This window comes from Hypomesus nipponensis, chromosome 21, assembly GCF_054491055.1.
Source record: "Hypomesus nipponensis isolate SF chromosome 21, ASM5449105v1, whole genome shotgun sequence".
NCBI classification, from domain to species: domain Eukaryota; kingdom Metazoa; phylum Chordata; class Actinopteri; order Osmeriformes; family Osmeridae; genus Hypomesus; species Hypomesus nipponensis.
In genome coordinates, this window is record NC_140381.1 from 1,245,158 (window position 1) to 1,311,388 (window position 66,231).

Consider the following 66,231-nt stretch of genomic DNA (forward strand, 5'->3'; position numbering starts at 1 on the left):
CAGCTCCTGTTCCTCTTTAATCTGTGGGGGCTCCAGGAGAGAGAGCTGCTGCACATCTAGGGGAAAGAGAACAGTTATATTAACCCACCATTACTTTGCAATCTTACATGTTTGACAACAAAAAAGATGCCATTTACACCCAAACACTGTTAAATGGAAGGAATTAATCAATTGTAATTTGTCTTCTTTTTCAAGTCACAGAGGGCTTCACATATGGGCCTAGATTGGCACCTATAACTAGGGATGGGTATCGTTAATTTTTATCGATATCAATACAATTTTTGAGACTGCTTAACGATTCGAGTCTTTATCGATACTTTTCTATATCTTAACTAAAACAGATAGAACAAGGGGAAGGTGTTGCTCTCAGGAGGAGGCTGGCTCAAAGGAGCATATATAGGCACAATGGATCCTGACTGGCTGAATCTAAATCTGTCCACTACAGATGTACTATCCACAACCTGGATGAGTAACTAGACTGTGATTGGTTGGTTGACGAAAAGTGACATTGTCAAGCTCATTGACTTTATGAAAAGTTGTACACCTTTCAACAAAAGGCACCTGATATAGCTAAATGACCAGCTAACCAAACCCAAACCTTCCTTATCTTATCCCTATTTTTATGTGTCTGTTTTTGTTTAACACTATGCTTAAGCATCCCACAGAGCCATGCTCATGGTGACTGTTTTGAATGATCAGCAGTGGGGGGGGGGGGGCTTGTCTTTACTCACACACTGTGCTCGTAAATAATTTTTGCAGTTCGCACACACATCAAATTTTAGGGGTATATGCGAGTCAAATAGTTGCACTGTGGAGACCTGAATTGGCTTATTATTGTCAACAACGGAGACTTGTTATGAAGTTGGGGTGCGCTCACCAGAGGATTGTCCTGCAAAGGCAGCTGGAGTTTGCACCGTTGCGACTCAGATACAGTCGGAGTACTGCATTTTATCTTTATCTGATGCAGGTGCTTTTTCATCGCAGTTGTTTTCCCCCCTTTACAAGAAATTACTTTAGAACATATATTGCACTTTGCTTTGTCTTTATCTTTGTCTTTAATAAAATGTAGCCAAGCTTTTGACCGTTTCGTGCGTTCTGCCATCGTAGCTCACAACAAAATGATAAATGAAGCGAAGTAGCGCGTGAGGCAATTACATTCTTCTTTGTTTAGTTTAAAGGTGGTGGGCAGGCCATTCAATTGAATTAGTCATTTTATTAGTCAAACATTGAATGTTTGTGCACCAGTGATTTGATTTAAATAACATTAATTGTTTCTCGAGACATAGATCAACGTTACATTATATTACTTGGTCTCGATAGCGGTATCGATAAGCTTGGACCTTATTGATATTCGGGTTTTGAGAAATTTGGAACCGGGTCCTTACAGAACCGGTTCTCGATACCCATCCCTACCTATAACCCACCTGAACTCTCAAGGAAGACAAGGAAAACATGTTAGAAACCTGGGGAGGAGCAGCTGGGTGAGGGCACCCCTCCTCCAGAGACGGTTGGTGACAGAGATGCAGAGAAGGCTGGAGACAGTTAAGTAAGAGTGGAGAATATGTGGTAGGGTCCACCTTCTGTGACTCCAACATGGAGGGAGCAGAGGCTAAGATGGGTGCTGACCACCTCGGTCAAGGAGCGGTCTGTATTTACAGGGTTAGTCAGGGAACAGTCTGTATTTACAGGGTTAGTCAGGGAACAGTCTGTATTTACAGGGTTAGTCAGGGAACAGTCTGTATTTACAGGGTTAGTTATGGAACAGTCTGTATTTACAGGGTTAGTCAGGGAACAGTCTGTAGTTACAGGGTTAGTCGGGGAACAGTCTGTAGTTACAAGGTTAGTCAGGGAGCAGTCTGTATTTGCCAGCCATTTCACAGAGGTGCCTTAAGAGGATCACTATCAATCAGAGCTGAGTTATTCTGAGTGATCATCTTCATCCTGTGATGAACCATTTATATCCTGATGGTGGTCTCTTCCAGGATGGGGAAGCCTCACAAAATGTTATTATGCTACGGCCTTCACAGTCACCAGGGGCCGGTTGCACAAAACACTTCAAGTTCTTTCCTTAATTATGACACATAAGGTTACATTTGTCCTTAGCTAAGGGATTTACTACATTGAACGTGATTTCACAGCAGTAAAATTTGACAATTTCCACGGAGACCGTGTTTGTACAGTTGTATGCTAGTCCATCACCTTAGTATCTCAGATCTAGCTAGCTAGCTTATAGACCTACGAAAACGAGACAAGAAATATACGACGCATAAATAGCCTTCATGATAAGACTGCAGCACAGTAGCCTAAGAGTGCCATAGGTGTGGGATGGGTTCATTTATCTCCATAAACTCAACCATGTTGCGGTAAAGAATAAGTCAGAGGTACTTTAAGTTTTCTTCCTTACTTTGTTTGTCAAGGGCTTTCGTGCAACGCTTTAACAAACTTTAAGGGAATCATTAAGTATAAAACCAAGATAAGGAGAAAACTTTAAATACTTAAGGGAACATTTAAGGAAACCTTAAAGATTCTGTAAAGAAAAATTTCCATGTTTTGCTTCTAATTACATTATACGTTCGAAATGAGTTCCTGAAAGCATGTGCAAAGCGCTAAAACTTTTTCGCACTGAAATGTGGAGTTAGACCGAAGAACAGTTTCTCTTCGGTTTTCAGATCAGCTTTTAATGCCTGGAGCCAAAAAACTCCCCATCTACGTCAGATCACTGAATGGTTCCTCCTGCTGTACTGTTATTGTAGCTTACATCAGCTAGCTAGCTAGCTTCAGGATGTCTCTCACCACCCACAACTGCATCTTCCCTGGATGCAAGAACTCCAGCTACGCTGCAATGCCATTTAAGTTCCTTGTTGATAATGACAGGAAAAATAGGTGGATAGATTTTGTGAAGAGCCACGCTCATGGAAAGCTTCGGATAAACTCAAACAGCCGCCTCTGCACTGACCACTTTACGGCAGATAGTTTTAACATGGACCAGAGACAGACGGGGTTCACCAACACACGGCTTCTCTTGCAGCGCGGAGCCGTACCGAGCATCGCCCCCCGGCCGTTCATCCTCCGGTCGCACCTGGACCATCCACCGCCGCCAGCAGTTCATCACTCAGTTCTGTGTGCTTGTTATAATTATACTAGATAGCTTTTCCAGAGGTATCTCTGCTATGTGTTAGTGCAAACCGCTAACTTGATATTAGGCTACCCGGTGTAGAATGAAGGTATTTTGGTGAAATGGTAGCTAATGTGTTGACGCTAGTTGGAGAGCTCAGTGTCTGCTGTAAATGTTTACTCCTGTGTTACATCTCAGGGGAACGTTTCATTTATATGCAACTATGTTTCACTCATTGAACAAATACATTCTAATTCTATACTGTTTTGTTCGGCTTGACGTGGCGTCCATCGGGGTCGTAGGTATCTTGAGAGAGGCGGGGCCCTCCAGCGAGTGGGCCGAGCTTCAGCTCCTTCAGGCGTCACGCCCCCTCAGTCTCAAACAGAGAAGAATGCTGATTTTCTTACAATTTCAAAGCCTAATTTAACATACTTGTCAGTGTTTTTATTTATTTATTCATATTTGGATGGTTGGTTAATAACATTATTCTGTGGTGTGACGAAATACAAACTCTATACAGGATCTTTAAGGAAAAGACTTAAGGGTGCTTTGTGCAACTAATTATATTTTAAGGAAACCTTAACTCTGACTAAGGAAAATCTTAACTTAAGGTGTTTTGTGCAACCGGACCCAGATCTCAGCTCAACACCCAAGTGATCATGTGACCCCCATCCTAGACACAGCAGCATTCTAGACACAGCAGCATTCTAGACACAGCAGAGTATAACATGAAAGAATGAACATCAAACCTGTTCGTTGTAGCTTGATCTCAGGTTGAGTAACAACGTCGAACAGCCGTTGTAGCCGTGCGCTCTCCTCCTTGGAACGAGAGATTTCTTCCTGGTATCCTGCAAACGGTTTCTCAGCGGCCCCGTAAATTTTCGAAGCTGCCGTTGTCAGTATTTCACTAAAAATCTCTCTTATCTCATTTAATTGAGACATTTTGACGTTTAAAAACTTGGACTCCATGTTAAATCTAGAATCTGTAGTTTCAGACTGCAGTCCTTGGAGCAGCTCTTCCTCCTGACTGGTCCACAGCTCCTGTTCCTCTTTAATCTGTGGGGGCTCCGGGAGAGAGAGCTGCTGCACTTCTGGGGGAAGAAGAGGCAAGACAACAGTTAGATGCAGCCCAACATGTCTGGAAGATGGAAACCATGTGATCAGGTGTGAGGAAAACACTGGATGGTGTCAATAAAGGCTGGTTGTTTTTCTGACATGGTTGGCTGATACTTTGCTACACATGTTTTATAGGGCAATATATCAAAAAGTATCACAGAAACCAATTAGCAATTAAATAATGTATAGTAGATATTGATGTCAGGATTCTGATCTGAACAGACCGGTTGGTATTAAACAATGCAGGTCCTTGTAGATAGACAGTCATATTTATACGGGGTACAACTCCATTCTCCCCTTCCTGGACGTTGGATTCAATAGTTTGCAACCTCGTGGCGGCCTTCCACAAAGTCTACAACAGGGATGGGCAAACTTTTTGGCTCCAGGGCTACATTGAAACCAAAAGACTCTAAGCTAGTTTTTTGGCGGTTGTTTGGACCAAGCCTTGGCCAAAAATATGTTGCATTCTAACTGTCCATCCTACCTATTCGGTGTATCTTCATCTCCGGTGGAGTAACAATGTCCAACAATCGTTTGAGCCGCGCGCTCTCCTCCTTGGAATTATAAAATTCTTCTTGGAACTCAGCAAACGTTTTTTCAACGGCTGCAAAAATCTCCAAAGCTGCCGTTGATAGTCTGTCATGGACAAATCCTCTAAACAATTCTAGTTTTGACATTTTGGTGGAGTACTCTGCACAACGAGAACCTGGGTCCTTCCTTAGTGTGAAAAAGTAGCTTCGCAAAACTCCTGTCGGATGTGAACAACCTCGAGGTTCTGTTTACTTCCGGGCAGGCTAGTCTCGGGAGGTGCATAACTTCGTTGTTCACTGAACCAACGCATTGTCAACAACTATCAGCTAATGTCCATATATTTCTAACGGTGGAGTGTTGAAATGAGACAACCTCCAATGAAAAGAATCTGTCGTTCTTCTTGAGCCCGAGTTGTGTTTTCAGACAGTACAGTGTTACACCAATATTGGTCCGGGTATATCGTGACAGGGGCTGTTGGAGCCAGAAAGGGTTACGTACGGTGGCCCACGGGTGCATACCACAGCAACATTAGCGAAGCAAACAAAAGTTGAAAACACAACAACATTAACACACAACACAACGACATTAACAAAAACGCTAAATTTATAAAAACGCTGCATTTAAAAAAACAATTTACTACTTACAACACAACAGCATTGTTGTGTTTTCAACTTTTGTTTGCTTCGCTAATGTTGCTGTGTTGTGCATCCGTGGGCCACCGTAGTTACGTTTATTATTATTATTTGTAGTTATGGAATTTGGAATTTTAGGAAATTGGCTTTACAGGGCCCATCATTGAATATATTTAAAAGTAAAAGCTCCAATTTATGTTTTATTAAAGTTAAATTAAAGTTACCAGATCGCCCAAAAATATAAAGGCTATCGCTTTTAAGTTATCAAAGCAACAGGCAACTAGAGCTTTTATGGCCAAATGTTGACCAATTAGTAATATGTCAGTTGAATTGAAATCTAAAGAACATATGAAAAAATACTAATGGAACAACTCAATATTTGATGAATGTGATATTATGAAGCAGTTCTAAAGCACTTTTCACATGTTCTTTCCCTTCTCTAGTCTCAGAAGGTGATCAGTCTGATTAGATACCTGTTTCAGATGGGTAGGCTTTTCATATAGGAGTCAGAAAGGGTTTTAAATTCCATGAAAGTTTACACAGACAAGGAAATTATTGTGGCGGGAACGTGCGTAAATTCAACGTATTGGAGTAAATCTTAAATAAGTGGTGTAAGTTTAAACAAGTCTAACTATACTATAAAAAAGGTGCAGAGACTAAAGGGACTACAATACATAATTTGCATTAATGAAGAAACGACTTAGTTGACCTATAGAAACGTTTTCCAAAACCTTACGAAAACTTTTTTTTCAAAAAAGATTTTGATAGATTTTTTCATGAATTATTTTTCGTAAAACAGAGTAGCGTAAACAGAGCAGAGTACAATAGAGAACAGTAGTTTTTTTACACTGAGAACACAGGGAGAACAGATTTTCCTGGAGGCCTGATGAAAGTGGTTCCCCCCCCCCTATATAACAGTCTGGTCATTTTTGACACAATACAGTAATACAGGTGATTTTTGTTACTGTGATCATTACGTATAACGAGTTTATTCTATACAACAGTCTTTTACACTAAGAACACAGAGAAACATTTTCCTGTAGGCCTGAGGAAAATATCCCCCCCCTATAAACTACAATCTGGACATTTATATACCAATAGAGTGATGCTGGTGATATATGTATATGTTCAGAAACATTTTTTCAACCTTTCGAAACCTTTTCGAAAATATCTAAAATGGAAGGTAACGGTATCTAAGGTGGAAGGTGCTGCTTGTTTGAAATCAGCACATACAACAAGGGAGGAAGCAAAGCGTGTAAATACCCACTGGACAGGAAATCAATTCAAACTCGTATAATTTCTCATTAGATAAACCAAACAGGTCTTCTGGCAGTAAACATTACATCATTCACACTATGGTTTCTCACCTGTGTGTTTTCTCATGTGACCAACAATACTTTTTTTGTCAGCATATCGTTTGTTACATTGTGGACACTGAAAAGGTTTCTCTCCTGTGTGTGTTCTCATGTGACCAACAAGACTACCTTTGTGAGCAAATCGTTTGTTACATTGTGGACACTGGAAAGGTTTCTCTCCTGAATGTGTTGTCATGTGTTTAAGAAGATTACCTTTGAGAGCACATCGTTTGTTACATTGTGGACACTGGAAAGGTTTCTCTCCTGAGTGTGTTCTCAAGTGATCAACAAGATGACATTTCTGAGCAAATTGTTTGTTACATTTTTGACACGGAAAATGTTTCTCTCGTTTGTGTGTTGTCATGTGTGTTCTTATGTGCATAATCAAAAAAGATTCAGATATAAAAGTTTTGTTACATTGTTGACACTGATGTATTGTTTTTCCTGTGTGATTTCCTTGTGGTCTATTGTCCCTTGGAAGAGCCTCATTGTTTTGTGTTCTGTTCTGTAAAAGCATCACTCCTCCATGTTCCTCCTCCTCCAGACTCTGAGCTGCAGGAGATTCTGCAGCTACAACAGAGAGGGGCTGAGAGTCACTGTCTGGTTCTGGTGCTGCAGAGTCTTGTACATGAAGCTCTGCTTTGATTTGCACCTCAGTTGTGTTGCTGGGCAGAGAGTCTCCTTCTCTGTTCTCCACTTTAACAGTTTGGTGAAGACGTGAACTTTCAGAGGAGCCCTCCTGATCTGAGTCATGTTTCACACTGGGAGAAGTGAAGATGGATTCTGTAGTTTCAGACTTCAGTCCTTGGAGCTGCTCTTCCTCCTGACTGGTCCACAACTCCTGTTCCTCTTTAATCTGCGGGGGCTCCGGGAGAGAGAACTGCTGCACATCTAGGGGAAAGAGAACAGTTATATTAACCCACCATTACTTTGCAATCTTACATGTTTGACAACAAAAAAGGTGCCATTTACACCCAAACACTGTTAAATGGAAGGAATTAATCAATTGTAATTTGTCTTCTTTTTCAAGTCACAGAGGGCTTCACATATGGGCCTAGATTGGCACCTATAAACCACCTGAACTCTCAAGGAAGACAAGGAAAACATGTTAGAAACCTGGGGAGGAGCAGCTGGGTGAAAGCTCCCTTCCTCCAGAGATGGTTGGTGACAGAGATGCAGAGAAGGCTGGAGACAGTTAAGTAAGAGTGGAGAATATGTGGTAGGGTCCACCTTCTGTCACTCCAACATGGAGGGAACAGAGGCTAAGATGGGTGCTGACCACCTCGGTCAGGGAGCGGTCTGTATTTACAGGGTTAGTCAGGGAACAGTCTGTATTAGGGTTAGTCAAGGAACAGTCTGTATTTACAGGGTTAGTCAGGGAACAGTCTGTATTTACAGGGTTAGTCAGGGAACAGTCTGTATTAGGGTTAGTCAAGGAACAGTCTGTATTTACAGGGTTAGTCAGGGAACAGTCTGTATTTACAGGGTTAGTCAGGGAACAGTCTGTATTTATAGGGTTAGTCAGGGAACAGTCTGTATTTACAGGGTTAGTCAGGGAACAGTCTGTATTTACAGGGTTAGTCAGGGAACAGTCTGTATTTATAGGGTTAGTCAGGGAACAGTCTGTATTTATAGGGTTAGTCAGGGAACAGTACTTGTATTTACCAGCCATACCTTAAGGAGAAGACTTAAGGGTGCTTTGTGCAACCGATTATATTTTAAGGAAACCTTAACTCTGACTTTCAGGTAAATCTTAACTTAAAGTGTTTTGTGCAACCAGCCCCAGATCTCAGCTCAACACCCAAGTGATCATGTGACCCCCCTCCTAGACACAGCAGCATTCTAGACACAGCAACATTCTAGACACAGCAGAGTTTAACATGAAAGAATGAACATCAAACCTGTTTGTTGTAGCTTGATCTCAGGTTGAGTAACAACGTCCAACAGCCGTTGTAGCCATGCGCTCTCCTCCTTGGAATGAGAGATTTCTTCCTGGTATCCTGCAAACGGTTTTTCAGCGGCCCAGTAAATCTTCAAAGCTGCTGTTGTCAGTATTTCACCACAAAGGTCTCTTATCACATTTAATTGAGACATTCTGATGTTTAAAAACTTGGACTCCTCTGTAAATCTCGAATCTGTAGTTTCAGACTGCAGTCTTTGGAGCAGCTCTTCCTCCTGGCTGGTCCACAGCTCCTGTTCCTCTTTAATCTGCGGGGGCTCCGGGAGAGAGAGCTGCTGCACTTCTGGGGGAAGAAGAGGCAAGACAACAGTTACATGCAGCCAAACATGTCTGGAAGATGGAAACCATGTGATCAGGTGTGAGGAGCACACTGGATGGTGTCATGAAAGGCTGGTTGTTTTTCCGACATGGTTGGCTGAGATTCTGCTTCACATGTTTTCTAGAGCAAGATATCAAAAAGCCATCACATTGACCAAGCAATTAAATAATGTATCCTAGTAGATGGTTATCTCAGGACTCTGATCTGAACAGACCGGTTGATATTAAGCAATGCAGGTCCTCCTAGATTGACAGTAATATTTACACGGGGTACAACTCCACTCCCCCTTTCCTGGACATTGGATTCAATAGTTTACAACCTCGTGGCGGCGTTCCAAGAAGTCTATAACAGGGGTGGGCAAACTTTTTGGCTCCAGGGCTACATTGAAACCAAACGATTCTAAGCTACTTTTGGCGGTTGTTTGGACCAAGCCTTGGCCAAATGTATGTGGCGTTCTAAATGTTCACCTACCTATTCGGTGTATCTTGATCTCCGGTGGAGTAACAATGTCCAACAATCGTTTGAGCCGCGCGCTCTCCTCCTTGGAATTATACATTTCTTCTTGGAACTCAGCAAAAGTTTTTTCAACGGCCGCAAAAATCTCTAAAGCTGCCGTTGATAGTCTCTCACGGATAAATCTTCTAAACAATTCTAGTTTTGACATTTTGGTGGAGTAAAAGGGATACTCTGCACAACGAGGTTAGCTATTAATACCTGGGTCCTTCCTTTGTGTTAAAAAGTAGCGACGCATAACTCCTGTCGGATGTGAACAACATCGAGGTTCTGTTTACTTCCGGGCAGGCTTGTCTCGGGGGGTGCATAGCTGCGTCGTTTACTGAACCAACGCATTAATTGTCAACAACTATCAGCTAATGTCCATATATTTCTAACGGTGGAGTGTAGAAGTGAGTCAACCTCCATTTAAAAAAATCTGTCCTTCTTCCTGAGCTCAAGTTGTGTTTTCAGACAGTACAGTGTAACACCAATATCCTATTTATAGTATTTATATACTATAAAACATATTTCAAAGTAAAAGCTGTAGTTATCCAATTTATGTTTTATTAAAGTTACCAGACCATCCAAAAATATGTAGGCTATAGCTTTTACCACTGGAACTGTCCTCAAATCATTCAAAAATGCTACCATTACCCCAATTCTGAAAAAATCTGGTGCCGAACCCTCGAACTTCAATAACGTCTTTCCTATATCCAATCTCCCTCTTCTCCAAAATCCTGGAAAAAAACTGTTGCCTCTCAACTCTATTCTCACCTATCCCACAATAACCTTTATGAACACTTCCAGTCCGGTTTCCGCCCACTCCATGGCACTGAAACAGCACTTCTCAAATCACTAACAATCTCGTCATGGCAGCTGATTCTGGACTATTAAACACCCTCATTGTCCTCGACCTGAGTGCAGCCTTTGACACCATCTGTCACCAACCTCCTCAAGAGGCTATCTTCGATCGGTATCACCCACACCCTGTTAAACTGGTTCACATTTTTTCTTTCTGACCACATTCAGTTCATCCAACTAAAGTCTTTTAAATCCACTCCCTCCTCTGTGACTTCAGGTGTGCCCCAGGGCTCTGTCCTGGAGCCCCTACTCTTCATCATTTACCTCCTTCCCCTTGGTAATATCCTTCGCAAATTCAACATTCACTTTCACTGTTATGCTGATGACACCCAGCTCTACCTTTCTACCAAACCCTTCTCCACTCTCCCGCCCACCTCCCTTACTGATTGCATCACTAAAATAAGAGTCTGGTTCACCCAAAACTTCCTCAAATCAAACTGAAATAAAACTGAGGTTCTCCTCATTGGCACCAAATCCACTTTATCCAAAACTGACAGTTTTTCTCTTATTATTGACAACTCCTCCGTTTCACCATCCCCCCAGGTTAAGAGTCTGGGTGTCATCCTTTACAGCACACTATCCTTTCAGCTCCACATCAATAACATTACCCAGTCCGATTACTTTCACCTCCAAAACATCAATCGTCTCCGCCCCTCCCTTACTCCCCACACTGCCGCCCTCTTGTCCACAGTCTCGTCACTTCCCGTCTGGATTATTGTAACTCTCTCCTTTTTGGTCCCCCTCACCAATCCCTCCATAAACTTCAACTGGTCCAGAATTCTGCTGCCCACATTATAACTGGTCCAGAATTCAGCTGCCCGCATTATCACTGGTCATAATTCTGCTGCCCACATTATATCTCGCACCCCCTCTATCCACCACATCACTCCTGTCCTGCAACAGCTCCACTGGCTCCTGGTTCAGTCCCTTATACAATTCAAGATCCTCCTGTTTACATTCTAGGTCATCCACAACCTCACCCTGTATGTGTCTGATCTCCTCCAGGGTCCCACTACCTCCCGCTCCCTCAGATCCTCTTCCTCCATACACCTGTCTGTCCCCTCTGCCTGTCTCACCACCATGGGGAGTAGAGCATTCAGCCCCTCTGCCTGTCTCACCACCATGGGGAGTAGAGCATTCAGCCCCTCTGCTCCCTGTCTCACCACCATGGGGAGTAAAGCATTCAGCCCCTCTGCTCCTTGTCTCACCACCATGGGGAGTAGAGCATTCAGCTCCTTTGCTCCCTGTCTCACCACCATGGGGAGTAGAGCATTCAGCCCCTCTGCCCGTCTCACCACCATGGGGGGTAGAGCATTCAGCCCCTCTGCCCGTCTCACCACCATGGGGAGTAGAGCATTCAGCCCCTCTGCTCCCCATCTCTGGAATGCACTACCACCCCAACTCAGAAATATTCACTGATTCCCCGATTTCAAATTGGAACTCAAAACCCATCTGTTTAAAATTGCATCCATTTAATGTCAATTAATCTGCCTGCTTCTGCTGTTTTGAATGTAGTGGTATTCTTTATTTTTGCTGTTTTAAAATGTATTTTGTATGGTGTCCTTGAGTGTTGACAGGAGCCTTTAAATATAATTTATAATTATTATTTTAAGTTATCAAAGCAACAGGCATCTACAGCATTTTTGGCCAAATGTTGACCAAATAATAATCTGTCAGTTGTATTGAAATCTACAGAACATATGAAAAAATACCAATGGAACAACTTAATATTTGATGAATCCAATATTATATTATGAAGCAGTTCTAAAACATGATTCACACCTTGTCCTTCCCCTTTCTATTCTGAGAGGTGATCAGTCTGATGAGATACTTGTTTTAAAAGTGTATGCTTTTCATCTACAGGGACTACAATAAATAATTTGTATAAATGAAGTGTGACGGCCCTCTCCTTTCCTGCGTTGCCATGGTGATTGGGTTGATTGGACACTGCTGGACCCGGCGTGGCTCACGGCTTCCAGTACCTGCTCCAGGGATGAGGGAAGGGGGAGAGTGACCTGAGCTGACTACCAGCTTGATACAGTGTAACTTTGTCGTCCACATGGTTAACCATTAAACCATTGCTTACCGTTCCAGTTGTGCCTACATCTGTCTTCCTGATTACATCCACGAGCCAGTTGTAAAAGAAGTAAGAAATAACTTGGCTAATAAAATACAAAAAAGTTCCAGTAAAACCTTTTATTGTTTAAAATACAGACTACTGTAATAAACTACAAACGTTTTCTATGGTTTAGAGGTGTCAAAAGTATTCACTTTCATTACTCAAGTATAAGTATTGATACTAGGGTTTAAACATACTTCTGTAGAAGTATCAATACAAACTTTTTACTCAAGTAAAAGTATAAAAGTACTGGTTTCAAAACTACTTAAAGTATAAAAGTAAAAGTAGTAATGTAAGGGAGAAAAAAATTCCATTAAGGACAAAAGCTTAGGTACAGGGGTCTATAATGCACGACCCCACCTCCCCCCCCCCCCCCCAAAAAAAAACATTTTTCTAAAGGCCATAATGACTGTTATATTGAAATGTTATTGTTGAAAAATGTGGGCTGCACCTGTTTAAGCCCATTGAAAATGAATGCATTTTAGTACCATATATGTGTAGCCTACTACTTAGCATAAACATGTGTTTCATGGAGCGCAAGATATGATGACTACCTAGTTGCTTAAAAGTATTGTAATGGAGCAAAAATTCACTTTTTGAGGACAATAGCCTTTATTCAAATTAGATGGCGAGTTTGTGAAAGCCATTAGCTCGTGGTAGCCTACTTGGGTCTCGTGGTAGCCTACTTCGGTCCGCAGAGCTTGCAGCGCATTCAAAAGGAGTTGTTTTTGCATTCAACATGTCGGAAAGTTCTTCCAGGTACGGCCAGGGATGTAGAAGGGTTGGATAATCTTCCTAGCTACCAACCTCCTCGCTGATGCTTGGTTAAGACATTTTGCTGGAGTTCTCGAGTCTCTGTCGCAGATATCTTCGTATGCTACATACGTCTGCTATTTCCTTGCTGGAGTTTGAGTGTGAATTGTGTGTCAGGTGCAGGTGATGGATCACGTATAAACCAATAGGGTGTCGGAATGGTATTTGTTTATACTTCTCATCCAACCACAATCAAATTCACTCTATACGGATGGCACCATTTTTTCTGGATAGTTTTTCTTTGTATGTGTGTTTTTGAACGATGACAAGCCAAACTGAAATTGGAGTAACAAGGCTATTTTTAAAATGTAAGGAGTAGAGAGTACCGATAATTGCGTGAAAATGTAAGGTGTAGAAGTAGAAAGTCGGCTGAAAAATATTTACGTCAGTAAAGTATAGATACCCAACATTTCTACTTAAGTAAGGTAACGAAGTATTTGTACATTTGGACACCTGTGATGGTTAAGGTCATCTACACATCAACTTATTCAGGCATCTAGGGAAAAATCTGCCATTCAACCTTTCAAAACCTTTTAAAAACCTTTAGAAACTTTAAAAAAAACTTTTTATCAATATTTCAAAACTTTTTTAGAGAATATCTAAGGTGGAACATAGCGGTATCTAAGGTGGAACATAGTGGTATCTAAGGTGGAAGGTGCTCCTTGCTTGGCACTAGCACATACAACAAGGGAGGAAGCAAAGCATATAAATACCCACTGGACAGGAAATCAATTCAAACTTAGTTTCTCATTAGATAAACCAAACTCTTCTGGCATAAAACATAACATAATTCATACTATGGTATTTCTCCTGTGTGTTTTCTCATGTGACCAACAATACTTATTTTATGAGCAAACCGCTGTCTACATTTTTGACATTGATAAGGTTTTTCTCCTGTGTGCGTTCTCATATGACTAACAAGAGTACTTTTGTGAGCAAATCGTTTGTTACATTGTTGACAATGAAAAGGTTTCTCTCCTGTGTGTGTTCTCACGTGATCAACAAGAGTACCTTTCTGAGCAAATCGTTTGTTACATTGTTCACACTGAAAAGGTTTCCCTGCTTTGTGTCTTTTCATGTGACTAACAAGATTGCCTTTGTCAGCAAATAGTTTGTTACATTGTTGACACTGATGTATTGTTTTTCTTGTGTGACTTCCCTGTGGTCTATTGTCCCTTGGAATAGCCTCATTGTTTTGTGTTCTGTTCCGTAAAAGCATCACTCCTCCATGTTCCTCCTCCTCCAATCTCTGAGCTGCAGGACAGTCTGGAGCTACAACAGAGATTGGTTTGTCATATGAGACAATGAACAATTTACATTTATATCTAAAAGTTGTGTAACATTTAACACTGCTATGGTTTCTCTCCTGTGTGTGTTCTCATGTGTTTAAGAAGATTAGCTTTGTGAGAACATCGTTTGTTACATTGTTGACACTGAAAAGGTTTCTCTCCTGTGTGTGTTCTCATGTGTTTATTAAGATTACCTTTGAGAGCATATCGTTTGTTACATTGTTGACATTGAAAAGGTTTCTCTCCTGTATGTGTTTTCATGTGATCAACCAGATTACCTTTGTGAGCAAATTGTTTGTTACATTGTTGACACTGATATGGTTTCTCTCCTGTGTGTGTTCTCATGTGATCAACAAGAACACTTTTTTGAGCAAATCGTTTGTTACATTGTTGACACTGAAAAGGTTTCTCTCCTGAGTGTGTTCTCATGTGTTTAAGAAGAGCACTTTTGAAAGCAAATTGTTTCTTACATTGTTGACACTGGTGAGGTTTCTCTCCTGTGTAACTTCGCTGTGGTCTATTGTCCCTTGGAAGAGCCTCATTGTTTTGTGTTCTGTTCTGTAAAAGCATTACTCCTCCATGTTCCTCCTCCTCCAAACTCTGAGCTGCAGGACAGTCTGGAACTACAGAGAGGAGCTGAGAGTCCCTGTCTGGTTCTGGTGCTGCAGAGTCTTGTGCATGAGGCTCTGCGTTGATTTGCTCCTCAGTTGTGTTGCTGGGTAGAGAGTCTCCTTCTCTGTTCTCCACTTTAACAGTCTGGAAAAGATGTGAACATTCAGAGGAGCCTTCCTGATCAGAAATATGTTCCACACTGAGAGAAGTGAAGATGGTGTCTGTAGTTTCAGACTTCAGTCCTTGGAGCTGCCCTTCCTTCTGACTGGTCCACAGCTCCTGTTCCTCTTTAATCTGTGGGGGTTCCGGGAGAGAGAGCTGCTGCACATCTAGGGGAAGGAGAAAACATGTTTACCTACTTGTCATCTATCTGCAAACTAACTTCCCTGACATGTAAAAAAACTAACAAACAATTGAAATCAAACAATGACTAAGGTGGACCTCTCCTTACTCCAAATGGAGGGAATCTGCCTCAAGAAGATTGGATCTAAACATCACTGTCAAAAAGAGAGTTGGTATAGCAGCATGAACCAACCTTTCTAATTTAGCTACCACCCTCTTACATGACAACGATTCTACACACAGAAGATGATAACATGAATATCAAACCTGTTCTGTGTAACGTGATATTAGGTTGAGTGACAACATCCAACAGCCGTTGTAGCCGCGCATTCTCCTCTTTAGAACGAGAGATTTCGTCTTGGCACTCAGCAAACATCACTTCAACAACCTCAAAAATCTCCAATGCCGCCATTGTTAGTCTCTCACTTAAAAAATTTCTGATCATGTTTAATTTAGACATGTTGATGCTAAAACCATAAAACTCCTTGGGAAATCTAAAAAATGTGTAGTTTCGGACTTCAGTTTTTGGAGCAGCTCTTCCTCCTGACTGGTCCACAGCTCCTGTTCCTCTTTAATCTGTGGGGGCTCCGGGAGAGAGAGCTATGGAAACAAATCAGTGACAATGTTTTGAATTCTAAAAGGCATTGAGTATTAATATTGAAATTTAAACAAGATAGAATTCTCATATGAATTTATTTTAATGTAAAATAAAATTAAGGTTGCTCAAATTCAAGCCTAAAACATTTGAGTCTATCAAATTCGAGCCTGGAGCTTAATAAATTCAGATTGTAACACCCAAGATAACAAGGATCGGGTGTGTAATGAGCATTTGCTAATATAAAATGGATCTGCTAATATAACCTACAAACACCAAAAAAAAATAAGGCCATATATGAGATAGATGTTTAAAATTGTCGCCATCAAAAATGATATTCATGTATGTATGTATGTATGTATGTATGTATGTATGTATGTATGTATGTATGTATGTATGTATGTATGTATGTATGTATGTATGTATGTATGTATGTATGTATGTATGTATGTATGTATGTATGTATGTATGTATGTATGTATGTATGTATGTATGTATGTATGTATGTATGTATGTATGTATATAAAGTAAGGTCCAGTTACCCGCGCAACACAGACAGTAGTAATGGCCTGGGCTCGACAATAACGATGGCCCGGGGCCAGTAAAAAGTAACGTCAGGACAGTTAAACTAGTAACTCACTGGCCCGATCGGCCACTGCAAATTATTGATTGAAAAAAAAATTGCATTGTAAAAGTTAACATCCTTCATATATTTTGCTATCTGCTAAATGCATAAATAACTTTGCAGCTTGTGGGGCGCACAGGTGGAATATCAAGAGTTGAGGAGTGACGAGTGGTTGTCAAATTGTAATTCTCCAATCTCAATACATTTTTTTACAACTGGTGCAAGACAATAAAGTGAAGATGGCAGCAAAGTAGAGCTACGAGCTCAATCGGAAGCAACTTTTTTATGGAACGAAGATGCACTGTGTCGTTTGTGATATGTTCCCGTCTAAAGAAAACAAAACAAACAAAAGTGGATATTTTTACATTTTACAGAGGCACCGACAATTTTCAAAAACAATCCCTGACCAGCCATGCTAGCAGTAGCAGACAGCACCTGGTTTGCGTGACAGCTAAGCAGATGGTTGACAATCCATCTTCCAGGCCGTTGACTATACTGGTCAAGAATTTCAATGTATATACCCATCATGTTATTGCACGACTTATAACAACGGCACATCACGTAATTAAGACGGGCCAGCCGTTCACCTCGTGGTGTCGACTTGGGTACTACATCAGTATCATACTGATGAAATGCTATGGAAGCTTTTATACAGCATTGAGGGACTAGAGGTTTCAGTTGTGCAGAGAGATGGCTGTCAGCAGGGAAGACAGCTTTGGTTTTGTTGTAAAAATGATAAATTACAAATGATAAATTACAAATTACTTTGAGAGGGGGGGGGGCCAGTAAAAATGGTCTCAGGGCCAGTAAGTTTCAAACCCATTGGCCCCGGTAGGGCCAGTGCCAAAAAATGTTAATGTTGAGCCCTGTAATGGCTACTTTTTACTTGTCAGAGTAAAGTCAAAGCCCACACTTCTTTACTTTAACTTGAGTGTCGTCAATGTAGTCAGTACCTCTATTTACGTAGATCTACATTTCAGCTGTCATGAGACATTAAAAGAACTGTTGCCTCTTCTGTTCCCCAAAAGTGCAGCTGCTCTCTCTCTACCCCCTTTCCACCAAAGTGAACCGGGAGCTAGTTGGGAGCTGGTTCAAGAAAGGAGCCTTCTAAAAACTGGTTTGCTTTTCCATGGGCTAGAGAGCCACCACAGAGCCACGTCATGACGTCACTGTATACGTCTCGTCTTTCCCAGCAACGCAAGCGCGGCATAGCCGCCAAACACAAAGCAGAGTTTGTCTAAAGGCTGTTTATCAATCCAAAGAACGCGAGGTTGAGATGTGTGTTTTCTTGGCTATTGAGCAATACCCTGGACTCGCAGCACTATGACCCTGGCATTATCAGCGCAACATTTGATAAACTTTTGCTGTATAGTGCTTGTGTATTAAATTTGTGGTAAATATAGGCTCAATAGCTCATAACATTTGTGTTTGTCATTTCACTTATTTGATAGGATATATTGATAGGAATGCAGCAACTAGAGTCTGCACTGCACTGCTAGCTAAGTTATTGAAAATTCTGAGCAAATTTACAAATGAGCAGTTTCATCAATAAAATAAGCACATTGTCAGCAACTACACTGCCCACTTCTCGTTACATTTTAATTCAGATGCTGATTTACAAGAACCGTTTAGCTAAAATATGAATTATAAAAACTTAGAGCAATGGTGGTCAAAGGATTCTGTTCGTCTTGCTGGTCACAGTCACCCCGCCCCAAGCGGTTCTTACTTGGTTCCCACACTGGCCCAGCTCCGAAGTGGTGCCCGTTGCCACTGTCCCTGGTTCAGAGACGGTTCTCAGGCGGTCGAAAGAGAAAGAACTGTTTTGAGATTAAGCACCGGCTCCGAACCAGCACCCAAAACAAGGAAAAGGGGAATGTATGGAAGCAAATCAGGCATTGAATACTTAATATTAAAATTTCAACAAGACTGAATTCTCAAATGAATATATTTCAATGTAAAATAAAATTCAGGGTGCTCAAATTTGAGCCTAAGAGACTCAAGCTTATAAAAATAAAGCCAAAATGTTTTGAGCCTATCAAATTCGAGCCGAAAATTTAGAGCTGAAAAAGTTCTGATTGTAACATCCGGGATATAGGCCGCAAGGTGAACCCCGAAAAGTATTTTAGAAAATGATTCCCGCTCCAGAATCTGGCATCTACACAATCTTTAGCTCATAAAAAAAGAGTCGTGCTAAACTACAAAAAAAGAAGTTTGTCGCTGAAATTCTAGTCGATTGTTGAAGGGTCTATGTTTTATGCAGAACTAGTTTCTTCAGAGCGTAATAGGATTTTGGTGGCACGGTTTGACACGTGATCGTTCTACACAAATAAGGTAGCTGCTTTTTGTCAACATGGATGGATATGGTTGGCAAATAGAGGATGGGACCTTCACGTCACCTGGATGACCAGAAATTTGACACTGCGGCTGCAAAAGTACCTGTTAACACAGATGTTCCTGTTTTTCTGCAGGACTGTGTGGCACAGACTTATTATGTCGTTGTTGTAACATTAAATTCATTCATTCTTCCACAAATGAAAACAACACTGATCAACTATAAAACCAATCTTTATGAAAAATATTAAATATGATATATAAAACTGTACAAAACTGAATAAGGAATAACAGATTAAGTACAGTCAGTCCTCACTGTTAAGACAGTTATCTTCCAGTTCCAGTTTCTTTTGGGTTGGCACAATTACAACAACGACATATGTCATATAAATACATTAATGTAATTTTTGATGGCGTCTCAAACATCTCTCTCATATTTGGCCATATTGTTTTGTGTTTGTAGGTTATATTCGCAGATCCGTTTTAAATTTGCAATGTTGCAGAGTTAGGAAATGTTTTTTTCGTATTGCGTATTTTTCGATTTACAGGTTATACATTAACACACGGACTGTTGCACACATATAATATTGAGACACATCTATCTCAAACCAAACCTGTTTGGTGTATCTTGATCTTGTGTTGAGTATAACAACGTTGTAGCCGTGCCCTCTCCTCTATGGAATCCGATTTCTTCTTTGTAGCCTACAGTACTCAACTAACGTTTTTTCAACTCCACTGAAAATCACCAGCGCTATATTACTAGTGTCTCACGGATATATTTAGGCATTTTCGAAATTTGTTCAACGGAGTTGACCCTTAAGCTTCCTAGATGCTAGCTACTCTACAGAGAAGTTACTCTTAGTCTACTAGCTACTCAGCTAGCTAGCTAGTCCTAGAAGCAAGTTTTTCCGTTTCCGGTACGTACACTCAGTCCTCACTGTTAAGACAGTTATCTTCCAGTTCCAGTTTCTTTTGGGTTGGCACAATTACAACAACGACATATGTCATATAAATACATTAATGTCATTTTTGATGGCGTCTCAAACATCTCTCTCATATTTGGCCATAAGAACATTTTCTCTTTTTGTTGCCATTATGCCCCCTTGTAAAAATTGTATTTACCAAATTATCCATTTGTTTTCTGACCTAAACACTATTTCTTTGTGACTGGATGCATAAGTTGTAAGCTACCTAAAACCTTACACTAGACCTCATTTTAATATTCTACTGGAAAGAAAATAAAGAACTAAACATTTAATGGACCAGCACATTAAGTTGTCAGAATATGACCCCACTGTAACTGCTTAATAAATGAGTTAAACTTCAAAATATTGTTCGGGAGTTATGTCATCCTTCACACTAATCTGGACAGATGTTTTCTTATGTATAGCCATCACATAGCCAGTACCTCAGAGGTCACCATATCTGACAAGTAGCAGCCATCAGAATATGTGACCCCTCTGTAACTGCTTAGTAAAGGAGTTCAACTTCAACATATTGTTTGGAGTTCTGACGGCTGCTTCTTGTCAGATATGTTGACCTGTGGTTGAGGACTTTCCAGACCAGTTCCTTGTGCCCAGTTCCTGTATTTCGCCCCCCTACACGAGTTTTTTCATGTCCAGTTAAAGTAAATTTAAATAAAGTTAAGGTATCCATACAATTGATACCAAATAGGGTAAGGGAAATATAATCGCCGGAAAATCTTGATATTCCGGCATGATATAGGCTAGTACCCCGAAACGGAAGAGCTAGCCTCTTGGACTTGTAATGGTAGACCTGGATGTTTTTGTGTAGATGAAGAAGAAAAAAACGGTTGTTGAGTAGGCTACAAGGAATAAATCTGATTCCACGGAGGAGAGGGCACGGCTACTACGGTTGTTATAGCCTACTCAACACGAGATCAAGCTACACTGAACAAGTTTGATAAAGAGATATATTTGTCTCAGTATTTTTTGTTTGCAACAGTCCGTGTGTAAGTGTATAACCTGTAAATCGAAAAACACACAATACGAAAAAAACATTTGCAAACTCATATAAACATTTGCAGATATAAAACGTATCTGCGAATAGCCTACAGGATACAGACACTTTTCGTAAACACGATTTTTTTTTCTTCAGAAACACAATGTGTGTATTCGTTCGGTTCACATGACGTCACTGTAGCTTTGCGCCGCCATCATTACGACCTACTCGGTCTCAGTCATGCCTGCAACATGTTGTGCAGTTGGCTGCAACAATAGCCGAAAGAGGAACCCTGGACTTGTATTTTATTGTATACCAAAAGAAAAGGAAAGAAGGAAGAAGTGGTTAGCTGTCATACGAAGAGCTGATTGGACACCCACGTGTAATACCTTACTATGCAATGAACACTTCGTGTCAGGTAAGCCTTTGCCTCAACTAAGCAGCTGGGGCTAACAACAAGAGCTATAACATTACGTTTGGAGAACCAAAGAGAACACTTACAAAACTTGATTGACTATATTAATCAGTCAAGTTTATGACTTTCACTTTTTTTTTTTTACATCACACCTTTCAGCTCCTCAGTAATGCGTTTGTGTTGTACTAGCTGCTAGCAGATGATAGCTGGCACCTAGTGCCTTATGTACCTGCACATTTATAGCGATTAAGATTATAGCAATCAAGATTCACGTACACTTGGCCGGAGTTCTCCTTTAAACCTATATTTCACAAACACAAATCCTGAAAGTAGGATGATATCAAAGTATTTTTCGGTCTACCTATGCAATTCCCTCTGCAAGTCCCTTTGTTTAGCTGGGCTAAACCCAGTAATTTTAAACCTCCCACTTTCGTAATCTGTCCCTTATTACAACTTACATAGGTTCTAAGAGAGAGATTTACTCAGGTTGGAGAATGTCTCACACATGTAATCTTTCATTTGACTATGCTCTGACTTTTTAGGAGCAAAACAGAACAATCCTCTGAGCCCCGACTTTGTGCCCAGTCTTTTTGCACACACTTCGTTGAGGGAGAGGGAAAAGCAACACTACGCCTTCAAAAGGTTTCAGCAGACTCAGCTGATGAAACGCAAGATGCGTGAGACCTGCCGCAGTCTGGCTGACCCCTGCAGCAGTCTGGCTGACCCTTCAACCACCGATGTGTCCGACGGGGAGGAGGTCACTACTTCCACTGACCATCACACTGACCACAACTATTCAAAAGCCACAAGCCATGGCATCGTAGAACCATGCGTGAATCCATCCTGCCAGGCTACAATGTCAGCACTGGAAAGTGAGTGTGCTCGGCTCCGAGCAGAGGGCTGGGAGGGGAGGGCCAGGGCAGAGGAGCGGGCTGGGAGGGGAGGGCCAGGGCAGAGAAGCAGCAAAAGAACAAATTCAAAATAGTCAATTCAATAGAATAGAACTGCACCTCCATCATTGATTGTTACGAAATATTTATAGAAAAGCCAAGTAAACTGAGAAGCCGTGCACAGACATACTCACAGTACATCACTGCTCTGAATAACCCCACAAGGTGTTAGATCTTATGTGTCAAAAGGATGGAATATCTTTTCAAAGGCTAATCCTCCTACTATTGTTGTAATGGATAGCATAATAATAGTTGGAGTCTTAGATCTTCTGTAACCCTTCTGTAGGACCATCCAGGTAGCAGCTAGCACTAAAACTGAGCAGCTAAAGCTCTAGCAAAAAGTTGAAGTGCTCACTAGCAGTACTGACATCAACAATGATCACTGTAGTTTCCCTTCCCTTCATGTTCTTTCAATCTGTATAAACACATCTGACATTAAAGAACATTATCCAGATTAATGACAGCTCGTTGTAAGCCAAGCTCATGATAAGTAAATATTCGCTCTTATCCAGAGTGACTTACAGTGAGTACAGGGACATTCCCCCGAGGCAAGTAGAGTGAAGTGCCTTGCACAAGGACAAATCTTCATTTGGCACAGCCAGGAATCAAACCGGAAACCTTCTGAATAATAGCCCGAGTCCCAAACCGCGCAGCCATCTGACCTCCCTCAACCTACATTTGATTGGAACATCCCTTCCATTTCACAATGTTTGGTTTTAAATGGCATATCTTTTTGGGCATATTTTTAGCAGTTTGGATTGCAAAATAGTGGTGTCTAAATATAACTGTTCTCCCCCTAGATGTGCAGCAGCTCTCTCTCCCAGAGACCCCACAGATTAAAGAGGAACAGGAGCTGTGGACCAGTCAGGAGGAAGAGCAGCTCCAAGGACTGAAGTCTGAAACCACAGACTCCATACTCACCAGGGAGTGTTTGAAAGATAAAATGTCTAAATTAAACGCGATCCAAGAATTGTTAAGTGAGAGACTAACAAAGGCTGCTTTGGAGATTTTTGAGGGCATTGAAATCATGTTTACTGAATACAAAGAAGAAATCTTTCGTTCCAAGGAGGAGAGGAAGCGGATACAACGGCTGTTGGACATTGTTACTCAACCTAAGATCAAGCTACACCGAACAGGTTTGATATTCATTTGTGCTGTCAGTTAAACGCATTATAAACGCCGTTAACGCAAACCCATTTTAACAGCGTAGATTAACGTTCTTTTTGGCCCAGCCATCTGTACGTCGTTTATTCCATCCGAGGACCCCAGATTCAGATGTTCACTGTTAACATCCTTCTGCAGGACGGAACATGTTTAACACACAAACCACGCCAGAGTCTACATTTAGACCTACACTGTTTATTTTTAACTGCTCTATTTTTCAGCAGCCAGACATATTAAGATACAATTTTCAACACAACTGAACTGATTTAGTGACAGAATGATAATTGACCAACCAAACTGTTCCTACTGCGGCTGCATCTAACTGTTGTCTTGCCTCTTCATCCTCGAGAAGTGCAGCAGCTCTCTCTGCCGGAGCCCCCACAGATTAAAGAGGAACAGGAGCTGTGGACCAGTCAGGAGGAAGAGCACCTCCAAGGACTGAAGTCTGAAACTACAGAATCCATATTCAGTAGGGACTCCAACTTGCATATCAGAGCATTTCTCAGTAAGAGATTAACAACAGCAGCTTCAGAGATTTTTGGGGAAGTTGAAATAACATTTGCTGAGTACCAAGAAGAAATCTCTCGTTCCGAGGAGGAGAGGAAGCGGGTACAGCGGCTGTTGGATGTTGTTACTCAACCCGAGATCAAGCTACTCCGAACAGGTTTGATATTCATACATTCATGTTATCATCATATGTTTTTAGAATCGTTGTCATATAAGAGGGGGATAGCTAAATTAGAAAGGTTGGTTCATGCTGCTGGACGAACCATCTTCTAGACAGTGATACTTAGATCCAATCAATCTTCTTGAGGCAGATTCCCTCCATTTGGGGTAACAAGAGGTCTACCTTAGTCATTGTTTGATTTCAATATATACCTTCTTTTTTTTACGTGTCAGGGAAGTTAGTTTGCAGAAAGATGACAAGTAGATAAACTTACGTTTTCTCCTTCCCCTAGATGTGTGGCAGCTCTCTCTCCCAGAGACCACACAGATTAAAGAGGAAGAGGAGCTGTGGACCAGTCAGGAGGAAGAGCTGCTCCAAGGACTGAAGTCTGAAACTACAGACTCCAACTTCACTTCTCTCAGTGTGGAACATTATTCTGATCAGGAGGGCTCCTCTGAATGTTCATGTCTTGACCAAACTGTTAAAGAGGAGGACAGAGAAGGAGACTCTCTACCCACCAACACAACTGAGGAGCAAATCAAAGCAGAGCCTCATGTACAAGACTCTGCAGCACCAGAACCAGGCAGTGACTCTCAGCCCGTCTCTGTTGTAGCTCCAGACTGTCCTGCAGCTCAGAGTTTGGAGGAGGAGGAACATGGAAGAGTGCTGCTTTTACAGAACAAAACACAAAACAATGAGGCTCTTCCAAGGGACAATAGACCACAGGGAGGTCACACAGGAGAGAAACCTCATCAGTGTCAACAATGTAAGAGACGATTTCCTGACAAAAGTGCTGTTCTTAAACACATGAGAACACACTCAGGAGAGAAACCATATCAGTGTCACAATGTATCAAACGATCTGTTAAAATGGTAATCTTGTTATACACATGAGAACACACACAGGAGAGAAACCATATCAGTGTCAACTAGTAACAAAGAATGTGCACAAAAAGATAATCTTGTTAAACACATGAGAACACACAAAGGAGAAAAAACATCAGTGTCAACAATGTAACACAACTTTTAGATATAAATCTAAATCGCCCCATGTCTCATATGACAAACACATTTTTGTTGTAACTCCAGACTGTCCTGCAGATCAGAGTTTGGAGGAGGAGGAACATGGAGGAGTGATGCTTTTACAGAACAGAACACAAAACAATGAGGCTCTTCCAAGGGGCAATAGACCACAGGGAAGTCACACAGGAAAAACAATACATCAGTGTCAACAATGTAACAAAACTTTTAATCAGAAATCCATTTTTGATTTGTTACATACATACATACAGGAGAGAAGCCATATCACAGTCAGGAATGTTACAAAAGATGTCGTCAAAAGTCTAATCGAGTTGCACATGATGACCCACAGGAGGAAAACCTTAGCAGTGTCAGGAATGTAACTAACCTTTTAGTCATAAGTCTCAATTGTTTTAACATGTTCAGTCTTGTTTTGAAATATCTTGTTTTACCTTTTTTTGTTTCAACAACGCCCCTTATGGACAATACCATGATGCTGTAATCAAATAATCGTCTGATGAAACACTGTTGTTTGTAAAGCAATAACAGACATATTTCTTAATTCAGTAAACCTTTTTCTGACTTTGTTCACCAATTGAAGATCTAATGGTGCCCTGTGAGAACTGTAAATGCAAAGGATTTTGTACTTTCACCTCTTAGTTTTCTGTGAGGGTTTGTGCTGAGATACCCTGCACAGGGTCAGGGTTCCCCTCGACGGTAACATCCTCAAGGGCTCATGGGTAGTCAACATATCACTGTTCACTCACAATTTAGTGCTGAACTCAGGATCTTACTGGCGTCACATAAGAGACCTTAGAGTTTACAATGATGGACACATCAGTGTTCAGACATCAATTCAGGCAGATATGTTTAGATGTAACCATAACTACAAACTGATACTTTGTGCACAGAAGTTAGCTTTTTGTTCCTCGCCCTCACCATATTTGATCCAAAGCAGCAACGCCTCCGTCTTACCGGATGTAAACAACATTGGCATCTTTTTAATTCCAGCACAAGGCTCGGGAAGCAAAAAGAAGAAAAAATATTTTTGTATAGTCTGGAGAACTATAATATTAATAGTAGGCTTTATATCATACAGGCCTACATATGGTAGCCTGCTATGTAGCTGCCTAATGGGACTGACTGAGCTGTAGTAACCGCAGCATCGGGCAACATATATTACTAATAACCATATAACAACTTTATATTGTAGACTCAGACACCAAACTCTGTGCCCCTCAGTCAAGAAGCCTTTTTGTGTAAGAAAGTGACAGAAGTTTCATAATTCTTAAATGAAAGTGCTGTGTTTGAGTAAACTCACTCCTCTGGTGTGATAACAGGCCACCGCGCCAGGTTACATTAACGTTCTCCAGGATATGACATTTACCTTAACCCTTGTGTTCTCTTTGGGTCATTGTGACCTGATGCTGGATAAACCGAGGGTCGTTTACCTGACGGTGTACAATATTGTAACTTTCCTCCATTATTTCTTGCAAATGCAAAGAGCCCTTGGCCTGTCTGTGTTGGTTCTGATTAGACTTCTGATTAGGTTCAGAACTCAGAACTCAAACCTGGTTTGTCATGTTCTCTTCAGTCCTCACAGTTCTTTTATATAGAGGACAGAAATAATATGTAGCAAGAAACAACATTTTCAAGTTAATAAGTGAGAAATGTTTAATGTTTAACAGTGCATTTTACAATCGTTATAACAGCAACGGATCTGCCAATTAATTGACATTTTTAAAATTTAACAAAAGTATTAACATTGTCATTAGGTACGTTCAACATCGGCTGCATGAAACGACCGGCGAGAGTTATCGCTTGCAGTCGGGGAGGAGTTCAAAGCGGCTTGGTAAAGTCGGACTTGTGGTTTGCTGCGTTGACGTCAGTCATGGCCGATAAAGCGTTGTTTGCTTCCTTTATCGTTGTTAAACTGCATGGTCGCAAATTTTATTGTTTTTGCTTTAGAACTCGCATGAACCAGTGCAATGAAATTTGTCATTTCATGTATTGGGGTATGTTAAACTCTCTTTCCAATCTGCAAATTGATAATACATCCAGAACAACTAAAGTCTTTCCGTTAGCGAAGAGGCGGACTGAAAACACTTTATTCAAGACAATAGTAGGCTATCACAGTCTGTCAATAAAGGCAAATATTTAATGCAATTGTAGGCCTACTGTTTGGTCTGGATGTGAGTATTGGTGAAACTGAAGATGTCAGAATAATTACAAAACACGCGTCAAAGTTGTTGTGTGTGAGTCTGGCCAATCATGAAATAGCTGTGTCGTCATTAGAACCTGTGCAGTTGCTTTTGAGAAAATGCCGTCTCAGTCGGACAAAAGTTGAACCAAACTGAACACACCTGTTGCATCCCTCCACCCAGCGAACATACAAGGTCAAAGGTGACATGCGTACAAGTCTGTAAATCAGTAATCAATACAGTAAAACAAACCTTGAATTTGGATAGATCAAGGATCTACCACAAGTACCAGAAAAGCATGGTGGGAAGATCTTTTGGGCACCGGGTCGTGAATCATCTGATTTCTTGACTAACTCAAGCCACACCCCCTCCAGCACAACAGTGCATCACGCTCAGGACTGACTCAAGCCACACCCCCTCCAGCACAACAGTGCATCACCCTCAGGACTGACTCAAGCCACACCCCCTCCAGCACAACAGTGCATCACGCTCAGGACTGACTCAAGCCACACCCCCTCCAGCACAACAGTGCATCATGCTCAGGACTGACTCAAGCCACACCCCCTCCAGCACAACAGTGCATCACCCTCAGGACTGACTCAAGCCACACCCCCTCCAGCACAACAGTGCATCACGCTCAGGACTGACTCAAGCCACACCCCCTCCAGCACAACAGTGCATCACCCTCAGGACCCCCGCAGCATCAACACTCCAAGCACAGCTTTGGTGCATTCTTGGAGCATTTTCCACAGACGAGCCGCTTGCATCCCTGGCAGATCTCAAAAGTTTTGTTCCCCGAACATTTGTTGACCTGACACCGTCTCCGTTTCACAGGCTGGAAGGGAGACTCGGGCAGAAGCCGCCTGCGAGCCTCCTCCGCCTTGGACCACTTCTGAGGAGCACACAGCTCCTTCACCAGCCGGAGGATGAACTTCCTCCTGCTGATCCTCACGTTCATGCTCTGCGTGTACAGGATGTGGGCGTTGATTGCGGCCAGATCCAAGATGTTGTAGAACACTGCTACAGGCCATCGGTGGCTGCCTCCCCTTACGGAGTACTGCCGTGCCATCTGGTCCATGACGTTTACGCCAGCCTTGGTGCTTTTGTAGTGGGACAGAGTGTTGGGTAGTTTCTTGGCACCATTGTCGGTTAAAACAGTCTGATGCATTGTGCTCAGGATACACACATTTGTCTTGGGTTTTGCCTGGTAGACCGTGAGCGAGACTTTTCCAGCTTTCAGCACCTTGGTTGAAAACCTTTCAGAATGAGTCTGAGCACACCGGGGCATCCCTTTGATGCTTTTCTTCGCTGTTCCAACAACAGTGGTTTTCTTCGCCAAAAGATTGTTTGCCAGCGTCAACGAAGGGAAGAAATTGTGAGTCGTTACATTTCTTCCTTTTCCCAGGAAAGGCTCCACCAGGCGCATCACAACACTGTCGGAAAACCGTGGCCCAGCCGCGACGCTGTCATCTCTGCCTAGATAGGGCTGTGCGTTCAACATGTATTTGGTTGATGAATCAGCGGCTACCCAGAATTTAATGCCAAATTTGTCCTGTTTATTGGCCATGTACTGCGTGAAACGACACCGGGCCTTGGTGGGGAGAAGCTGCTCGTCTATCGTGATGTTTTCTCCCGGCGTGTAAGAAGCGATGCTGTTTTTCACAAACTTGTCAAATATCTCAGACATCATTGCAAACCTGTCCGTCACCAGCCGGTCAGCCCTTGTGTTTTTGTCGTCGAAGCGCAGATAACGCATGATGTCCCGGAACGTCTGACGAGACATTGTATCTTTGAAAATGGGATTTCCCAAGTCAGCCGACCAATAGTCATCCACCTTCACACTCGTTCCTCCCATGATGCCTCTCAGATAAACGAGACCCACGAACGCCTTCAGTTCCTCGTCTGACACTTTGAACGTTTCGCTTTTCCGCTCCGCTTCCGCTTCCGTGTACCGTCGAATCTTCTGCCACATTTCTGTGTCAATCAAACACAGGAAACTGCTCAGCGGGCTTTCGATGTTTTCCTTGGCGTAGCTTGTGGGGCCGGGGGCTTCTTTCATGGCGCCGCCCTCCTCCCCTCCTGTCCCCCGAGAGGCTGTCTGCTCCACCCACACCGTGCCGTCTCTCGCCGTGTCTCGCCACCACGGGTCTCCCGAGCGCTCCACCTCAGAGTCCGTTTCTGAGCCCGAATCAGAGTCGGCGCCGTCGTCCCCGTCGTCATCTCCCTCCAACTCCCCACACTGTTCGCCCTCCGAATCCATCTCGTTAATGTTATGGAGCAAGTCCAGCCCTTTGCGTGGCTTTGTTGGCACACTCTGAGGCATTGTAACCGACGCGAGATTTGAATTGTGGTTGAATCTCTCGCTGCATTCTTGAAACAGACTATCCCATGAGACAGCCTCGTTTTCCCGTGTTCTCTTGGATTCTAAAGTTTCTAGAATAGAAAAACTCTGATCTACAACAGAGAGGGGCTGAGAGTCTCTTTTGTCCACTTGGACAGCTTGGTCAAGATGTGAACATTCAACTGAGCCCTCTTGATCAGAATCACATTTCACACTGGAAGAAGTGAGTATGGAGTCTGTAGTTTCAGACTTCAGTCCTTGGAGCTGCTCTTCCTCCTGACTGGTCCACAGCTCCTGTTCCTCTTTAATCTGTGGGGGCTCCGGGAGAGAGAGCTGCTGCACTTCTGGGGACAAAAGAGGCAAGACAACAGTTAGATGCAGCCACTGTAAAGGACAGTATGGTTAACCACAACAGACACTCAAATTATCAAATGTTGGATGGACCCGTCCTACATGACATAAGGATTCTACACACAGCAGATTATACCATGAATGTATGAATATCTAACCTGTTCGGTGTAGCTTGATCTCAGGTTGAGCAACAACGTCCAACAGCCGTTGTATCCGCTTCCTCTCCTCCTCAGAATGAGAGATTTCTTCTTGGTATTCAGCAAATGTTATTTTAACTTCACCGAAAATCTCTGAAGCTGCTGTTGTTAATCTCTCACTGAGAAATGCTCTGATATGCAAGTTGGAGTCCCTGCTGAATACGGAGTCTGTATTTATTGACTGCAGTCCTTTGAGCTGCTCTTCCTCCTGACTGGTCCACAGCTCCTGTTCCTCTTTAATCTGTGGGGGCTCCGGGAGAGAGAGCTGCTGCACTTCTGGGGGAAGAAGAGGCAAGAAGTTAGATTTAGCCTCAGTAGGGACAGTTTGGTTGGTCGATTATTATTCCGTCACTAAATCAGTTATGTTGCGTTGAAAACTGTAGCTTGCCTCGGGTAAAATGTCCCTGTACTTACTGTAAGTTGCTCTGGATAAGAGCGTCAGCTAAAAGACTAAATGATGTAAATGTCACTATTGTGTGAGGGCAAACACAGACTTTTTGTCACTGGTCACTAAGACAGTTGTACGTTTGCACCTTGAAAACACATCTAGGTGAAGCATGGTCTTCGAATTTGAGTACAAAAATGTCTTGACTGCCGCCAATGACCGACGTTTGGCGCTTCTAGTGATAAGGAGTTTAACCACCGTCTTGACACTGCTTAGGGCGATTGCGGTTATTAGATTAACTGAAACCAACTAAAATATTTATATTCCCGGGTATGTTGAATTTGATTATAAGTATAAGGGGTGCTTTTAGTCATATAAGGTGCTTTTAGTCAATTATAAATATACATCTAAAGTCAAACTTGGCTGTAAGTATACGTTTATGACGTAAAAGAACAGCACTGCTAAAAATGCCTTTTAGCGCAATCAGTCGTCGATCTCATGCCTTCAAAGCACTGGGGGTTCCGGAACGTGGTGAAAAGTACCCTAATAACAACATGCAAATAGGCGTTTTATGAGAAAGCTGTGATAGGTAACTAAAATCAGATGATACAAACGGATTTGTATAAGTCACATATATCTGTCGGTTGGATTAGTTACCAATAGCCCTCTTCCTTTTTTATAGGTCAGCAAATATAAAACAAACCAACCAGCCAGTCCCAGATGATGAAGCTACCCACGAACAGCGAACACGTCCGAACTGATATTATCCAGCGTGAAAACGATACAAAATAAGATAACGTTAAACATTACAAAACATTAAAGTATGAGTAACAAACCTATTCGACGTCGCTTGATCTTGGGTGGAGAAACAACGTCCAACAGCTGTTGTAGACGCTTCCTCTCCTCCTCGGAACGAGAGAATTCTTCTTTGTAGTCAGCAAACGTTTTTTCAAATCCTTCAAAAATCTTTAAACCTCCCTTTGTTAGTATATCACGGATGAATTCTCCAAACTCATCTGATTTAGACATTTTTGCGGTGTAAAACTGATACGCCACACTGTTTGCTATTACTAGCTCCTGCTCTCTCCTCAGTCCAGTAGAGTTCTTACTGAATATTAGGAGCGACGCCCAGCTCAGATATAATGATCACGTCCTCCGGTTCTATCTATATTGCCTGCGATGAAGCAACAAATGCAGTGCATACTAGTGATCCACAATCTTTAATACAACCCTTCGACATGCATCCCAACTTTAGTCAGTCCACTCATGAACGTGGTTAGCACTTCCGCTTCCTCTTTCAAATTCGTGCCGGATGTAAACATCAAGCTTATCCGGTCAGTACTTCTACAACATTATGCGCTTCCTGCAGTTGTGGAATTTGACCATTCAAGATTTTATGTCGTACATGTAGGCCTACATTTATTCGTTTAACTAGCTAATCAATGTATTGTCAAGAAGAAAAAAAAAAACTATAGGCCTACTATACCGCAATAATGTCATCAGAATATTACTTTCACCACAATATATTTTCGACTTTGCCTGACGAAGTACAAGTCACTCAGCCATAATTCTAGACGTATTTATGGCTGGGCGTTACGAAAACGACACACATTTTGAAATCCCTGTTTCCATGTTAATCTTTATTAGCTGTGCACAGTATGTCAGGGCAAACTAATGATATTTCTTTTTTTTGTTTTACATTACTTTTAACCGTTTTATATAATCCCATTACATGTAAGTGTTTATAATATAGTATAGAAAGGTTAAGCAAAAAGCAGTTTAAGAGTTTCGAAAAACGTGCTGTGCTGGTGCGTCCGTTGTACCTGGAGGGTCTGGGGTTATCGCCAGTCGTTGTCAGATTGTGGAATACATACGATCCTCTGGAAGATGATAGTACATATTACATTTAGTCATTCAGCAGACGCTCTTATCCAGAGCGACTTACAGTGAGTACAGGGACATTCTCCCCGAGGCAAGTAGGGTGAAGTGCCTTGCCCAAGGACACAACGTCATTTTGCACGACCGGGAATCGAACCAACAACTTTCTGATCAATAGCCAGACTCCCTAAACGCTCAGCCATCTGACCCCCATGATGTCAGACATGAACCGCGATGTGCTGCCATGAACCACAACACCCAACGTGGGTTATTTTATTTACCCATTATTAACACAACGCAGAGTAGTCACAAACCGGCATCTATATTATCTCGTCAATGATATTGAATCACAGATACATGAACAAATAATCATTGTGGAGTACGTTAACGTGTACATGCAAGTTAATGTGTACATGCAAGTTAATGTGTACATGCCATCTGTCCCCCTTTGTCTTCCGGCCAGTGATGCCATTTTACACAAATCTATGTAATAATTTTTATAGTGCCTTTATTAAGGTGATCTAAGATGTGTCATGGTATGGGATATGTGCAATACTGTTGATGTAACTGTTGATAATGTTTGGCTGAGGATGTATTGTTTGTTGTTACTGTGACTGTCAAGGCATTTATGATGACCCACCACAGAGACCAAGACAAATTTCCCTGAGCGGGACAATAAAGTTAATTGTATCGTATCGTACACTGACTCAACATGGCGGAAACATGGTGTTTTTTTTGTTTGTGACAAAGGTCATTTTAAGCATACGCGCCGTCATACATTTAACTGCAGGGGAACATTGTGTGCCAAAGACAATGTGCATGAATCTGTACTTTTTGGGTAGCATTTTGTCGTCTTAAAAATAGAATGTCCATTTCCACCAACTGGTGCAGCCTAACCCTGGTGCAGCCTAACCCTGGTGCAGCCTAACCCTGGTGCAGCCTAACCCTGGTGCAGCCTAACCCTGGTGCAGCCTAACCCTGGTGCAGCCTAACCCTGGTGCAGCCTAACCCTGGTGCAGCCTAACCCTGGTGCAGCCTAACCCTGGTGCAGCCTAACCCTGGTGCAGCCTAACCCTGGTGCAGCCTAACCCTGGTGCTGCCCGAAGGTTCACAACAACCCATCGTTGTGCAGCGACATCTGTACCCAATACATACAAAACCAAATAAAAAGCATTGTCTTTTAACTTTCGCGCTGTGGGGGTGGGGGGGGTGGGGGTGGGGAAGAGACAGACCAACGTTTTTTATTTGTTTTAGTATGAGGTAAAGTTGTCGAAAAAACACGTGGGGGCGGGGGGGGGGGGGGGGGGTCACAATGACCTGAAGATAACACAAGGGTTAAAAGACCGTCTGACAGCAGTTCAAATAAGGCTCAATGTCTGAACAGATTCAGCTTTAGGTTTAATCCACTGATGACAAACACAAAATAATGAATCTATGCAACTCAACCTGCTCTGGATTTCTTATGCTCAGTAGAAAAAAAACAAACAGATGTTCCAGTCACCAGCTGCTTACCCTGACCTTAATCTTAAAATTCATCCCAGACTCATCGGGTGTTAAATCAAATTGGCAATGTGACATTAATAAGATAACTGTCCCGTGTGCGTCCTCATGTGATCATCAAAATCACTCTTCTTGCAAAATGTATTGTTACATTCTTGACATTCCGATGTTCTCATCATGTGACGAACCAACAGATACTTCCAAATGAACGTTCTGTTACATTCTTGACACTGAAATGGTTGCTCGCCTGTGTGTTTCCTCACATGAACAAGAAACTGAGGCCTCCGCATGAAACTCTCATTACATTCTCGACACCGATACGGTTTCTCTCCTGTGTGCATCCTCATGTGGTCAACCAAAGCAGACTGCTGTCGAAAGGTCTTGTTACACTGTTGACACCGAAACGGTCTCTCTCCTGTGTGTGTCCTTGTGTGTCCCACTAGGTTACACTTATAAGCAAAACGTTTGCTACAATGTTGACACTGATATGGTTTTTCTCCTGTGTGTGTCCTCCTATGATCAACCAAACTAGATTTCTGACTAAAAGATTTGTTACATTGTTGACACTGAAAAGGTTTTTCTCCGGTGTGTGTTCTCATGTGATCAACAAGGTGACCTTTTTGAGAATATTGTTTGGTGCATTGTTGACAATGAAAAGGTTTCTCTCCTGTGTGTGTTCTCATGTGCTTGATCAAATGAGATTCAGATATCAGAGTTCTGTTACATTGTTGACACTGATGTATTCTTTTTCTTGTGTGACTTCCCTGTGGTCTATTGTCTCTTGCAAGAGCCACATTGTTTTGTGTTCTGCTCTGTAAAAGCATCACTCCTCCATGTTCCTCCTCCTCCAAACTCTGAGCTGCAGGACAGTCTGGAGCGACAACAGAGAGGGGCTGAGAGTCACTGTCTGGTTCTGGTGCTGCAGAGTCTTGTACATGAAGCTCTGCTTTGATTTGCTCCTCAGTTGTGTTGCTGGGCAGAGAGTCTCCTTCTCTGTTCTCTACTTTAACAATCTGGACAAAATGTGAACATTCAGAGGAGCCTTCTTGATCGGAGTCATGTTTCACACTGGAAGAAATTAGTATGGAGTCTGTGGTTTCAGACTGCAGTCCTTGGAGCTGCTCTTCCTCCTGACTGGTCCACAGCTCCTGTTCCTCTTTAATCTGTGGGGGCTCCGGGAGAGAGAGCTGCTGCACTTCTGGGAGACAGAAGAGGCAAGACAACAGTTAGATGTAGCCTCTGTAAGGGACAGTATGGTTGGTCATCATTCTGTTACTTTAGCCGGTTACACGTTCATGATGTGATCATAGGTTTTATATGGACGAGAGAGAAAAGTTCACTGGTGTCGGTAGCTTAACACGCCTGCAAGTAAAGATTTCGACTCAAAGTTATTCAGCTCGAATTTTGGGTAGTTAGGTGTCACCAATCGAATTTGAGAAGCTTGAAATTCCTGAAGCTTGAACTTTTGTATCAGATTTTATATTTAAACTAGAGAGGGTACAATTTCTGGGGACATTGGAGGGTGTGCTCGCTGGCATTGGTTGCAGGTGGGTCTGTCCCCTTAAGTTTTTGTCTTCTAGTGACATTTTTCAAGCATTTAGCCTAATCATATTGCATAATTCATTGTCATTAACCCCTTTTGAAACAAGCCACTGTAACAACGTTGTCACTGGCAGTTTTCCAAATGGAATCGTGATTCAAAAAGTACCATCAGAGGCCTGTTCCATAAAGCGAGTTCACCGAATAAGCCAGACTAATGTAAGTTAGTCGGACTCGTTTCTAGTTCATTCGGTTCCATAAAGCTAGCTCAACGTAGTTCGAACTTGGTTACTATGGCAACTTAGGCTGCGAAACTAGTCTGGTCAGGGTCAGACTAACTGTCGGGCTTAGTGTGACTTGGTGCTTAACCAGACGTTCCTGAAAATGATGTTTTACAACGTATATTCTCATTTTCTTATTCTCATCAGTTCAATATGTTCAACATTGATAGAAATCAACTTAATTAGCCTACAACATTTAGCCTAATGCATTAAACAATGATGAACAATGCTTTGATAGGCTACACACCATAGCCGTTAATGTATGGATGTTAGTTTTTGATTTCAAATGTTTAGGCATCAGGCATAGGCCTATTTCTCAATCTAAATTATCCAAGTATAATCATCATGGCAATATAATTGTTAATCGTACCCTACAATTGCAAAACAGACCTAAATCCGCCCTGCATTTCCCCGACACAAAAACCATGTTAAAAAGTTTGGCTACTGGATGTATTGATTAATAGTAGGCTATTTATTTTAAACGATGTCAAAAAAGCCAATTTAGGTGAGTTTAGAGGGTGTTTTTAATCAACGAAGTAAAGGTCTAAAAAGGTCCTCCTACGTAGCCTGTCGTTCACAACGTCAATCATGGTGTGTCATTTTATTTTGATGAAGCGGTGGATAAGGAAGCTGTCATAGTACACGATTTAAAGGGAACGTTCTTTCTGGAAGATGTCACGTGGCCGTGTGCATTGCTATTGCCGTGGTGGATTCTACAATCCATGTTTTACCTCTCGGGCTGCTTAACAATAGGGTGCACGCGCAATTAGCTTCACTACTTAAATCTGACTTGAATTAGTAGGACTGCGTGAGCTGAAATTGGTCTTTATTGAACCGCTTTAGCCCCGCTTGACAAATTAAACGTATTCAAGTCTGGTTTAGGACTTTAAATAAAACTTTTTTTGAGCGGCCTTTATGGAACAGGCCCCTGCTAACTGAAAATATGCCCCCAAAAACGGAAATAAGCTTTACATCTATTTAGGAAGAAATGGCTCAAAAGAAGTTTCTTAGAGGAAAGACCATCGGAGAGACGTTGTTGAGTAGATGACTTAAGTCATCCAAGGTGTGGGAACATTTCACACTAAATACATCGAAAAGGTGTGTTAATTGACAGAGGTGAAGTTAGTTTTATAGTCCACATTGGTCTCACATTCCGAAGACGCTACTTTGCAGCGACCGGGTGAAAACTACCCATACCATTTTGAACAATGATGATTTTCATATATTTTTATGAATATAAAACCTCAAACTGACACCAGAGTATTATAACAATGTCTGGTATACTTCCACAGCCTTTACTTTTTCAATTAAATTTCAAACAAATGATAGAAAATCACTCATCTTTGAGCTTAATCCTTGCAAAAACTTTTTTTTTCAAAATTGTGTCTAAAAAATCTCTAATATACACCAGATTTTTCTAATAAAGTCTGGTTTACTTCGACAACCTTTCAATTTTCAATAAAAGTTTTAACAAAACTCAAATAATTGCTCATCTCTGAAAATTACATTACATCCATGCTAATGACAATAACTTTTTCAAAATGGTGTGCCTGTTTGTGCACATTCTAAATATTTTTGGAACTGCCAGTTCTGTTTTTGAATAAAGGTTTGAAAATGAAAGCTTTTTGCTAATCTGATAAATCGATTAATCGATAAAAGAATCGATCAGATTAATCGATTATTAAACATAATTAGTTGCAGCCCTATTGTTTTAAAAGAAACATTTCTGCATTTAAATAATGCATTACGACAGTTTGTGTGATTTGTAATGGTAATTTATTATCATACTAGCATTTAAAAATTACAGCAAAAAATTACACTGCACTGAACTTAAGTAAAGTACAAAAGCATTTAAATAACAAAACCTTTAATTGTTACTTGTGAACGAATATCATTCACGTCTAACTAAACTTACTCACGCGAAACAAATATTTTCTGTTTCCCATTCTGAGCCTATGCAGGTCACGTGACCTGCATCAAATGATCCAAAGACTGGTACCAGTGAAAACATGAAGACATGTATGAGATTTGTTCACAAGTGATAATAACAACTTTTGTTTGTTTAACTTAAGAATTCGGCACGAAAAAATGAACAAATCACTCTCTGAGACCACTCTCGAACGACACATCACCTATCATAAATCGTTCCCCGTGCTCGCGGTCTTGCAAGACCGTTCTCTCAAGAAGCGTGGCAAAAATGTTCTTCTCAAGAACGCAAGTTCGTTCTCAGCGTTCTTCGGGTTGATAAACAGCCTAGGCTACATTACTGAGTATTAAATAACGAACCTGTTCGGTGTAGCTTGATCTTGGGTTGAGTAACAACGTCCAACAGCCGTTGTAGCCGCTTCCTCTCCTCCTCGGAGCGAGAGATTTCTTTTTTGTACTCAGCAAACGTTTTTTCAACTCCTCCGAAAATCTCCAAAGCTGCCGTTGATAATATCTCACTGATAAATTCTCTAAACAAATCTGATTTAGACATTTTTGCAGTAATACTTTGAACAGAGGTGTTTGCAAGAGCTCCTGGTTCTCTTGCTCGCCCAGTAGAGTTCATAGTGAATAGTACCTACGCCCAGAATAAATGCTATCCTCCTTTACTATCTATTGAATATATCTCCTGTTAAGTACACCCGCAGTTCATACTTCGGTAAATCGACTGCATTTACACTGCCCCTCAAAGAACTGTACTACTACTAACTCCAGCTAACGTAAGTCCAGTCCAGTGGTCCCACTCGCAATGTAAGCGTTTCCGCTTCCCGAAAGTAAATTCTTGCCGGATGTAAACCACATCGCATTTCAACATATATTTATTTAACCGTTGTCGGATAACGTAGAAAAACAGCCTCCTGCTGTAGTGGAATATATACAATTTTAATTATTTAGGTCGTTAAAGTAATCAGAATCTAACTTATAACACAATTAAGAATGTCCACTGACAAGAATCAAACCAATGACGTTCGTTACACACACTGTAGATAGGAAACTGATTGGTCGAAGGCTTAACGGACCTCCCTAAAAAAATGTACAATATTTAAAATATGTATCCATGTTCGGACTTTCATAACTTTCATAATCACAAACTATATGTATTATTTGTTGTGTGTTTGTGAATCCATATTAACTCTCCTCTGTTCTGCCTGGCTTCCATTTTCTCCTTCCAAGGGGTTTTCCAGTAGAGGGAAGGAGTTTCACCTGCAGGGCTTCAGTCTCGCACGCTCACCAGCAGGGCTGCGGGTCAGCCCGTTCACCAGCAGGAGGCGGCACAGGTCCTTCCTTAACACGGAGGCAGACCACAACCAACTTCCAGCAGGATAATTTCACTCCTCATGACAGTTTACTGACCACCCTCAAATCAACGGCACTTAAGGATGGAACTGTGGTTTGTTTTCTTTTCTTATTTATATGTACTAAGCGTTTGTTGTTTTGACACACATGCAAGGGAATATTATGTTTAGATGAACTGCATTGTTACAATGTTATAGGCTATTGTTGTTGATGTTGTTGTTGAAATGTTGAATTAAGCAATAGATGTGATGCTATTATGGCTCAGTGTTTTGTAAAATACAGACCGTTCCTTGGCACTAATCGCTCTAGTACTTCTAGTTCTTTATTGCAAGTTACACAATATCCTTCTTTCTGTGGACGAAATGGTAGCAGGTGAAAGTTTTCTCAAAAGCACCTAATCTTTTAGGCGAAAATTTGGGTTGTCATTTTTGGCAAATATAACAAGGAGTCCAACGTTATGTTTATAAAAATAAAAAAATAAAAACTATTTTGCACTCAAAATAAGGTAAAACATTTTTTTTTACAACGTCTGGCTCCGTCACTAGTGCCACTGCATTCTTATTATGCACACACCATAAGCTTCAAATCGAAAGTTATCCCGCGCATTTAATAGCTGGGTGTATACGTGTTGTTGCACAGGTAACTTTTTCCACAGAGAGTAGAAACTGACCTATAATCAAGCCAGATTTAAAGGTAAGAATGTTAAGAATATTTATGCAGTCGATGTGAAGATTGTGGGGGTGATTAAAGGGTTTCGCAGACGGTGATAGAAGGGTTTTGCCGCGAAGACTCCGGAAAGGGCGCGCATAAAAACATCTGGAGTTTGGAAAAAGCTACCTCTTTAAGTTGTAAATGTTTGTTTTAAGGAAGAAAAAAACAATTCAATCGGTAATTATGTATTTTCTCAAACGGTAGGCCTACTTTCACGAAACCTGTTGGATTCTGTGACTAAACAATGTTTCTTACTATCTAGTTTACATAACCCAAATAGATTAGTGCAGCCGTTTCCGGGAAGTTCAAGTGCAGAATGTTGAAACAGGCGCTTTTATTTAGGGTTTAAAACGTCTCTATCTGTTTCAAAACCATCCTTCTGTAGGGTTCGTTTTACTGGCCCATCTGATCTTTCATGAAGACTGACATTCTCGTCTTTATAGTCAATTTGGCGACATGTCGTCTGGGGAAAATGACAGACACCCAGGCTGGTGTTGTTGCGCAAGCTATTGTTGATACCATCCTAATCCACATCAGTCTGTCCGAAACGTATCAATACGCTTCACCTGCCGTGAAAATAAACAGTCACACCCATGGGATGTACTGTAGTGCCGCGTGACCGCTGCGAAAATAGGCTAATATATTTGCCATAACAGGTAAAATAAGGTCAACTTACAAAATACCTCCCTCTGTCTTATACACTTTATGTCTCTCTCTGCATGTTGTCTGTCCAGGTGTGAATAAACAATGGCCACCATTATGCTGTTGAAGACCCTGGAAGAGTTGACCTCGGAGCAGCTGAAGAGGTTCCAGTGGCACCTCTGCCAGGGGGGCGCCAGCTTCGAGGGTGTCCCCCAAGGCAAGATGGAGAAACGGGACAGACAGGACACAGTCTCTCTCATGGAGAATAAGTGGCCGGAAGAAGCAGTGGCCATCACTCTGGAGATCCTGAGGGAGATGGATCTTAATAAATTAGCAGGGCAACTGGTGGTCCAAAGCAGGGGTGAGTCGATCAAATACAAAGAAAAACCTGAAATGTAAAAGGGCGTCACAGTTCAAATTGGACGTCACATTTAAATACTAGTATTTTTGGACTAAAATTTCATTCACATTTCTTATTTTTCCCCTCAACTGTAGCTTAGTTTGTACCCCTCATCCCCTTCCTCCCCTCTGCTCTCCCCTCCTCACTCTCTCCTTCCCCTCTCTCTCCCCCACTCTCTCTCTCGCTCTACCAGAAGCAGCAACAGCAGCTGTGGCCTCCTCCTCCTCTCCCCGCAGCGTCTCCTCTGCTGCGCCTCCTTCTACTCACGTCACCAACACAGCCCAGCCAGGAGCCATGCTCATAAACCCTACATTTGTCGGCTCCAGTGTCGGTGGTGCAGTGTCCATAACAGTAAACCATGCCCCCCCGCCTCAGGATCAACCGTAGCGATGACGTCTGTCCTTAAAGCCCCGAGGCAAGTTCAGACCCTCCTGGAAGAGATCACTTCACAGCATTAATGTACACATCATAAAAACAAATGTTCGCAATCCCTCAAATTATACATAAAGTAATAAATGATTGGTTCTGTGTCCCAGTGATGTTGCTTATTTTGTGACGGTTTTTATTGGTAACCAACTGAAACAAAGGTAGGCTAATACATATTTCTATGGATATTCTCATTTAGCATTGACATTGTATTTATTGTTTGTATCAGTCAAAGTATAGGATCATCCAACAGGTTTTCAAATATGTATATATAGGCCTACCCGTGTGTGTATATTTTTTGTACATTAATGGTTGGCCTACGTAGGCTTCTATCCAAGCATAGGCATACTTACAATTTACAATGAAAACCTATTTACCATCTCTTAGTTAGTGTGTAATATATTTTTTCTCCCTCGATCGCTTCGTTCTTCATTCGTCCTCCCTCCGCTAGAGGCGTAGTAGTGACCAAATCCCAATGTGTTGACGTTGCTCTGGTGACGTGTACGTTCTGGTTGGACCAGGAAGTAGCTACCAGTGAGAGTTTTAAGAAAATATACCGCTAGATTCTTCGTCACTGGTCTGTCGACTTGTCGTATAGTTTAAACAGTTTTGTATTGATAAGCTATCTAAATACTTTATCTGATTATTGCACTGGGTGAGACAGCTAGATCGTTAGGTAATTGCAAGATATGGCACGGAATCGAGGAGGCGTTTCGACAGTTTTCGGTCCAACGTTGCTCGTGTTATTACTGGCCTTTTGCGAGGCAAGAATACATAAACTCGTTCTGAAGGTAACATATTTTATTTAATGTAATATAACGTAAATATAAATACAAATCCCAATTACAACAATATGTCATGTTTTCTGTTATCTCATGATAGCATTCTTGACTGTTAGCGAGCGTCAGCTAGCATCTAGGCTAGCTAGCTCTAGCTATGTCGGGTGATGGTGACGTCACTTAGTTGACATGTTGTGATGTTGTGGCCGGATAACAGAACAAGATTACTCAAAGCTGCGCACAGCTAGTTGTAACTAACAAGTTATCTTGACCACGTCAAACTGTTTTCCAATGATGAGGCTAACTATCCAGATAGTTACAGTACAACTAGCTATGTAGCTCAAATACATTGTAAACTGTGTGATGTTAAGATAATAAAAGGGCAGACTAGGCCTATCAATTCTTAACATGGCGGATCCCCTTGTTAGTCAGCCAAGATTGTAACGGGCATTGACCAGCTCGTTGTAAACGTGAAAAGCCTACGACTTCGGATGGTTGTGAGACGTAATCAGTTATCTTGTTAACATGTCGACTCCTCTTTCTCCGCCCCCACCCCTCCACTCTTTTGTCCCCCCCAACGTCGCCATCTCTTCCCCTCTCGCTCCCAGAACGAAAATCGATTTGTCATTCACCTCAACACCTTCGGTTTCTATACTAACGGGACACTAGATGTCAACCTGCTCTCTCTGCGTTTACCGAACAAACTCGTGGACTACACTAAAAACCCGGTGAGACCAACTAGCAGTGTTTGTGTGATTACGGGTTGTGCTTGGTTTTGCGTCGTAACTACATCTGTTCTCGTTCTGTTTTTTAGGTGGGCTTCAGTCTGTCGAAGTCTCGCGTAAACGGAGTCCTGTCATACACTGTGAGTGCGTGAAACCAGCCGCATCCTGCGACACAGCATAACTTAGCATAGCCTACATAACATATTATGACATAACATGACTCGTTGATGTATTGTTATAACCGTGTCATCGTAGTCATAATACAATAAGCTGGAATAGAACCATTGCAGAACTTGAATGTTGACGTTGTTTTAAAATGATGCTGACGTGGTGATGTTTTGACGTTTGACGGGGTGTGGCCTCTCGCAGGCGGAGGAGACGGCGACATGTCCGCTAACACTCACAAAACCCACCAACGACGAGCCCCTCGTCCTCTTCATATTCGATGTCGACAATCTCAGGTGTGTGTGTGAGAGCGAGAGAGAGAAAAAAATGAAGAATGGGGGAAGAAATGGGTGGGAAACGTAACACAGGTGTATATCTGTTCCTTCCTGTGTGTCTCCAGGGTCCATGTGAAGTCTTATGGGGACCAGGACAGCCTGCTGACAGCCAGGATGAAGCCAACAGAGACCCCTGCGACAACAGAGACTGGAGGTAGAGGCTGGAGCGGGCGGAAGTAGAGGCTGGGGGCTGGAGGCTAGAGGAGGTGGAGGAGCTGGGTTCGAGAATTTGTGCGTTGTGAAATATTTTGTGGCATGTTGTGATGTCTTCAGGCACCAGGAGGAGGAGAGAGGGAGATGTTGCTGCCCCCACCACTCAAGGGAAGCAGGAGGTGAAGCAGGAGGTGAAGCAGGAGCTGAAGGAGGAGGTGAAGGAGGAGGTGAAGGAGGAGGTGAAGGAAGCTGAATCTGCCATCCAGGTAAGAATAATACTGTTGTGTGTGTGTGTGTGAGAGAGAGAGAGTGTGTGTGTGAGTGTGTGTACTTGTGTGTGCGGGAGCTTACCTGTGTGTATGTGACGCTAAGGTACCTCCCTGATATGTATCCCTCCTTAGTTGGGGAAGACGAAAGAAGTGAACCTCAACCTGCAGAAAACCAATGACTCCTACAGCTTCAGGGTGAGTCCACAGCCCTCATAGGTCCTCCTGCTACACACAGCACCTCCTCCTGCTACACACAGCACCTCCTCCTGCTACACAGCACCTCCTCCTGCTACACAGCACCTCCTCCTGCTACACAGCACCTCCTCCTGCTACACAGCACCTCCTCCTGCTACACACAGCACCTCCTCCTGCTACACAGCACCTCCTCCTGCTACACAGCACCTCCTCCTGCTACACAGCACCTCCTCCTGCTACACAGCACTTCCTCCTGCTACACAGCCCTCACACCTGTCCCAGATAGCTTCATTTTCTCTCTCTCCTCTAGTTCCGCATGACGATTGGCTCATTGGCTGAGGGCTTGTACAACCTCAACTTCCATTACTGCAACAACCTGAAGCCTGGGGTAGACCTGCAGTACTCGCTCAAGGTTAGTGTCTGTCTGTTTCTCTGTCTGTGAGTGTTGATGCACGCATGCGTATGTCTGTTAATGCATGCATGTGTATTAGCGTGTGTGTATTGACACACGTGTGCTTTAACGTGTGTGTGTGTGTGTGCGGCAGGTGGATGTGACAGAGATGAACCCAGGAGGGTACCTGTCAGCAGCAGAGATCACCCTGCCTCGCCTCTACATCAGCATGGCTGCAGTCTTCTTCACCGCAGCCCTGGTCTGGGTCTACACACTGATGAAGCACAGGTACACACACACACACACCTGGTCTGGGTCTACACACTGATGAAGCACAGGTACACACACACCTGGTCTGGGTCTACACACTGATGAAGCACAGGTACACACACACCTGGTCTGGGTCTACACACTGATGAAGCACAGGTACACACACACCTGGTCTCATGTGTGTGCTTGTGTATGTCTCCAGGTACAGTGTGTTCAAGATCCACTGGCTGATGGCGGCTCTGGCCTTCACCAAGGCCATCTCCCTGGTCTTCCACAGTGTGAGAACCTGGACCACTAGAACCCTGACCTTTAGAACCCTGACCACTAGAACCCTGACCACTAGAACCCTGACCACTAGAACCCTGACCCCTAGAACCCTGACCCCTAGAACCCTGACCCCTAGAACCCTGACCACTAGAACCCTGACCTTAAGAACCCTGACCTTTAAAACCCCTGACCACTAGAACCCCGACTAGTCCAGAACGATGTCTGTTCTCACCCTAACTCTGGTGCTTGTCTGTGTTCCCTCCTACAGATCAACTACCACTTCATCAACACAGAGGGACACCCCATAGAGGGCTGGGCTGTCATGTACTACATCACTCACCTGTAGGTCTGGGTGAGAGAGAGAGAGGCTGTGTGTACTACATCACTCACCTGTAGGTCTGGGTGAGAGAGAGGCTGTGTGTACTACATCACTCACCTGTAGGTCTGGGTGAGAGAGAGGCTGTGTGTACTACATCACTCACCTGTAGGTCTGGGTGAGAGAGAGGCTGTGTGTACTACATCACTCACCTGTAGGTCTGGGTGAGAGAGAGGCTGTGTGTACTACATCACTCACCTGTAGGTCTGGGTGAGAGAGAGGCTGTGTGTACTACATCACTCACCTGTAGGTCTGGGTGAGAGAGAGGCTGTGTGTACTACATCACTCACCTGTAGGTCTGGGTGAGAGAGAGGCTGTGTGTACTACATCACTCACCTGTAGGTCTGGGTGAGAGAGAGGCTGTGTGTACTACATCACTCACCTGTAGGTCTGGGTGAGAGAGAGAGAGGCTGTGTGTACTACATCACTCACCTGTAGGTCTGGGTGAGAGAGAGAGAGGCTGTGTGTACTACATCACTCACCTGTAGGTCTGGGTGAGAGAGAGGCTGTGTGTACTACATCACTCACCTGTAGGTCTGGGTGAGAGAGAGGCTGTGTGTACTACATCACTCACCTGTAGGTCTGGGTGAGAGAGAGAGAGGCTGTGTGTACTACATCACTCACCTGTAGGTCTGGGTGAGAGAGAGAGAGGCTGTGTGTACTACATCACTCACCTGTAGGTCTGGGTGAGAGAGAGAGAGGCTGTGTGTACTACATCACTCACCTGTAGGTCTGGGTGAGAGAGAGAGAGGCTGTGTGTACTACATCACTCACCTGTAGGTCTGGGTGAGAGAGAGGCTGTGTGTACTACATCACTCACCTGTAGGTCTGGGTGAGAGAGAGGCTGTGTGTACTACATCACTCACCTGTAGGTCTGGGTGAGAGAGAGAGAGGCTGTGTGTACTACATCACTCACCTGTAGGTCTGGGTGAGAGAGAGGCTGTCATGTACTACATCACTCACCTGTAGGTCTGGGTGAGAGAGAGAGAGGCTGTGTGTACTACATCACTCACCTGTAGGTCTGGGTGAGAGAGAGGCTGTGTGTACTACATCACTCACCTGTAGGTCTGGGTGAGAGAGAGGCTGTGTGTACTACATCACTCACCTGTAGGTCTGGGTGAGAGAGAGAGGCTGTGTGTACTACATCACTCACCTGTAGGTCTGGGTGAGAGAGAGGCTGTCATGTACTACATCACTCACCTGTAGGTCTGGGTGAGAGAGAGGCTGTGTGTACTACATCACTCACCTGTAGGTCTGGGTGAGAGAGAGGCTGTGTGTACTACATCACTCACCTGTAGGTCTGGGTGAGAGAGAGGCTGTGTGTACTACATCACTCACCTGTAGGTCTGGGTGAGAGAGAGGCTGTGTGTACTACATCACTCACCTGTAGGTCTGGGTGAGAGAGAGGCTGTGTGTACTACATCACTCACCTGTAGGTCTGGGTGAGAGAGAGGCTGTGTGTACTACATCACTCACCTGTAGGTCAGGGTGAGAGAGAGGCTGTGTGTACTACATCACTCACCTGTAGGTCAGGGTGAGAGAGAGGCTGTGTAACCCTGCTGGTGTGTGTTAACCCTGCTGGTGTGTGTGTGTGTGTGTGTTAACCCTGCTGGTGTGTGTGTGCAGGCTGAAAGGAGCCCTCCTCTTCATCACCCTGGCGCTGATTGGCACAGGCTGGGCCTTTGTCAAATACATTCTGTCAGACAAGGAGAAGAAGATCTTCATGATCGTCATCCCCCTGCAGGTCAGTGTGTGTGTGTGTGTGTGTGTATACCTGTGGAGGCGTGTGTGTTCTTAAATGTTAATAATAAATGCACTTTTGGCCTGCGGCTTTGGAAAAAAGCGTGTAAAAATGGAGTGTGTGCGCAGGTGCTGGCCAACGTGGCCTACATCATCATCGAGTCCACGGAGGAGGGCACCAGTGAGTACGCCCTCTGGAAGGAGGTGCTCTTCCTGGTCGACCTCATCTGCTGCGGGGCCATCCTCTTCCCCGTCGTCTGGTCAGTGTCTGGAACTATGCTTTGGGAGAAACGTTTAAGGGTTGTATGAAATACAGTTAAATGTTTATGCAGTGTGTGTCTGTAGGTCCATCCGACACCTGCAAGAGGCCTCTAGCACTGATGGGAAAGGTAAAGAATGAAGTGTTTTACGCAATAGTGTTGTTGTTGATGTTGTGGTGGTGGTGTGGTTGATGTTGTTGTTGTTGCCTGATCATCTCTCGGTTTACCCCTCAGCTGCCATGAACCTGGAAAAGCTGAAGCTCTTCAGACATTACTACGTGATGGTGAGTACCTATCCATCAATCCTGCTCCGGTTTGATTAGTATGCTTGAGGGAGATCCTTGTCCTGTGGATATCTGACATCTCTACCCTTCCCTCCCTCCCCCTCTGCTCTCCCTTAATGCAATAACATCTCTTTCCCCTCCTCCCTCCCTTCCTCTCTCCCTGGCTGCCCTCCTGTCGTCCCCCCAGATCGTCTGTTATATCTACTTCACCAGGATCATAGCCATCCTGCTGAAGGTCACCGTACCCTTCCAGTGGCAGTGGTGCTACGAGGTACGTCCACTTCTGATGATGTCACACTCTCACTAGTGCGCTGCCTCCGATGATGATGATCATGATGGTGACTGTTGGTCTGGACATGACCCCTCCATCCCACCTCCTCCTCTCCCTCCCCTCCCCTAGTTCCTGGTGGAGGTGTCTACGCTGGTCTTCTTTGTGCTGACAGGATACAAGTTCCGTCCCGCTTCTAACAACCCCTACCTCCAGCTGCCCTTGGACGAGGAGGACGTGGAGATGGACGAAGTGTAAGGGGAGGGAGGGAGGGGCTTTTGATTAAAGTTTAAAGAGGGTGACACACTTGTGGTTTTAACATTCTCCTTCCTTCCTTCCCCTACATCCCCCCCCCCCCCCTTCAGAGTGACAGAGTCAGGGGCTCTGGAGGGCGTCTCTAAAGTCAAGAAGACCTCTAACGGCCGCGAGCGTCAGAGAGAATCCACCTTGTGAGACTGTGTGTGTGTGTGTGTGTTGCTGTGGAAGAGGAGAGGAACGGAAGAAGAGGTTCCCCCAGTCTCCCCTGTCTGAACTGTGAGTGGCTGCTGCTATGGCAACCGCTGTCTGGCTATGCAAACAACACGGACGTGTCGGACCTTGTCTCTGCCCTCCTCAGACTGTCAGTGGTTTGTTCCAGGAAGTGAGGGAGAGCAGACCCCCCTCTTAGACTCAGATGGAACGGTCCTGTTCCTTTATTTAGACCTGTTCTCTCTGTCACTGTCTCTCTCTCTGTCTCTCTCTCTGTCACTGTCTCTCTCTCTGTCTCTCTCTCTGTCACTGTCTCTCTCTCTGTCTGTCTCTCTCTCTGTCTCTCTCTCTGTCACTGTCTCTCTCTCTGTCTCTCTCTCTGTCTCTCTCTCTGTCACTGTCTCTCTCTCTGTCTGTCTCTCTCTCTGTCTCTCTCTCTGTCACTGTCTCTCTCTCTGTCTCTCTCTCTCTCTCTCTCTCTGTCACTGTCTCTCTCTCTGTCTCTCTCTCTGTCTGTCTCTCTGTCTGTCACTGTCTCTCTCTCTGTCTCTCTCTCTCTCTCTCTCTCTGTCACTGTCTCTCTCTCTCTCTCTCTCTCTGTCTCTCTCTCTGTCTCTCTCTCTGTCACTGTCTCTCTCTCTGTCTCTCTCTCTCTCTCTGTCACTGTCTCTCTCTCTGTCTCTCTCTCTGTCTGTCTCTCTGTCTGTCACTGTCTCTCTCTCTGTCTCTCTCTCTCTCTCTGTCACTGTCTCTCTCTCTCTCTCTCTCTGTCTCTCTCTCTGTCTCTCTCTCTGTCACTGTCTCTCTCTCTCTCTCTCTGTCTCTCTCTCTCTCTGTCTCTCTCTCTGTCACTCTCTCTCTCTCTGTCTCTCTCTCTGTCTGTCTCTCTCTTACTCTCTTTTTCTCTCCATTTCAAACTCCCATGTTTCTTTTCACTCCCTCTCATTCAATCCCCTCCTCTCTCCTTCTACCTATTTTTTCCTTCAACTTCTGTTCTCCGTCTCTCTCTATCTCTCTCTCTTGTACTTTAAATTGTTCTTATCTCCCTCGCTGTTTGAGCTCCAAAGATGGTCATCATTGTTAGAGATTTTGATGTGAGGATATATTTTGTATTCAGATTTAGTTTCTTTGATTTGACTTGACTATTTAAGTGGTACTTCTGCCAATTCCTTCACTGTGTGTGTGTGTGTGTGTGTGTGCCTGCGTCTGTGTTTGTGTGTGTGAGAGAGCGTGTGTGTGTGTGTGTGTGTGAGAGCAGAGAGTGTTCACCGGTTTTAAAGCGTCTTAGACTCCTCCCTAACTGCTGGATATGGATTCAACACCGTATATGGAATCTCTTTGTTCAGGACCATCCAACTCCTCACAACATTCTGTTCTTTCTTTTTCAATAACATTTTCAATATCAACTTTTCATTTCAGTATTTTTGATTGAATATTGAAATGTATTTCAAGAATTTATATCATTCAGTATACGTTCCTTGCATACATTTTAGATGTTATATATTTCAGTATTGCCATGTTTTGTTTATGCTTCTCCTGAGCCGCTAGACCACTGCTGTAAAGTTAGCGCTTCGTTCTGACACGCTGCGTCCCATTCCAAAACCCTGCTTCCTTCCCTGCTTCCTTCCCTGGGTCCTTGTATGGCCATGAGGGTCTGGTATTCACCCAAGGTAGGAAGGCTCCAGGGCTTGAGGGGCCTAGTGAACAAGGGCATGAGGGGAAGGAAGCATGTTTCTGGAATGGAACGCAGCCCAATGTGTGTGTTTTTGCTGGCGGACATTTTGACCAGTCTACACAGCGTTAAGCTCCTTCCTCCCTTCCTTCCTTCTCTTGTATCATCGATCATGGATTTCTCTGAGGAAGGAAGTACAAAACAAAAGACAGGAAGGAAGGAATTAAAGGTGGAGGTGTTACTAGTTTTTGGTTCCTCCTCTCTCGTGTGGTCGTGGCTGGTGTTCCTGTGACCGTGTGTGCTCCGTGCGGTTTGACCCTCTGGTCGTGGCTGTGACCAGGAAGCAGGAAGAAGCACAACAGGAAATGAGTGTGTAAATATGGAGGCGCAGAGACGACTGGGAGTCTTCTATGTCTGTGGAGGCTACTCACCTGCTGCATCAGCAGGGGGGCGGGGGGGAGGGAGGGAGGGATGGGGCGGGAGGTCATTTGGTTCAGGTTTCATGTGTGCAAGGTGAACCCCTGCTTGAGAAGTGTTGTGAGTAGCCTCTGCTTAGATATTTGCTCCTGTGACAAGCTGAGAGGACCTCTATCTGGTTGGTAATTAAAGATTATGTTTTCAACACAGCTGTGGCCCTGGTCTTGTGTTGTGTGGATCATGTGACTGGCAAGGAGACAAGGTTGCACTAAGTAGCCTGCTAAGTAGCCTGAGAGGCCTTGGTTCTGTTACATTATTAATAACATTAAAGAACCAAGTTCTACTCATCACTCATCAGACACATCAGACAAGGTTATACTGGCGGGGGGACAGATGGAAGGGAACCAGCATCTGATTCCTTCAGCGGGGGAGAGATGGAGAGACAGAGAGAGGGAGATGGAGAGACAGAGAGAGGGAGATGGAGAGACAGAGAGGGAGATGGAGAGACAGAGGGAGAGATGGAGAGACAGAGAGAGGGAGATGGAGAGACAGAGAGAGGGAGATGGAGAGACAGAGAGGGAGATGGAGAGACAGAGAGAGAGATGGAGAGACAGAGAGAGGGAGATGGAGAGACAGAGAGAGAGATGGAGAGACAGAGAGAGAGATGGAGAGACAGAGAGAGGGAGGTGGAGAGACAGAGAGAGGGAGATGGAGAGACAGAGAGAGGGAGAGACAGAGAGAGGAAGATGTAGAGACAAAGAGAGGAAAATGGAGAGACAGAGGGAGAGATGGAGAGACAGAGAGGGAGATGGAGAGACAAGCAGCAGATAGATACCAGGGTTAAATACAGAGCAGGTAGGTTGCACAGCCTGGGGCAGAAACAGGCAGTGTGTGTTTATTAAATGGACTATAAAAGCATTTCCCTGAAAATATTCGGATGTGTCAGAGTGAGCGAGTGCGTGTGTTTGTGTATTGGGAAAGAGGCTGCAAGCTATGCGCGCACCGGGTATGACATCCCTCCGCGCGCGACCGGTCGCCCCCCCCCCGCCTCCTCCTGGACAGTTTACCGGACCAGAGCTCGCTCGGGTTTCATAAGATGCGCAAGCTGCAAACTGCAGTATAAAACCCCGGCGTCGTTGAGGCTGAGGTGATCAACATTCTTTGGACCGTTCAGCCACCGTTTCTTTGGCGGAGCAGGACAGAAGACTTCCAGACACGGGACCGGACAGTGACACACCCCGTCGCAATGTGAGTAAAAGTGAATTTCCTCGGACGTGCCCTAGATAACCATAGACTGTTTAATTGAAACACTATAAAGAAGGCAAAGTTTTCCAATGTCATCCTCACATCTCAGTTGGTGTGGAAAGGGCGGATGCAGTTATCCGGTGACGATGCAGTGTCTTTGGTCACAGCAAGGAGAGGGAGGAGGGAGGCTCCAGATATGTTACCTGTCCGTTTCTAAGTTTGATCCTACTGCGTCTACACGACTCCCGGTTCTGTTGTAGCCTGGTGTATGATTCAGACGTTAAGTTCACGTCTGAACTTTACGCTAGCTTAAAAACTCACTTTGCAACACCGATGATGCGGTGTTTCAATTTCTACTTTGGCAGCATTTTACTTAAAATCTGCTACCTTCAGCTTAAATTGGCAACATTGATGTTACTTTATGTAGGGCTGGGTGAAGTAGCAACCCGTCTACCGCATAACGACAGGTTTGGCTCGATTACACCTTTAAATAACTGTTACTTGGTCGGATATGTGGCTTGTTAGGGTAATTGTCACTTCCTATTAGACAGCCAAGGTTGTTTTTAAGATAATTGGATCTGTAGCGTACCCATGGTGACCTTAAAATGCCTTTGCTTCTTAGAGGAGCTGGCATGGTGATGCAGCAAAAACTCTCTCTCCCCCCCCCCCTCTCTCTCTCTCTCTCTCTCTCTCTCTCTCTCTTCTCTCTCAGAGGATAATGTGTCCCACATCACATCTGCAGTGAAACACCTGCCTCTCTCTCTCGCATGCACACATACACATATACACACACACACAAATACACACACAGATTTGACTTGAGCGGTGTGTGTGTGTGTGTGTGCACCTTCAGGTTCATCTTCTCAGGGTTGGTGGTGTGGGCTCTGATGGTTACAGCTGAGAGTAGCATTGGGTAAGAACATCTCCTTATTCTTTAGTATATATATCTGTGTGTGTGTGTGTGTGTGGATATTTCCAAGGCGTTGATATGTGTTTGTGTTCTCAGACGCAGCACAAACTCTAGTTTCTGCACAGAGTCCAGAGAATGTCTGGAGTATGAGCTCGTGTGCAAAACTGACCAATATGAGGTGAGCGTCTTTAAAACACACACACACAACCACACCATCATGCACATACACACACCAAATGTACATGGCACACCACCATGTATGATCTTTCCTGTGTGTGTGTGTGTGTGTGTGTGTGACTGTGTGTGTGTATATGTAACTCTGTGTGTGTATGTGACTGTGTGTGTTTTCCAGGTACGTCACTACAGCCCTACACGCTGGGTGTGTGACTGTGTGTGTTCCAGGTACGCCACTACAGCCCTACACGCTGGGTGTGTGACTGTGTGTGTGTGTGTTCCAGGTACGCCACTACAGCCCTACACGCTGGGTGTCCACAGACGCGGAGGCCTACTTCCTGGGTGTGGGAGCAGCCATGGCCTTCAGACGACTCTTCCAGTACATCACTGGAGCCAACCATCTAGGTACAGGGTCCCTGTGTGTGTGTGTGACTGTGACTGTGTGTGACTGTGTGTGACTGTGACTGTGACTGTGTGTGACTGTGACTGTGTGGCCCTGTGACTGTGTGTGACTGTGTGTGACTGTGTGTGACTGTGTGTGACTGTGACTGTGACTGTGACTGTGACTGTGACTGTGTGTGACTGTGACTGTGTGTGACTGTGTGTGACTGTGTGTGACTGTGACTGTGTGTGACTGTGACTGTGTGTGACTGTGTGTGAGTGTGACTGTGTGTGACTGTGTGTGACTGTGACTGTGTGTGTGTGTGACTGTGTGTGACTGTGTGTGACTGTGACTGTGTGTGACTGTGACTGTGTGTGACTGTGACTGTGTGTGACTGTGTGTGACTGTGACTGTGTGTGACTGTGTGTGACTGTGACTGTGTGTGACTGTGTGTGTGTGTGTCAGGGCTCCAGATGGAGATGACCGCCCCGGTGCTGGTCAGAGTTCCTGAGGAGACCAGGGTCTGGGAGCCTGCCGTCTACACCCTCAACTTCCTGCTTCCATCAGCCTATCAGGACAACCCTCCCTCACCCACCAATGAGAAGGTTAGCTCAACCCCCCCCTCAGACCAATCAGAATGTGATTGACTGAGAGAGAGAAAAAAGAGACAGAGAAACAGAGAATGATCAGGGGTAATCAAATCTCCGGTCAACGTTTTCAACAATCTCTGTTCACAGTGTATATGTACATGGAAACCCAGGTTATCTCTGCATATCACAATCTGTCTCCATGAGAACCGGCATATCACTTATTTGTCTCCTTGACAACTAATCCTCAGAGTCAACCTATCTACCTGTCCTGCCCTCTCTGTGTGTGTGTGATTCCACGGTCTGTGTGTGTGTGTGTGTGTGCAGCTGTACTTTACAGACATGCCAGACCTGGATGTGTACGTGCGGGGCTACGGGGGCTGGATGCTGTCGGTCTCCTCCAGACTCCACGCTCACCTGCTCTCTCAACAGCTGCAGCTCCTGCACGCGCCTTACAACCTGTCCTACCACTACGGAGTGGGCTACGACAGGTACACACACACCTACGACAGGCACACACACACCTACGACAGGCACACACACACCTACGACAGGTACACACACACACCTATGACAGGTACACACACCTACGACAGGTACACACCCACCTACGACAGGCACACACACACCTACGACAGGTACACACACACCTACGACAGGTACACACACACCTACGACAGGCACACACACACTTTGTACTAGTCTTTGTCTCCTGCCCTGACTGTTTTCTGTGTGTGTGTGTGTGTGTGTTTAGCCCCCTGAAGTTGTTAAACAGACATAACGAGGTGTGGTATGTCGCAGAGGGAGAAGTCGTGTGCAACAACTCACAAGAACCAACGTCCACACACCCCCCCTCCGACACCCCTTCACACACTCCTACACACACTCCTACACACACTCCTTCACACACCCCCTCCGACACACCTACACACACTCCTACACACACTCCTTCACACACCCCCTCCGACACACCTACACAAAAACCCACCGACACCCCTACACACACACCGTCCCAGTCCGCAGTTAACTCCCCAATGCCCTCCCCCTCCCACCCACCCCCCAACCTGCCCTCCTCCCCCTCCCACCCACCCCCCAACCTGCCCTCCCCCCCCTCCCGCACGCCCTCCTTCCCCTCCCAAATGCCCCCATCTCACACACCCTCCTCCCCCTCCTCCCCCTCCTCCCCCTCTTCCCCCTCTCACACACCCTCCTCCCCCTCTTCCCCCTCTCACACACCCTCCTCCCCCTCTTCCCCCACCCACACACCCCCCTCCCCCCTCTCCCTGAACCCTAGCGTGTCTGACCCCTCTTCTGACCAGCCAGTGAGCGACACAGCTGCCTGGACCACTCCTGACCCCTGACTCCTGACCCCTGACTCCTGACTCCTGCACCCTGAACCCGTCAGCAGGAAATGAACACATATTTGCTCTCATCATATTCTGAGGGAGAGAGAGAGAGAGAGGGAGAGGGGTTGAAAGAGCAAGGGGGAGAGAGAGAGAGATAGTGACCATGTGCAGTGTCTTTCCTCTTCTCTCTAACTGTGGTCCCAGTGTATTCGTCTCCTAGTGTGTTACTCCAGCCCAACCCTTCCTCTGCTGTTGTCTGTGCTCCACCCTGCCCCTGGTGGAGAGCTCTTGTTACTGCAGCTGCATCTTAAACTCAGCAACCACACTGCATCTTATCTACAACCCTCACATCCCTAATCCCTCCATACAGCCAATCAACTCTCCCCGCTCCCTCCATACAGCCAATCAAATTTCCACGCTCCCTCCATACAGCCAATCAGATCTCTCTGGCCACCCCATGTAATCAATCATATTGTTGCTAGGCCTCTCAGCTAATCCAGGGACATTGCTCAGCTACTAAATAGCCTTAGAACTAGGATGTATGCCATGAATATATCAATATCCAACTAGCTTGTGGTAGATGGTGATTGATTAATTGTTTAAATAAAAATCAAATGGATTGACTGTTGATTGACTAGTTGTTTGACTAATTTACTGGTTGATTTATTGATCACAGATAGGGCTGTGTAGAAGTATATAAAGTTTATTTGACTCAATAAAAGATAGTGACAATGTTGCTATGTCTTTAATCTGTCTTTCACTCCTTTCCTCTTCCTCTCTCTCTTCTTTTTCTCTTCCTTTCTCTCTCGATCTTTACAGTCATTAACAGTAGAAATGTTTCACCCCAGGTGCTAAAACCTGTTCATCAAACAAAGAATCAGGAACCTTTAGGTTGGTGAGAAGAAACACACACGCTTCCTGTTTCATTGTTTTACTGAAGAAAAGAGGTACAGGTATGAAGAAGAAGAAGGTCTGTATGTGTGTGTGTGTGTGTGTTCAGGACATGTGAGTAGAATCACTTTGCTGTTGTCATTATGATTTCCCCACTGGAGACTGTGCCTGGGGAGGGAGAGAGAAAGAAAGAGACAGAGAGAGAGCAGGGAGGGTATAGAGGTTGGTTAAAGCTGTTTAGAGATGCCAGGCAGCGGGGTAACTAAAAGATGTTATCACCATGTTACATTCAATAAAGTTACAGTTATTTAAGTTTTCTTCCATAAAGTTGCATTAAAGAAAGTCCCAAAGATCCACTATCAGGTGTAATTCCTCTCTAAACCTGCAAGGGCGCTGTCTCACCTCCCACTGAGAAGCTGGAGGAAGAGGAGTTGCTGGATATGATGCCTCCTGATGACATCACAGCTGAGCCCCCATCTATCACCATTCCACCACCTGATGACATCAGGCCGCCTTCTGATGACATCACAACAGAGCCCCCATCTATCACCATTCCACCACCTGATGACATCAGGCCGCCTTCTGATGACATCACAACAGAGCCCCCATCTATCACCATCCCACCACCTGATGACATCAGTCCACCACCTGATGACATCAGTCCACCTCCTGATGACATCAGTCCACCTCCTGATGACATCACAACAGAGCCCCCATCCATCACCATCCCACCACCTGATGACATCATGGCGCCATCTGATGACATCACAACAGAGCCCCCATCCATCACCATGCTACCACTTGATGACATCATCGTACTTCCTGATGACATCACAGCAGAGCCCCCATCCATCACCATGCTACCACCTGATGACATCAGGCCGCCTCCTGATGACATCACAACTAAGCCCCCATCCATCACCATCCCACCACCTGATGACATCATGGCGCCATCTGATGACATCACAACAGAGCCCCCATCCATCACCATGCTACCACCTGATGACATCATTGTACTTCCTGATGACATCACAGCAGAGCCCCCATCCATCACCATGCTACCACCTGATGACATCAGGCTACCACCTGATGACATCAGGCCACCTCCTGATGACATCACAACAGAGCCCCCATCCATCACCATGCTACCACCTGATGACATCATGGCGCCATCTGATGACATCACAACAGAGCCCCCATCCATCACCATGCTACCACCTGATGACATAATCTCCAAGCCCCCACCAGACAAGATAGCGCTGCCTGATGACATCATGGCGCTGCCTGATGACATCTCAGCGGAGCCTCCAGACATCAAGGCCCCTCCTCCAGATTCCATTAACATCGCTGCTCCTCCGGCGCCTCCTGATGACATCACCACCTCACCGCCGGAGGAGGAGCTACTGAAGGAGGTGGAGCTAAACTCGACAGCGCTGGACTGCACAATCTCGCCTGATACCAAGCCAGCACCGCCTGATGACATCACAGCCCCACCAGCAGACTCAAGCAAGGCTGTTCCACCCTCCATCACGACTCCACCTGAGAACGAGGAGAGGAGGAGAGTAGAGAGGGGAGGAGGGGAATAGAGAGGGGAGGGAAGGGGATGAGAGAGGGGCAACACTGAAGTGCTCCCATTCTACTGCAGAGTAAAAAAAATGATCAGCTTAGAAACCAGGAAGTAGGAACCCCACTGCGGCGCTTACCTGATGACATCACAGCCCCTCCAGCGGACATTCCGGAAGAGACTTCTGAGCTGCTGGACCTGGTCACCACAGAGATCTCTACCACCTCCCCGCCCCCAGGCGCTAGCGCGGCGCCCCCTGATGACGTCACAGAAGAGCCCAGCCCGGACGCGGTGTCACTTGAGCCGGTGGAAGAGGAAATCTCCGTTCTGCTGGACCTGATGATCGTAGCCCCGCCCCCTGATGATGTCACAGAAGAGCCCAGCCCGGACAGGGCGGAGCCTCCTGATGACATCGTCACAGCCCCGACGACTCCTGATGACTTAATCAACGCGGTGTCACTTGAGCCGGTGGAAGAGGAAACCTCCGTTCTGCTGGACCTGATGATCGTAGCCCCGCCCCCTGATGATGTCACAGAGGAGGCCAGCCCGGACAGTGCGGCACCTCCAGATGACATCATCGCCCCACCCGAAGAGGAGCTGTAGGAGCTGCCAGACTTCATCGTCACGGCCGCGCCCCCGCCCGAAGACAAGCCCACCAGTCCGCCCCCGACGCCCCCTGATGACATCACACCCGCTCGGGCGACAGAGCCGAAGGAGGAGCTTGAAGACTTCACCGCCATCGACGACCCTGACCCTGACGACATGACCAGCCCAGCCCTGCCCAGCCCAACGCCTCCGATCCCACCCTCCGTGACCAGGCTCCTAGAGACCCTGCCCCCCCCCACGGCCAGCCCCCCGGCCACCCCCCCGGCCCCCTCCAGCAGCTGCTTGTAGGTGGTGATCTCCACCTCCAGGCGGCTCTTGATGTCCAGCAGCATCTGGTAGTCCTGAGCCTGTTGCTGAGCGCCCTCCCTCAGAGATGCCAGCTCCTGCTCCAGCCCCGACACCAGCTTAGACCCTGACACCAGGCGCTGGTGGAACTGCAGACCCACCTCCGACAGACGATCATCCAGGTTGGCATTCTGGAGGGGGGAGGGAGGAGGGAGACAGGGGTTGAAGGTGGGGGAGGAAGGTGGGGTTACGGAGAAGGAAGATAGCATTTGGGGTGGAATGAGCAAGTGTGTGTGTGTGTGTGAGACTCACTGCCATGTATAAGGCCTCCAGCTCAATCTGCAGGGCCGTGGCATGGTTCCGACCCTCGCTCATGTCCGAGCTTTCAGAGTTCACGACCTCCATCACCTGAGCCTTCTTCATCTCTACCTACACACACACATGCACCCACACATACACACACATACACAGAGACACATATACACACACATTCACACACACATGCACACACAAACACCCATACACAGAGACAACACAAACAAACACACAAAGGGAAAATGTTTTGCATATGCACAATGAAACTCCTTGGTGTTTGTGTGTATCTGCCTGTGTGTATCTGCCTGTGTGTGTGTCTGCCTGTGTGTGTATCTGCCTGTGTGTGTATCTGCCTGTGTGTGTACCTGCCTGTGTGTGTACCTGCCTGTGTGTGTACCTGCCTGTGTGTGTACCTGCCTGTGTGTATCTGCCTGTGTGTGTATCTGCCTGTGTGTATCTGCCTGTGTGTGTATCTGCCTGTGTGTACCTGCCTGTGTGTACCTGCCTGTGTGTGTACCTGCCTGTGTGTGTACCTGCCTGTGTGTGTGTGTGTGTGCTCCACACCTGGGTCATGTACCTGCCTGTGTGTGTGTGTGTGTGTGCTCCACACCTGGGTCATGTACCTGCCTGTGTGTGTACCTGCCTGTGTGTGTGTGTGTGTGCTCCACACCTGGGTCATGTACCTGCCTGTGTGTGTACCTGCCTGTGTGTGTACCTGCCTGTGTGTGTGTGTGTGTGCTCCACACCTGGGTCATGTACCTGCCTGTGTGTGTACCTGCCTGTGTGTGTGTGTGTGTGCTCCACACCTGGGTCATGTACCTGCCTGTGTGTGTACCTGCCTGTGTGTGTGTGTGTGTGCTCCACACCTGGGTCATGTACCTGCCTGTGTGTGTGTGTGTGTGCTCCACACCTGGGTCATGTACCTGCCTGTGTGTGTACCTGCCTGTGTGTGTGTGTGTGTGCTCCACACCTGGGTCATGTACCAGCCCTCAGCCTGGCGGCGGTTGCTCTCCACCACAGCCTCGTACTCAGCACGGATGTCGGCCATGGCCTGGGCCAGGTCTGTGGTGCGGGACTCTGCCATCTCCACATTCACTGTACCGCCCAGCCGGCCATGCAGGGACGCCAGGTTCTGGAGGGAGGAGGAGGGAGGAGGCGCAGGGTGTTAGAGATCATCTCTGAACACAGAGGGAGGGAAAGAAACTGAAAGAGAGAGAAAAGGACAGAGAGGTGGAAAGAGAGATGCTACAAATGATTAGTGTAAACAGGTTAACCTGTTGATGGATCTTTATTGTGGTCGCGTGCTCCTCCATGAGCAAGTTCAGGTCTTGGACCAAGGCCTGGTTGGCTGAGTTGTAGTCTTGCTGGAGAGCCCGCAGTCCCGCGATATCTCCCTCCACCGTCTGACGCACGGACACCTCCGTCTCCCACCTGCCAGCCACGCGCAGAGATGCGTGAGTGTTTCACAGAAATGCGTGTGTAAGAATGTAGCCTTCTTCTGCGTAGGCTGCCTCTTTCCTTTTTCTGTCTTTTGATTTTACGCACCAATTGTGTAAGTGTTTATTGTGAGTTACACTTGTTAATAACTGTGTTCAACAACATACTTTATCAACAGTTAATGTTTCCACAACAGACAATATTAACAGTTGAAGGGTTTAACAACATACTTCATTCTGAAGTCGTCAGCCGCCAGTTTGGCATTATCGATCTCGAGAGCCAGGTACGTGTTCATTAACATGACAGAAAGTAACTGCGAAAGAATAACACGGATGGACGTCGTCAGATTGTGTGTGGGTCTGTGTGTGTCAATAAAAATCCAACTTAAAAATTCATAATGGCATAATTTGAATCCTACATCACAGCAATTACATTTGAATCCAAGACGAGTGTAAAATCAAACGAGCCAGACTGTCAGACCTACCTGGTCTCGGAGCGGTTTCAGCTGGTGGTCGTACACGGTGAAGTCCCGAGTCACTATCTTGTCTGCAGTGAAACTCTTCAACTTCTGCTCGAGCTGGCGGTTAGTAGTCTCGAGCATCCGCACCTGATCCAGGTAGAGCGCCAAACGGTCGTTCAGGGACTGCATGTGCAGTTTTTCGTTCCCAGTGAAACCGATGGACATACCACCACCCATACCGGCGCCGAACCCTGCTCCGCCGCCTCCGCCCGAGCCCATACGAAACCCAGCCCCTCCTCCTCCACCACCGCCCCCGAAGCCTTTACCAAAGGATCCATAGCTAAAGCCACTGCCCCCGCCCCCAAAACTGGAGCGCACGGAGCCCAAAGACCCCGCATGAGACATCGCCCGGTGGGATCCGGAGAACGACTGAGCAGAGTACCGTTGACCGACCAGCGTCATAACTGCGGTTTCTCAAACACAACAACTGCCTAAGCGCGAGAGAGACTTCAGTCCGCTATCGTTACTGCCGTGGCTGCGCGCGTGCTGCTGTGACGCCGTGGTGAGCGTGTCCTTTTGTCGTCTGATGTGTGTGAAGTCTTCATGCGTTAAGAACCGGGGATATATATACAGGGTGACGCCTGTTCTCCACGCCCCGGTGGAGTGCGATTGGACACCTGTGGTTTAACGCCCTCAAGCATTTGTTCTGTTGTTTTATATAACGATCTCCGAACTATGTCTGTGGTATAGAGAGAGGAGAGGGGGATGAGTGAGAAAGAAACAGGACAATGAAGAGAGAAGAAGAAAAGGGTGGGTGAGAGAGAGAGGAGAAGAGGTCGAGGGGGTGGAATGGGTGAGAGAGAGGGGGGGAATGGGTGAGAGAGAGGGGAATGGGTGAGAGAGAGGGGAATGGGTGAGAGAGAGGGGAATGGGTGAGAGAGAGGGGGGGAATGGGTGAGAGAGAGGGGAATGGGTGAGAGAGAGGGGAATGGGTGAGAGAGAGGGGAATGGGTGAGAGAGAGGGGAATGGGTGAGAGAGAGGGGGGGAATGGGTGAGAGAGAGGGGAATGGGTGAGAGAGAGGGGAATGGGTGAGAGAGAGGGGAATGGGTGAGAGAGAGGGGAATGGGTGAGAGAGAGGGGGGGAATGGGTGAGAGAGAGGGGAATGGGTGAGAGAGAGGGGAATGGGTGAGAGAAAGGGGAATGGGTGAGAGAGAGGGGGGGAATGGGTGAGAGAGAGGGGGGGAATGGGTGAGAGAGAGGGGGAGAGAGAATAAGAGGGAGAAGAGGCGTAAGTGTTTGTGGGTTTAAATTGGTGTCTCGTGGTCATGAAACACAAAAGCACAATCATTATTATACATAATCAGGGCACTACCCTCATGTGAGAAAATCATTACTCTACACTAAGTGTGTGTGTTTGTGTGTGTGCATATGTGTGTGTGTGCGTGTGCATGCATCAAAGACTGTCATGTCAGTAGGCGATTGATTGAAGTAAAGCAAGCACAATAACGTCAAATAGTTTTACTGTGAACCAACAAAATGGATCAAACTAATTCATCTTGACATCCAGAAATTCAAATGAAAGAACTTTTAAACGAAAGTCACCATTCAGGCTGCAAAAGTGTAGTGAACTTTCCAAACTTACATGTCACACCAGTGACAGCGAGATGAGAGGAGAGAGAGAGAGGAGAGGGGAAGGGAGGGGAACAGAGGAGAGAGAGAAAGGAGAGTGTAGATGTGTTGGAGGCATTAACTTTGCTTTGTTTATATACCACGTTGGTGGTGCTAATTAATCTGCAGTTTTACGTAACACAACAAAACAAAGTTGTATAATGGCTCCAAAAGGGAGAGAGGGAGGAAGGGAGAGAGAGAGAGGGAGAGAGGGAGGAAAGGAGAGATAAGATGTGTGTTTGGCACAGAAGTTTGCCACCGGGGTGGAGCAAGATGAAGCCTGCGTAGTGTTCACATCCAAGTTGCCCCGGGGGGGAATCAGAGGGTTAGAGACAAGAGGGACCAGAGGGGGGAGAGGAGGGGAGCGTTCTTACTCGTGGGAATGTTTGATGAAGCATGTCAAAGACTAAGAATCAGGAAGCTGAATCGGTAATAAATCTTTGTTGAGAGTTGTTAGATAGTGAGCTTAGTCAGGAAGTTAGGCACTAAAGTTTTTAACATCTAAACAAATACAGGTATGGGTATGTCTGCATGTATGTGTGTGTGTGCATGTGTGCGCATGTTTGTGTGTGTGCATGTGTGTGCATGTGTGCGCATGTGTGTGTGTGTGTGTGCATCTGTCAATGTGTGTGTGTGCGGTTGTCTCCATTCCTGCAGAGGGCTGGAATATGCAGGTGCTGCAGAACAGAACATACCCTGCAGCCATGATCCATTACATCTGACCTTTACTGATAGTCACCTGTGTGTGTGTGTGTGTGTGTGTAAGTCTGTGTGTGTGTGTAAGTCTGTGTGTGTGTGTGTGTTTCTACATTCTATCACTGACAGTCCGCTGTTGTCTTCTTGCCTCTTCTGTCTGTGTCTCCTTCCCTTGCTTCCTCCCTCCATTCCTCCTTGTGTGTATGTCTATGTGTGTGTGTGCGTGCGTGTGTGGGTGCGTGTGTGAGTGTGTGTGTGAGTGTGTGTGTAAGAGAGACACAAGTACAGGCCTGTGTTCATATACAGCACACTAATGTCTTTGTGTGTGTGTGTGTACCTGCGTGTGTGTGTGTGTGTCCCTGCGTGTGTGTGTGTGTTCATGTGTGTGTGTGTTCATGTGTACAGGGTACAGGTTGTAAATGTCAGTATGTCTTAAGCAACAATATACAGAACATTGGACATAGGCTCCCCCTTATCTCTCTCCCCTCCTCCTCCACCCTCCCTCCTCCACCCTCCCTCCTCCACCCTCCCTCCTCCACCCTCCCTCCTCCACTCTCCCTCCTCCACCCTCCTCCTCCACCCTCCCTCCTCCACCCTCCCTCCTCCACCCTCCCTCCTCCACCCTCCTCCTCCACCCTCCCTCCTCCACCCTCCCTCCTCCACCCTCCCTCCTCCACCCTCCCTCCTGGGTATGTGTTTGACTCTGTGAGTGTGATATATAGGGGAGAGAAGGAGAGAGGTTGCAGTGTCCCATGCAGGACTAGGATGGTGTGGGGGGCAGGGGGCGGGGGGGTTGCAGTGTGTGTCAGAACGCGCGTGTGCACGTGTGTGTGTGTCATGCCTAGGATGTGTTCAATCCTGTATTATTTACATCTCAATATGTGTGTGTATCTCAGTGTGCATGTATGTGTGTGTGCATGTATGTGTGTGTGCATGTATTTGTGAGTTTGTGTGTTCATGTGTCACATGTCATATCACCAGGGTACAGGTTGTAAATATCAATATTTCTGAAGTAACAATATACAGTACATTGAACATCCTCCCCCTTATCTCTCTCCACCCCTCCTCTTCCACTCCTCCTCCTCTTATGCCCTCCCTGCTCCACCCTCATGGGTATGTGGTCTGACTGAGTGTGTGTGTGACTATGTGAGTGTGTGTGTGTGTGTGTGTGCATCAATCACGTTGAAACATGCATGGGATTCAGAATCAGGTTGGAAACAGACACTTTATTCCTATTTTGCTTCTCTTACGGGGGAGGTCCAGGGGTTATGATCAGGGTGGCCTGGTGACCTGGTGGCCTGGTGGTCTGTGATGGGCTCTTAAGACAACAGGAGCATCTGCAGAGTACCTGACAAGGCCTTGCTTACTGCCTCTGTGATGTCACCTGGCCAAGCCCCCCCTATCCAATCACAGTGGGATCCAGCCGTAATTGATCCAACAACCTTTCAGATACGTTGAGCGTTTGCTTTGGTCTGCCAGGAGGGGGCGTTTCTCAGTGCCTTCGAGGGCTTGCCACTGGCTCCAAGGTGCCAGACAAGATCAGTCAAGCACAGATTCATCAGTGAAGGGAGTAACCATGGTAACCATGGTGCAGCAGGAGGAGTCAGTCTGACGACGACAACAAACGTATTTACAATCTTTGATTCTCATGGCTAAAAACACTTTCTCAATACTTTCTGTCTTTCTTTCGGTTCACAACAAACAGATGCAAATGTGATTAAAGCTATCTCTCTTTCCCAAAGTCTGGGTCAAAGTTTCCCCAAATGTCTTCTTTGTTTTGTAGAATAAAAGTCCCAAGTCCTATAGATAACAAATAAAAGTCCTGTACTTGCTCGATTCAAGGCAGAAGAATGCTAGGTTTGTAAGAAAACACATTGCTTCATCAGACACGCAACTCAACTGAAGGCTTGAGGGAATCCACTTTTACTGAAAGAAGCTGTCATCTTGTAATTACAGTCTTTTCAAACAAGAAAAATCTTAACCAAAAAGATACTTTCTGATTGAGTGAAAGGTTAGGTGTATATTCCTGTGTTCCTAACTACTCAGATATGCACTATAAAGATGTTTGTAGAAAAAGAGAATTCTTAGTGGTGTATCCCCCCTGCCCCCCCAGAAAGTGGTTGAGTCTCTGGGTCATCTCTCTCAGGCACAGCGGACTGTACCACTTCCATGCGTATATATAGGGGAGAGAAGGAAATCTTAACTGTTGAGAAGAGAGGGTGCAGTGTCCCATGCAGGACTAGGATGGTGTGGGGGGCAGAAGGCGGAGGGCAGGGGGTGGAGGGCGGGGGGCAGAGGGCAGGGGGCGGGGGGTTGCAGTGTGTGTCAGAATGCCCCCACGCGCATTGATGTATTATGTACATCTCAGTATGTGTGTGTGTGTGTGTCTATCTCAGTGTGTGTGTATCTCAGTGTGTGTCTATCTCAGTGTGTGTGTGTGTGTATCTCAGTGTGTGTATATCTCAGTGTGTGTGTGTATCTCAGTGTGTGTGTGTGTGTGTGTGTGTATCTCAGTGTGTGTGTGTTGGGTCAGGATCACTTGAGCAGGGTGGTCTTCCTGGGCGTGCTGGTCCTGCGAGCGCTCCAGAGGTGTCGGGGGATGGTGAAGGCGTCCACGCTCATGGACATGGTCCTGGCCGGGAGGCAGCTGAACTGCTTCCTGTCTGAGCTGTACTTGTAGATGGACTCCACCAAGGCAGGGCTTATGACCCGCGGGCCCACACCGGCCAATCGGACCAGCTCCTCGGCCTCGGTGCAGGAAGTGGAGGCGGGGCTTAGGGTATACACGCCCCGGAACTGGCAGCTGGAGTCGCGGAACAGAATCAGGAAGTGGTTGGCTGAGCTCTTCTCCATTTCCTGTTGGCGGGAGGTGGGGGAGGGGTGGGAGAGGGATTGGGGGGGTTTGGAGTAAATGAAAGCATGAAAGCTGCTTTTTAAACTTTATAGACATGCTAACTTACGAACCTCCACAATCTTGTTCTTCTGTTCCTCGTTGACCTTGCCGGCTAGACAGCAGCGAGACAGGGCGTTGTGGATGATGAACTTGTTGGACTTGAAGCTTGGTTCCTTAAAGAGTTTAGGGCCTGAGGACCACACACACACACACATGCACGCACGCACGTACATACACACACGCACACACGCACATACACACATGTACACACACACGTTACTATTATAGAGAATAATCAAATAATAAAAATATAG

At 45.1% G+C, this 66,231-nt stretch overlaps 11 protein-coding genes and 1 pseudogene across 18 annotated transcripts in view; 4 read left to right on the forward strand and 8 right to left on the reverse strand.

Annotated features, from left to right (window-relative positions):
* LOC146237265 (uncharacterized) overlaps nt 1-5,484 on the reverse strand; it is a 7,569-nt gene extending 2,085 nt beyond the window's left edge. Inside the window, exons 1-4 of one of the 2 annotated variants that reach the window (XM_084685170.1) lie at nt 5,407-5,484; nt 4,716-5,233; nt 3,865-4,206; nt 1-56 (exon numbers count right to left, since the gene is read on the reverse strand). The exon at nt 1-56 is cut by the window's left edge and continues 2,085 nt beyond it. In XM_084685170.1, coding sequence (XP_084541296.1) covers nt 1-56; nt 3,865-4,206; nt 4,716-4,908 — 591 coding nt within the window. In that variant the 5' untranslated portion in view covers nt 4,909-5,233; nt 5,407-5,484. Of the gene's footprint in view, nt 57-3,864; nt 4,207-4,715; nt 5,306-5,406 lie in introns of those variants that run through there. The other variant, XM_084685171.1, reaches the window with a different exon arrangement.
* A 679-nt stretch (nt 5,485-6,163) lies between these two features.
* Nucleotides 6,164-9,788, reverse strand: LOC146237266 (uncharacterized). Its single transcript, XM_084685198.1, has 3 exons — nt 9,500-9,788; nt 8,651-8,992; nt 6,164-7,640 (listed from the first exon to the last, which is right to left on the reverse strand). The coding sequence occupies exons 1-3, from the start codon at nt 9,690-9,692 to the stop codon at nt 6,748-6,750; spliced, it is 1,428 nt and encodes a 475-aa protein (XP_084541324.1). The 5' UTR covers nt 9,693-9,788; the 3' UTR covers nt 6,164-6,747.
* A 4,076-nt stretch (nt 9,789-13,864) lies between these two features.
* LOC146237267 (uncharacterized) lies at nt 13,865-20,015 on the reverse strand. Of its 2 annotated transcripts, none has more exons than XM_084685218.1 (4): nt 19,725-20,015; nt 15,827-16,159; nt 15,076-15,546; nt 13,865-14,588 (listed from the first exon to the last, which is right to left on the reverse strand). In XM_084685218.1, the coding sequence occupies exons 2-4, from the start codon at nt 16,017-16,019 to the stop codon at nt 14,113-14,115; spliced, it is 1,140 nt and encodes a 379-aa protein (XP_084541344.1). In that variant the 5' UTR covers nt 16,020-16,159; nt 19,725-20,015; the 3' UTR covers nt 13,865-14,112. The 2 variants fall into 2 exon arrangements, with proteins under 2 accessions (XP_084541344.1, XP_084541343.1); XM_084685217.1 differs by lacking the exon at nt 19,725-20,015 and adding an exon at nt 18,506-19,709.
* Nucleotides 20,016-20,815: 800 nt separating this feature from the next.
* Nucleotides 20,816-25,855, forward strand: LOC146237268 (uncharacterized). 2 transcript variants are annotated; one of them, XM_084685182.1, is made up of 6 exons: nt 20,816-21,490; nt 22,030-22,359; nt 23,238-23,573; nt 23,954-24,265; nt 24,561-25,034; nt 25,357-25,855. In XM_084685182.1, the coding sequence occupies exons 1-6, from the start codon at nt 21,313-21,315 to the stop codon at nt 25,668-25,670; spliced, it is 1,944 nt and encodes a 647-aa protein (XP_084541308.1). In that variant the 5' UTR covers nt 20,816-21,312; the 3' UTR covers nt 25,671-25,855. The 2 variants fall into 2 exon arrangements, with proteins under 2 accessions (XP_084541308.1, XP_084541309.1); XM_084685183.1 differs by having other exon boundaries at nt 20,817-21,490; nt 24,561-25,498.
* Nucleotides 25,856-26,733: 878 nt separating this feature from the next.
* Nucleotides 26,734-32,039, reverse strand: LOC146237269 (uncharacterized). The gene is made up of 3 exons (XM_084685166.1): nt 31,599-32,039; nt 30,339-30,653; nt 26,734-30,173 (listed from the first exon to the last, which is right to left on the reverse strand). Exons 1-3 carry the CDS (start codon nt 31,789-31,791, stop codon nt 28,192-28,194), a joined length of 2,490 nt encoding a protein of 829 aa, XP_084541292.1. The 5' UTR covers nt 31,792-32,039; the 3' UTR covers nt 26,734-28,191.
* Nucleotides 32,040-34,292: 2,253 nt separating this feature from the next.
* LOC146237270 (uncharacterized) lies at nt 34,293-38,717 on the reverse strand (annotated as a pseudogene). The gene is made up of 2 exons (XR_014740560.1): nt 38,247-38,717; nt 34,293-35,338 (listed from the first exon to the last, which is right to left on the reverse strand). The product of XR_014740560.1 is annotated as an uncharacterized LOC146237270 (transcript).
* A 502-nt stretch (nt 38,718-39,219) lies between these two features.
* Nucleotides 39,220-41,527, forward strand: LOC146237271 (caspase b-like). 4 transcript variants are annotated; one of them, XM_084685255.1, is made up of 3 exons: nt 39,220-39,336; nt 40,688-40,956; nt 41,189-41,527. In XM_084685255.1, exons 2-3 carry the CDS (start codon nt 40,701-40,703, stop codon nt 41,380-41,382), a joined length of 450 nt encoding a protein of 149 aa, XP_084541381.1. In that variant the 5' UTR covers nt 39,220-39,336; nt 40,688-40,700; the 3' UTR covers nt 41,383-41,527. The 4 variants fall into 4 exon arrangements, 3 of the variants coding, with proteins under 3 accessions (XP_084541381.1, XP_084541380.1, XP_084541382.1); XM_084685254.1 differs by lacking the exon at nt 39,220-39,336 and adding an exon at nt 39,794-39,935; XM_084685256.1 differs by lacking the exon at nt 39,220-39,336 and adding an exon at nt 40,022-40,130.
* Nucleotides 41,528-41,909: 382 nt separating this feature from the next.
* Nucleotides 41,910-49,074, forward strand: gpr108 (G protein-coupled receptor 108). The gene is made up of 18 exons (XM_084685189.1): nt 41,910-42,212; nt 42,809-42,928; nt 43,015-43,065; nt 43,295-43,386; nt 43,491-43,579; nt 43,699-43,844; nt 43,980-44,042; nt 44,353-44,454; nt 44,588-44,721; nt 44,906-44,981; nt 45,239-45,312; nt 46,973-47,090; nt 47,216-47,346; nt 47,432-47,475; nt 47,581-47,630; nt 47,818-47,901; nt 48,031-48,152; nt 48,264-49,074. The coding sequence occupies exons 1-18, from the start codon at nt 42,111-42,113 to the stop codon at nt 48,349-48,351; spliced, it is 1,686 nt and encodes a 561-aa protein (XP_084541315.1). The 5' UTR covers nt 41,910-42,110; the 3' UTR covers nt 48,352-49,074.
* Nucleotides 49,075-51,559: 2,485 nt separating this feature from the next.
* soul5l (heme-binding protein soul5, like) lies at nt 51,560-55,114 on the forward strand. The gene is made up of 8 exons (XM_084685895.1): nt 51,560-51,703; nt 52,554-52,613; nt 52,707-52,788; nt 53,069-53,189; nt 53,632-53,771; nt 54,081-54,244; nt 54,508-54,894; nt 55,048-55,114. Coding segments are annotated over exons 1-8 (1,023 nt in total). The 5' UTR covers nt 51,560-51,701.
* Nucleotides 55,115-56,014: 900 nt separating this feature from the next.
* Nucleotides 56,015-58,130, reverse strand: LOC146237274 (uncharacterized). The gene is made up of 3 exons (XM_084685191.1): nt 57,694-58,130; nt 56,393-57,529; nt 56,015-56,158 (listed from the first exon to the last, which is right to left on the reverse strand). Exons 1-3 carry the CDS (start codon nt 58,127-58,129, stop codon nt 56,115-56,117), a joined length of 1,617 nt encoding a protein of 538 aa, XP_084541317.1. The 5' UTR covers nt 58,130; the 3' UTR covers nt 56,015-56,114.
* A 46-nt stretch (nt 58,131-58,176) lies between these two features.
* LOC146237275 (keratin, type I cytoskeletal 19) lies at nt 58,177-61,239 on the reverse strand. Its single transcript, XM_084685896.1, has 7 exons — nt 60,682-61,239; nt 60,428-60,510; nt 60,035-60,191; nt 59,731-59,892; nt 58,758-58,874; nt 58,346-58,636; nt 58,177-58,230 (listed from the first exon to the last, which is right to left on the reverse strand). The coding sequence occupies exons 1-7, from the start codon at nt 61,117-61,119 to the stop codon at nt 58,177-58,179; spliced, it is 1,302 nt and encodes a 433-aa protein (XP_084542022.1). The 5' UTR covers nt 61,120-61,239.
* Nucleotides 61,240-65,327: 4,088 nt separating this feature from the next.
* LOC146237276 (calmodulin-regulated spectrin-associated protein 3) overlaps nt 65,328-66,231 on the reverse strand; it is a 12,422-nt gene continuing 11,518 nt past the window's right edge. The window contains exons 19-20 of the mRNA XM_084685897.1: nt 65,989-66,107; nt 65,328-65,880 (exon numbers count right to left, since the gene is read on the reverse strand). Coding sequence (XP_084542023.1) covers nt 65,560-65,880; nt 65,989-66,107 — 440 coding nt within the window. The 3' untranslated portion in view covers nt 65,328-65,559. The remainder of the gene's footprint in view (nt 65,881-65,988; nt 66,108-66,231) is intronic.

Bases quoted from the DNA above. Each gene is read 5' to 3' on its own strand.
- LOC146237266 (XM_084685198.1), bottom strand. From the start codon at position 9,692: ATGTCAAAACTAGAATTGTTTAGAAGATTTATCCGTGAGAGACTATCA. The intron at 8,993-9,499 runs GTAGGTGAACAT...TTCTTCCCCCAG, and splicing joins GATCAAGATACACCGAATAG to AAGTGCAGCAGCTCTCTCTC. The intron at 7,641-8,650 runs GTTTGATGTTCA...TCTTTCCCCTAG, and splicing joins GATCAAGCTACAACAAACAG to ATGTGCAGCAGTTCTCTCTC.
- LOC146237267 (XM_084685218.1), bottom strand. From the start codon at position 16,019: ATGTCTAAATTAAACATGATCAGAAATTTTTTAAGTGAGAGACTAACA. The intron at 15,547-15,826 runs GTTTGATATTCA...TCCTTCCCCTAG, and splicing joins TATCACGTTACACAGAACAG to ATGTGCAGCAGCTCTCTCTC. The intron at 14,589-15,075 runs GTAAGAAACAAT...TCTCTGTTGTAG, and splicing joins ACCTCACCAGTGTCAACAAT to CTCCAGACTGTCCTGCAGCT.
- LOC146237268 (XM_084685182.1), top strand. From the start codon at position 21,313: ATGCCTGCAACATGTTGTGCAGTTGGCTGCAACAATAGCCGAAAGAGG. The intron at 23,574-23,953 runs GTTTGATATTCA...ATCCTCGAGAAG, and splicing joins GATCAAGCTACACCGAACAG to TGCAGCAGCTCTCTCTGCCG. The intron at 25,035-25,356 runs GTAAGAGACGAT...TTGTAACTCCAG, and splicing joins ACCTCATCAGTGTCAACAAT to ACTGTCCTGCAGATCAGAGT.
- LOC146237269 (XM_084685166.1), bottom strand. From the start codon at position 31,791: ATGTCTAAATCAGATGAGTTTGGAGAATTCATCCGTGATATACTAACA. The intron at 30,654-31,598 runs GTTTGTTACTCA...TTCTTCCCCCAG, and splicing joins GATCAAGCGACGTCGAATAG to AAGTGCAGCAGCTCTCTCTC. The intron at 30,174-30,338 runs GTTAGATATTCA...TTTTGTCCCCAG, and splicing joins GATCAAGCTACACCGAACAG to AAGTGCAGCAGCTCTCTCTC.
- LOC146237271 (XM_084685255.1), top strand. From the start codon at position 40,701: ATGGCCACCATTATGCTGTTGAAGACCCTGGAAGAGTTGACCTCGGAG. The intron at 40,957-41,188 runs GTGAGTCGATCA...TCGCTCTACCAG, and splicing joins ACTGGTGGTCCAAAGCAGGG to AAGCAGCAACAGCAGCTGTG.
- gpr108 (XM_084685189.1), top strand. From the start codon at position 42,111: ATGGCACGGAATCGAGGAGGCGTTTCGACAGTTTTCGGTCCAACGTTG. The intron at 43,387-43,490 runs GTGTGTGTGTGA...GTGTGTCTCCAG, and splicing joins TTCGATGTCGACAATCTCAG to GGTCCATGTGAAGTCTTATG. The intron at 44,455-44,587 runs GTTAGTGTCTGT...TGTGTGCGGCAG, and splicing joins ACCTGCAGTACTCGCTCAAG to GTGGATGTGACAGAGATGAA.
- soul5l (XM_084685895.1), top strand. The intron at 53,772-54,080 runs GTTAGCTCAACC...GTGTGTGTGCAG, and splicing joins CCTCACCCACCAATGAGAAG to CTGTACTTTACAGACATGCC. The intron at 54,245-54,507 runs GTACACACACAC...GTGTGTGTTTAG, and splicing joins TACGGAGTGGGCTACGACAG to CCCCCTGAAGTTGTTAAACA.
- LOC146237274 (XM_084685191.1), bottom strand. From the start codon at position 58,129: ATGTCATCTGGAGGTGCCGCACTGTCCGGGCTGGCCTCCTCTGTGACA. The intron at 57,530-57,693 runs GTAAGCGCCGCA...CCTCGTTCTCAG, and splicing joins AGGGGCTGTGATGTCATCAG to GTGGAGTCGTGATGGAGGGT. The intron at 56,159-56,392 runs GTGAGACAGCGC...CTCCCTCCCCAG, and splicing joins CTCCAGCTTCTCAGTGGGAG to GCACAGTCTCCAGTGGGGAA.
- LOC146237275 (XM_084685896.1), bottom strand. From the start codon at position 61,119: ATGACGCTGGTCGGTCAACGGTACTCTGCTCAGTCGTTCTCCGGATCC. The intron at 59,893-60,034 runs GTTAACCTGTTT...TCCTCCCTCCAG, and splicing joins CAATAAAGATCCATCAACAG to AACCTGGCGTCCCTGCATGG. The intron at 58,637-58,757 runs GTGAGTCTCACA...TCCCCCCTCCAG, and splicing joins TGGAGGCCTTATACATGGCA to AATGCCAACCTGGATGATCG.